This window comes from Lactuca saligna, chromosome 2 (genome assembly GCF_052625555.1).
Source record: "Lactuca saligna cultivar CGN05327 chromosome 2, ASM5262555v1, whole genome shotgun sequence".
Classification (NCBI taxonomy): Eukaryota; Viridiplantae; Streptophyta; class Magnoliopsida; order Asterales; family Asteraceae; genus Lactuca; species Lactuca saligna.
The window spans coordinates 102,028,667-102,100,755 of record NC_136418.1 but is presented as its reverse complement, the minus strand read 5'-3'; the positions used below and the strand labels follow the sequence as shown (position 1 = coordinate 102,100,755).

The 72,089-nt window shown below is 35.8% G+C and overlaps 1 protein-coding gene, 2 long non-coding RNA genes and 1 other non-coding gene across 5 annotated transcripts; all 4 read right to left on the bottom strand.

Annotated features, from left to right (window-relative positions):
- Nucleotides 1-31,676: 31,676 nt before the first annotated feature.
- Nucleotides 31,677-32,453, bottom strand: LOC145029931 (uncharacterized). The gene has a single exon (XM_078978376.1). It carries the CDS (start codon nt 32,451-32,453, stop codon nt 31,677-31,679), a length of 777 nt encoding a protein of 258 aa, XP_078834502.1.
- A 21,078-nt stretch (nt 32,454-53,531) lies between these two features.
- Nucleotides 53,532-53,617, bottom strand: TRNAM-CAU (transfer RNA methionine (anticodon CAU)). The gene is given in 2 exon segments: nt 53,532-53,567; nt 53,580-53,617. It is a non-coding gene; the product is annotated as a tRNA-Met (tRNA).
- A 1,201-nt stretch (nt 53,618-54,818) lies between these two features.
- LOC145031260 (uncharacterized) lies at nt 54,819-56,380 on the bottom strand. Of its 2 annotated transcripts, none has more exons than XR_013676913.1 (2): nt 55,755-56,380; nt 54,819-55,194 (listed from the first exon to the last, which is right to left on the bottom strand). It is a non-coding gene; the product is annotated as an uncharacterized LOC145031260 (long non-coding RNA). The 2 variants fall into 2 exon arrangements; XR_013676912.1 differs by having other exon boundaries at nt 56,096-56,380.
- Nucleotides 56,381-62,218: 5,838 nt separating this feature from the next.
- On the bottom strand, nt 62,219-64,018 carry LOC145031259 (uncharacterized). Its single transcript, XR_013676911.1, has 2 exons — nt 63,499-64,018; nt 62,219-63,242 (listed from the first exon to the last, which is right to left on the bottom strand). It is a non-coding gene; the product is annotated as an uncharacterized LOC145031259 (long non-coding RNA).
- Between the last annotated feature and the right edge of the window lie 8,071 nt (nt 64,019-72,089).

The following is a 72,089-nucleotide window of genomic DNA, read 5'->3' as shown; positions in this document are numbered from 1 at the left end:
TATATCTTACTATATCTTAAGGACCATTAGCTGATGACGACTAGGGATATTGTTGTCCACCTAAATTGAGCAGCAAGATCTATAGACAATCTTTGAGTGTTCAATTTTAATTGTACTGAAACATGTTTTTCGTTTCCAGATATGCCACGGTAATCAAGGACTTGCAGAGTACTCCTTACATCAGATGAACAGGCCATCATAAGGGGAGAAGATAGATTCAGAGTATTATCACTTATAGTGCATATGGTGTGTACCAGGTCGGATTATTACTCACGCAAAGCAGACAACATATGGCTAACAGATAAGAGGATTTCATATGTATATATATATATATATATATATATATATATATATATATATATATAATATGCAGAGAAATAGAGTTGCATATGTTACAGTCCAGGTCGGATCTCTTCCAATCACGCAGAGGAGGCAACATATGACTAACAGATACAAAGAAAGAAAATGATTTTCTACAGACCTAATTTATCGGAATTTACCAGTCACCCCATCAACACCGGAATTAAGGACAAAATCCGCACATGGAGGAAAAGTTAAACCACGGTTCCAGATACGGGTTCATTTAATGTGACTAGTAGATTCCCATATATATCTCCCTGCTCAACCTATCCGAGCGTCGTATTGTCAGACTAAACGGAACTATCTAGGTCAAGATTTGTCAAGACATTTGATTTACTAAGTTCAATTCCGCCTAGTCATGTCCATTTAGAATCTTTCGTGCCTACCGACACATCAAACCAGAGCATAGACCCTTCAACTTTGGGTATGTTACACAGACTCAGGTTGCCTCTTATCACATGATCATATCACTTCCCAGAACATCTCCCTCAAACATAATTTCTAATTTTTAATGTTTTTGGATTTTCTATATTTTTTTAATGTTTTTGGTTTTTCTATTTTTTAATGTTTTTGGATTTTCTATTTTTTAATGTTTTTGGATTTTCTATTTTTTTAATGTTTTTGGATTTTCTATTTTTCTCCGCCTAAATCTGTGCATAAAAATAAAATGAAAGAAAATGCGCAAATTTTAAAAAAATTAAAAAATAAAAAATGAATCCTCAAAACGAATCATTTTTAGAAAATTAACCAGCACATCAAATCGAGCTTTGTTAAAAGGCTTGGTGAACAGATCTGCTACATTATTATCAGATCGGACCTGTTCTAGCCGAATGAGCAAACGCTCATAACATTCTCGAATAAAATGAATCTTGATGTCGATGTGCTTGGTTTTTGAGTGCTGGACCGGGTTTTTGGCAATTTGAATAGTAGCCTCATTACCACAAAAAATAGGGGTTACTTGAAAATTCAAACCGTAGTCCAACAACTGATGTTGGATCCAAATGACTTGAGAACAACAAGCAGATGCAGCAACATATTCTGCTTCTGCTGTTGAGGTTGAGACTGTGTGCTGCTTCTTGCACTGCCATGACACCAGTCTATCTCCCAGAAATTGGCATCCTCCTGAAGTCGATTTTCTATCAAGCTCACACCCACCATAAATGTTGTTGTAACACTGATTTTTCAAACAAAATTTTCGATTTTTATGAAAGCATAATTCCATCAATATTCATAGAAACAACCCCTTTTAATTGTTCAACAAGATATTACAAAATCCCAAGATCAAAATGTCAAGCTCCAAACGTGTGTGTACGGATCAAGCCGGCGCCTTCCCACGGTCGTCACTAGCACCTGAAACAAATAACATCAACACTGTAAGCACAAAGCTTAGTGAGTTTCCCACAATACTACATATAGCACATATTAGCCACTCGAGGCTATAACTCTGTGGGTCCGTGCACCCAAACTCTGCGAACCCTCAGGTTCTAACTCTGTGAACCTTCCGGTTCTAACTCTGTAAACATGCACAGCATCAAACATATAAAGTAATGCAGTACAACACATAACATACATAGCATACAATTACTCTATCTCATAACTCTGGTTACCTACTCAAGGTAAAGTATAGTGAGAAGACTCACCTCGTGTGTCTCGGTAAACCGTAACCCTGAAATCGCTAAACACTCGATCTGCCGAGCTGAAGTCCCCCTATAGCACAATATATCTCTAATTAACACTTTCCCAACTGGGGTTGACCATACCATAACAGGACAACCTAGGTCAACGCTGGTCAACGGTCAACTTGACCGGACTCGGTGAGTGCACTATAGCGACTCGGCGAGTCTGAGCGAAATCACCAATTTCCCTGGAATCCTCTCTTGACACGTCGAGCATCCCTTCCCAACTCGACGAGCTCCACCTGGCACGAGTTGTGGGGCCACCACGACTCAACTCGCCGAGTCTCAAGAACGACTCGGCGAGTCCGGTTTGACTCGGTCCACCTGTCCATCCTGACTCCCCCTTGACCCACTGAGTTCACTCATCCCAACTCAGCGAGGCCACTCGCTGAGTGGTCGTGCAGCATTCAAGCTACTCGCCGAGTCTGTTCTTCGGACACGGCGAGTCAGAGCCATGCACTGACTCAATCTTGCTCTAAAGGCCAGATCCAGTCCACTAATCCATAGATCCAGTCCCCCCATGCTTATTTAGCATGTAAAGTCACAATCTTGATGCATAAATAACCTCTACATGATCACAAATGATGTTTTTGACTCTACTACTTCAACACAAGGCCAAGGACTCCATTTCCACCCGTAAAGCTTGATGAGTGAGGCCCTCTGGACCTCTATGGATCCAGATCCATGGTCTCAACTCAAAGAGGGAACAAAAGGGCACCAAATCACCCCATAAATGATCATATTAAGCCCTAACTTGCATCAAGTTTCACCAAACAGAAAATGGTCCGAAAATATTACCTCTAAAGTGATGATCCAAGCTCCAAATCCACGAAATAGCAACCTCCTTTGCCTCCTCTTGCCTAGAGCCTCCTTCTTCTTGCTAAACAACACTCACAAGGTCAAGATTTGCTCTCAATCCTTCACCAAACGCTCAAGAACTCTAGGGACACACTCTGGGGGGTTGGATGAGCGCAAATGACGGCCATAAGGCCCCTTAAATAGGCCACAAACCCGGGGATTTAGGGTTCCATAACACAGCGCAGACTCGCCGAGTCCATACCCTGGACTCGCCGAGTCCAAGCGCGCACCTTCGCTCAATCCCGCGTCCCTACTCGGCGAGTTTGAGCCCTGACTCGCCGAGTCCCTCTTACAAAATAACACAATTAAACTTACATTATACCTGGTAAAATCCGGATGTTACAACTCTCCCCCACTAGAACTGGACTTCGCCCTCGAAGTCCCGCTCTAAAACAGCTCCGGATGCTGCTCCAGCATCATATCCTCCGGCTCCCAGGTCATCTCTGATCCCTTCCGATGTTGCCACTGAACCAATACCAGAGGTACCTCCTTGTTCCTCAAAACTTTGATCTTCCGATCCCTAATAGCCACTGGTCTCTCCACATAATTCAGGCTCGCATCAACCTGAATATCCTCAAGTGGAACCACTGCCGACTCATCGGCTATACATTTCCTCAACTGCGATACATGAAAAGTGTTGTGAATCTGTCCCAACTCTGCTGGTAACTCCAGCCGATAGGCTACCCGGCCCACCCTGGCGATCACACGAAATGGGCCAATAAACCGGGGTCCCAATTTGCCCCTCTTCCTGAACCGGATCACTCCTTTCCAAGGAGAGACCTTCAGGAGAACAAAGTCGCCGACCTGAAATTCCAATTCGGACCGGCGCCTATCCACGTAACTCTTCTGCCGGCTCTGAGCGGTCAATAACCTCTGCCTGACCAGCTGTATCTGCTCTGTCGTCTGATTCACGATCTCTGTACTGCCCATTACCCTTTGCCCAACCTCTCCCCAACATATGGGAGTCCGACACCTCCTACCATATAACAGCTCAAAGGGCGGCATACCAATGCTCGAATGATAGCTGTTATTGTAGGAAAACTCCGCTAGAGGCAAATACGAGTCCCAACTACCCCCAAAATCCAATACACAAGCTCGAAGCATGTCCTCGAGTGTCTGTATCGTCCGCTCACTCTGACCGTCGGTCTGGGGGTGGTATGCGGTACTAAAATGCAACTTAGTACCCAACTCCTCACGAAATTTCTTCCAAAAACGGGAAGTGAAACGCACATCGCGGTCTGAAATAATCAAGATCGGCACCCCATGCCGAGACACAACCTCCCTCACGTAAACCTCCGCCAACTTCTCTGCTGAAGAACTCTCACTGATGGCAAGAAAGTGAGCGCTCTTTGTCAATCTATCCACAATCACCCAAATCGCATCAACTCCTCTGGCAGTCCTCGGCAATTTGGTGATAAAGTCCATAGCGATCTGTTCCCACTTCCACTCGGGAACCTCCAATGGCTGCAACTTGCCATGCGGTCTCTGGTGTTCGGCCTTTACCCTTCGACAGGTCAAACACCTCTCGACAAGCCATGCTACATCCCTCTTCATACAGGGCCACCAATACTCCTTCATACAGAACTGCGACTCAACGCATCGGCTACCACATTAGCCTTGCCCGGGTGGTACAAGATCTCACAATCATAATCCTTGACCACGTCTAACCATCTCCTCTGCCTCATATTTAGGTTAGGCTGATCCATCAAGTACTTCAAACTCTTATGGTCCGTGTAAATCGTACAACGAACCCCATACAAGTAGTGCCGCCAAATCTTGAGGGCGAACACCACTGCCCCCAACTCCAAATCATGCGTGGGGTACCTCGTCTCGTGAGGCTTCAACTGCCTCGATGCATAAGCTATCACATGACCCCTTTGCATCAATACCGCCCCCAATCCTAGGATCGATGCATCACAGAATACCACAAAACCTTCCATACCTTCCGGAAGGGCTAATACTGGAGCTTCACACAACCTTTGGCGAAGCGTCTCAAAGGAGGTCTGCTGCTCGGGACCCCATACAAATGCCACACCCTTCCGGGTCAATCTGGTGAGTGGAACCGCTATCTTGGAGAAATCCTTAATAAATCTCCGATAATACCCTGCCAACCCGAGGAAACTCCGTATCTCAGAAGGTGACCTTGGCACCTCCCACCTCATCACTGCGTCAACCTTGGCCGGATCGACCAATATCCCCTTCTGGTTAACGAGATGTCCCAGAAACTGGACCTCCCGTAACCAGAAATCGCACTTGGAGAACTTTGCGTAAAGTTTCTCCGCTCTCAAAACCCCAAGCACCTCCCTCAAATGCTCCTCGTGTTGCTCACTAGATCTCGAATATACCAGAATATCATCAATGAAAACAATCACCGACCGATCCAACATCGTCCGACATACCCTGTTCATGAGGTCCATGAACACAGCCGGGGCATTAGTGAGCCCAAAAGGCATCACCACAAACTCATAATGCCCATAACGCGTCCTGAATGTTGTCTTCTGGACGTCCTCGTCCCGCACTCTCACCTGATGATAACCCGACCTCAAATCAATCTTGGAGAACCAAGATGCTCCCTGTAGCTGATCGAATAAATCGTCGATCCTCGGCAGCGGGTAACGGTTCTTGACCATCAGCTTATTCAATTCCCGGTAATCAATACACATGCGATGCGAGCCATCCTTCTTCTTCACAAACAAGATGGGTGCTCCCCACGGCGAGCTACTCGGCCGAATAAACCCCTTCCCCAGCAACTCCTGAAGTTGCGAGGATAACTCCTGCATCTCTGGAGGCGCAAGGCGATACGGCACCTTAGCAATAGGTGCGGCCCCCGGAACCAAATCGATGCCAAACTCCACTTGCCTCGCGGGAGGCACGCCTGGTAACTCTTCGGGAAATACATCTGGAAACTCCCGCGCCACCGGAACTTCCTCCACAGAGCTCGGTCTCTCGGAGATCACTCGCGTATCCATCACATACGCTACATAACCCTTACAGCCCTGCTGTAAACACTGCCTCGCCCTAGCAGCCGAACAAAAGGCTGATCCAGAACGTGTACCCTCGCCGTATACTGAAAGAACTCCCCCACTAGGATCTCGTATAGTCACTAGCTGTCGCTCGCAATCGATAACCGCACCGAATCGGCTCAACCAATCCATGCCCACTATAACACAAACATCACCCATCGCAATCGGAATCAGGTCGATCGGAAACTCGACCCCGAATATCTCCAATACACATCCCCGGAAGACCTCTGTAGCACAAATCACTCTGTCGGCGGCTATGGAAACCCGCAGGGGCCGACCCAATACTCCACGACTAACACTGATACGCTGACTAAATGCCAAAGACACAAAAGATCGACTCGCACCCGAGTCAAATAACACTAAAGCAGGTACAGAATTCACAAGGAAGATACCAGCCACAACGTTGGGTGCGGCGCGGACCTCTTCCGCAGTCAGCTGGAAAGCTCTCCCCCGAGCCCTTGGTGCCTCGGCCTTCACGGGCCGACTCTCTGCAGCAGCAGCTCTGATGGCGGCGGGGGCAGACCCCTGAGATGCCCCGCGCAGCAGTGGACACTCCGCCTTCCAGTGTCCGGTCTAGTTGCAGTGGAAGCACACTGCAAATCCCTTGGGGCAGTCCTTAGCCATATGCCCCTCCTTGCCACATTTGTAGCAAGACCCTGCCCGACAGGCGCCATCGTGACCCTTGCCGCACTTCCCACAAGTGCGGCCCTTCTGGCTCCCGGGTCTGGGATCAGTGGGCTTGGCCCGCTTGGTAGCCGGCTGGGACTGTGCCGGCCGCCGATCCCTCCCCATAGACTCCGCCTCCTCCCTGGCCTGAGTCTCAAGCTCAATCTCCCTCTTCCGAGCATTTGCCTGAAGCTCGGCAAATGTCCGGTACGAGGAGTTCGCAGCGAACTCCCGAATATCCCGTCTCAAAATGCTCAGATAACGGCTCATACGTGCCTGCTTGGTGGATACGTGCTCAGGGCAAAACATCGCCCTCTCCTGAAACATCCTCGTAATCGCTGTAACTAACTCGGTACCCTGCTTGAGGGTCAGAAACTCCTGTGCCAGACGTTCCCTCTCCACCTGAGGAACATACTCATCTCGGAACATGGAAGTGAACCTCTCACAGGTCACTACCGCAAGCTCGGTCGGTGTGAAATGCGCGGTCACAAACTTCCACCAGTCCTTTGCTCCCAAGCGAAGCTGGTTCAGCGCGAACCGAACCTTCAAATGCTCAGGGGACGAGCAAGTGAAGAAGCATCCCTCCATATCAGATATCCACCTCATAGCTGCCACCGGGTCCTGTGTACCATCAAACTCTGGTGGCTTGGTGTTGCTGAACTCCCTGAACAACATCGCATCACCTCCCTGGGGTCTTGCCGCAGCAATCGTTGCGGTAGCTGCTGCAACCGCAGCCTCAGAAAGAGCGGCATAGCGCTCGTCAAACGTCTCAATCAAAGCGGTCTTAATGGACCCGAACATCTCTGGTATCTCGGCTCTGATGACCGCAGCCACCTCCTCATGAATGATCTGTCGAATGTCCTCATCACTAGATCCGGCATCCTCAGGCATGTGTCGTGTCCTCACCATGATCAACCTCTGAAATACAACATGTGATAATTAGAATTCACTCGAACACCCTTACATTCAACAATCCACCCCTCCTTGATTCTTGGCATCCCCAGATTCTTATTTGAACTGTGTGCCGCTCCGGTGCTTTTAGTAGTACGGGCCCAATACTACTGTCCGCACCGTCTCGGTACACACCCCAAATCGTCCTCTTCGGATCCCAGTCCCCAAGTACTCTATTATACTTAAATCTCTCTGAACAGATCTCACACAAAACCCTAGCTGCTACCTAATTACTCTCAGCGTCTCGTAGCAGCTCACCATTCCCTAAGCTAAGGCATCACAAAACAGGCCACTCTAGCCCTATCAGCAATACCTAGCCTACTCTAGCATGCACACATATCACAATAATAGTTATTACATAACAAAAGATATTTTGGGAATTCACCGTTCGGGCGCTGACTGATCGTACACACGTTTCTTCCTGGAAAACCCTTTACTCTTAGAAAATTTTGGTTTTTATTTTGAAAATATCTCTTCATTTCCTCAGTTTGAGTTCAAATACCCCCGAAGGTGTACCCGAATCCCTCAAACCAAGGCTCTGATACCAAATTGTAACACTGATTTTTCAAAAAAAAATTTCGATTTTTATAAAAGCATAATTCCATCAATATTCATAGAAACAACCCCTTTTAATTGTTCAACAAGATATTACAAAATCCCAAGATCAAAATGTCAAGCTCCAAACGTGTGTGTACGGATCAAGCCGGCGCCTTCCCACGGTCGTCACTAGCACCTGAAACAAATAACATCAACACTGTAAGCACAAAGCTTAGTGAGTTTCCCAAAATACTACATATAGCACATATTAGCCACTCGAGGCTATAACTCTGTGGGTCCGTGCACCCAAACTCTGCGAACCCTCAGGTTCTAACTCTGTGAACCTTCCGGTTCTAACTCTGTAAACATGCACAGCATCAAACATATAAAGTAATGCAGTACAACACATAACATACATAGCATACAATTACTCTATCTCATAACTCTGGTTACCTACTCAAGGTAAAGTATAGTGAGAAGACTCACCTCGTGTGTCTCGGTAAACCGTAACCCTGAAATCGCTAAACACTCGATCTGCCGAGTTGAAGTCCCCCTATAGCACAATATATCTCTAATTAACACTTTCCCAACTGGGGTTGACCATACCATAACAGGACAACCTAGGTCAACGCTGGTCAACGGTCAACTTGACCGGACTCGGCGAGTGCACTATAGCGACTCGGCGAGTCTGAGCGAAATCACCAATTTCCCTGGAATCCTCTCTTGACACGTCGAGCATCCCTTCCCAACTCGACGAGCTCCACCTGGCACGAGTTGTGGGGCCACCACGACTCAACTCGCCGAGTCTCAAGAACGACTCGGCGAGTCCGGTTTGACTCGGTCCACCTGTCCATCCTGACTCCCCCTTGACCCACTGAGTTCACTCATCCCAACTCGGCGAGGCCACTCGCTGAGTGGTCGTGCAGCATTCAAGCTACTCGCCGAGTCTGTTCTTCGGACTCGACGAGTCAGAGCCATGCACTGACTCAATCTTGCTCTAAAGGCCAGATCCAGTCCACTAATCCATAGATCCAGTCCTCTCATGCTTATTTAGCACGTAAAGTCACAATCTTGATGCATAAATAACCTCTACATGATCACAAATGATGTTTTTGACTCTACTACTTCAACACAAGGCCAAGGACTCCATTTCCACCCGTAAAGCTTGATGAGTGAGGCCCTCTGGACCTCTATGGATCCAGATCCATGGTCTCAACTCAAAGAGGGAACAAAAGGGCACCAAATCACCCCATAAATGATCATATTAAGCCCTAACTTCCATCAAGTTTCACCAAACAGAAAATGGTCCGAAAATATTACCTCTAAAGTGATGATCCAAGCTCCAAATCCACGAAATAGCAACCTCCTTTGCCTCCTCTTGCCTAGAGCCTCCTTCTTCTTGCTAAACAACACTCACAAGGTCAAGATTTGCTCTCAATCCTTCACCAAACGCTCAAGAACTCTAGGGACACACTCTGGGGGGTTGGATGAACGCAAATGACGGCCATAAGGCCCCTTAAATAGGCCACAAACCCGGGGATTTAGGGTTCCATAACACAGCGCAGACTCGCCGAGTCCATACCCTGGACTCACCGAGTCCAAGCGCGCACCTTCGCTCAATCCCGCGTCCCTACTCGGCGAGTCTGAGCCCTGACTCGCCGAGTCCCTCTTACAAAATAACACAATTAAACTTACATTATACCTGGTAAAATCCGGATGTTACAGTTGTCTGCAAAAGCATAAAGATCAAATTTGAGATTTTTCGGATACCAAAGACCCAATTTTGGGCACCCTTTGAGATACCGAAAAATCCTTTTAACAGCAATTAAATGAGAGAGTTTAGGATTAGCCTGGTTGCGAGCACATTGACATACCGCGAACATGACGTCTGGGCGACTAGCAGTAAGATACATGAGTGATCCAATCATTGATCGATAATGAGTTTGATCTACGGATTCACCCTCAAGATCAGGAGTCAAAAGAGGTCGTTCCGCCATGGGTGTAAGAGGAGGTTTTGCATCTCGAACCCCGAACTTCTCCAGTACACCTTCCACATATTTTGATTGATGAATAAGGATTCCGGTTGAAGATTGTTTGACCTGAAGCCCCAAAAACGTGGTCATTTCCCCAAGTGAACTCATCTCAAAACGCTTCTTCATTACCGCTTCAAACTCCTTGCAAATTTGTTGCTTGTCGACCCGAAAATGATGTCGTCCACATAAATTTGAACGAGAATTTGATCTGGACCGACATGCTTTAGAAATAAGGTTTGATCAATGGTGTCTCGGGAATAGCCGTGATTGAGCAAATGCTGAGTAAGAGTAGCATACCAAGCTCGAGGAGCTTGATGTAACCCATACAAAGCTTTGTCTAACTTGTAAACATGGTGTGGAAGAGATGAGTTAACAAAACCAGGTGGTTGGTTAATGTAAATCTCCTCCTTGACCTTGTCGAACAAGAAAGCCGTCTTAACGTCCATTTGGTATACAGTAAAGTTCATGTAAGAAGCATAAGCAAGATACAAATGGCTTCCAAATGAGCAACTAGAGCATAAACTTCTGTATAATCAAAACCCTCAATTTTGAGAAACCCTCGAACCACCAATCTTGCCTTGTTGCGCACAATGACACCTGAATCGTCTTGTTTATTTGTCACACCCCAAAACCGGAACGGCGGAAACATTCTGGGGTGGATGACGTCATGTCAAGTATCACAACACATGCATTATAGTAATCAAGTACAACAAAACATTTCATTAATAGTAATAGTTTTACAAGGTTGCATTACAACAATTTAAAGCAATACAAGTAATAGAATAAATACATCGTGGTACTAAGCTATCTTCATCAATAGCTCCGGGGATGTACCTGTCTAATGCTAACCTGAGAATACAAGTTATTTGAAAAGCGAGTATCAACATTTTTACAAATGCTGGTGAGTTCATAAGCATTTAGTGACATTTCATTTAAATAACTTAATAAAGTAATAGTTTAAGAGATTTCAGTGTATTAGAGTCCTTTCCAGAAAATCCTATATTTTCTTTAATAAAAGCAGCCTTCTACCAAGACTGGTCAGTGATGTGGGGTAAAAAGTAGTCTTCTCTAAATTGCTATCATTATCAAAACACTGAATTTGATTATTGAGGAAAGCAACGACATCAGGGAAGATCATGTACCTCAGCAGTGAGGACTGCTGACTAAGGTAAACAACCATAGACTCCACAAAAGTATCAAACCAAAGACACGCCTGGTTCAGTCTAACAAGTGGAGACACAGACCCCAGAAGGTACCAAATGAAGGGTACAACTAGTAGGGTCCAAACAGAGAATACAGACCGCAGACAATATCAAATGAAAGATACGTCTAGCAAGGTCTAGAACGGTGAACACAGTGAATACCGTGAATACAGTGGAGTCTGTGAATACAGTGGATACAGACCCCAGACAGCATCAATTGAAAGATACGTCATGTATGGTCAAAACAGAGATAATAGACCCCAAACAGTATCAAATGAAAGATATGTCATGTAAGGTCAAACAGAGATAACAGACCCCAGATAGTACCAAATGAAAGATACATCATGTAAGGTCAAAACAGTGTGACTCTGAAAATCAATTACCAGCATACGGTGTAGATTGCCGGTGAAATACCGTTACCTTAAATCCATGAATTATAAGGTAACCCGGGATACTCGTAACCATACTGACTAGAGTTCCAAACGCCCTACCAGCGTCTATAAGATGTGACATTTGTCACCCCTTGGCTTGGTGTGTCGTGGACTGTAGCTAGCAGTCAGGGTGCGGGGGTGTCAATCCCGTATAGATCTATACACACAATGTCCGCTCTCCCTACAGGAGACTCTGGTTACCAACTAGACGACGGAGAAGGCCGTGTCCTGAAGATGCATCCCAAATAGTGGGTAGAGACTTCCAAATAGTGGGTAGTGTGTAAGTGTTGAACTAGAGGTAGAGACTTCCCAATAGTGGGTTTCTAATGTAAGTGTAGACTAGAAGTAGAGACTCTTAACTGAACTGACTAGATAATTTCCTATATGTCCATTCTCATATACATAATATATAACTAATGAGTCAAACGACCTTCGGACGGCCATCCGATCCTACCAGACCACATCTCAACGAAGAAAGGGAAATAGGGCAGACGAGTCTTCCTAAGTCTTTTAAATCATTACTTATATGTACCTATACAAGCACGGACATACAACTAACTATGACTGAGTGTGTATCAAGTAAAAGTGATCCTTGTGAAGTAGAAGTGTCTGACAAGTGAAGTAGAAGCGGTTGCAAGTGAAGTAGAAGTGTCGAACAAGTATAAGCGTATCACGAAGTAGAGGCGACAATAAGTGAAGCAAAAGCGTATCCAGTATATGTGAAGTAGAGTCGTTATCAAGTATAAGTGAAGAAGAATCGTATCACTAAGTAAGAGCGTGAATAAGTATAAGCGTCATCAGGTATACGCGACTACAAGTATAAGTGAAAGCGTTACCGAGTCGGAGTATAAAATAAGTATAAGCGAAGCAGCAGTAATTAACAAGTAAAAGTATACGTCTAAAAGGAAATCTTTAATGAAAAACCTTTATGTACAGAGAAATCACAAATTGTATTCTTTTGTAAAATATGTTTAAAAACCTTAGAGGATCTTTCATAAACCAATTTAGAATGAATTTGGATAAATCAGTATAAGTAAAAGTTATGAAATAAGTAAAATCATTATAGTGTCCCACTCGGTAAAACAGTGTAAAGTGGTAAAATCTTGTACATGCGGGTTATCAATCACATGTGATTGACATGATAACTGGCATGTTTAACTTGTATTCCCCCCCCCCCCTATAAAACATTTAAAAACATTAAAAGGTTCATTTAGGGGTATGAACTCACCTGGTGTAAGTAGGTCCGACGAAGGTGCCGTTTGGGAGTTCAGTGTCACGCAAGGACTTGAACACACACAATGACCTATTTAACATATGATAACATATGTTTACATGCAATTAGCACATTTAATACTAATTAAACAAATATACGCACTCACAGGAGCGGAAAACACTTTGGCTAAGTGTTCGGGTGTCCCAGGGAGCGTTTAAGGGTGTGAATGGCTAAGGAGTGGAGTTTACTATCCAAGATTACCCCCTTAATACATAGTTTACGGCCCAGGGACTTCTCACCATGAGTTTACGGCCGTAAACTCATGGTGATGAGTTCTAGTGTGTTTAAGGCTTCTACTTGCATCATGGAATTATTCTAAGCACTTTTCCTCAAAGGCATGAGTGGGTTTGAAGCTTCTAAGGGCATTTTCTATGAGTTTACGGCCAAGGAACCACTCCTAAGGGAGTTTACAGCCGTAAACTCTCATCCTTAGAGCTTTGTGAAGTTTAAAGCCCCTAATGCCTTTCTAGTGATTTCTAATGAAGTGTGATGCTATTTTAGAGGGTTAAAACTATCATTTGGATGTGTTTTGGGGAGTTTACGGCCTAGACAATTGCTTGGGCCGTAAACTCCTTTTAGTCCCTCTATTTCTTGTGTTTAAGCCCTTAAATCCTTCCTAGCATTTTATATAAATAGTCTAAGGTCATTTGGGGGACAAAAACCAACATTTTGGCTTGGTTTGGGGAGTTTACGGCCTTGGTATAGACTTGGGCCGTAAACTCATTTTTATCCTTCATTTTGATGTGTTTAATTGATCCAAACCCCACATACTAAGTCCCTAAATTAAGTATGAAGCCTAAGGGTGGTTTGGGAGTGTTTTTGGGGCACTTTGACATGGTTTTGAGGGGTTTACGACCTAAGAATGTGCTTGGGCCGTAAACTCTCTTTTATGCCGTCAATCTTTGTGTTTTGATGTTTAAACACTCCTAGGCTAGATCCCTAATTAGTTTCCAAGCTTAAGGCCAAGTTTAAAGGCATGTTTGGCACCATTTTATGGGTTTACGGCCCTAGAGTGTTCCTGGGCCGTAAACTCCTTATTCCATGCCTTCTTGGATGGTTTTTGGGCTATAATTACAGCTAGTAATGTTTAGAACACACTAGGGTAAGCGGACTTACAATTTGGAAGCGTTTGGTTGCGGTTTCGCCCAACTGTCCGATGACGTTTTCTATCGGATGATCTCGCTGAATACGTGTAGGGATCTGATAACTAATATCATTGACAGAAACAGGAAGATTATGAATATTAACTGCTCCATCATTTGATGTATGCTCTGTAGAGGATGAACCAAGTTCGTTTGAAGAATCTGCTACAAACTCTTCGGTAATACTTTCTGGAAAGAGAAGTTCCATCAGATTTGAAGTTATAGCGGAAGTCTCGTGGTTCATGAACTCTCTTTCCATCGGAGTTAAAGGAGTAACAATAGAATCAGGAGAAGGTTGTTAAGGAGACTCAGAAGATTCAAAATGAGCAGAGGGTACCAATGGAGGATCAAAAGAAATCAATGGTGGTCGATAGAAAAATTCATCTTCTTCGTCTTCACTAGGAATCTTTGAATTGGAAGTAGATCCTTTTTGATTATCTGAAGACACATTGACAGATTTGAAAAGAGATGTGTATTCAAATAACCAATCACGACCCACTCTTGCATCTGTCTCATTTTCTTCAAGCCAACGAACCTCAAAGGATTCTACAATCTGTTTAGTCTTCTTATTGTAAACCCTGTACGCAGTTCGAGCAGCATATCTAACAATGTAACAGTCATCAGCTTTGGCATTGAATTTGGGATTGGATTCCAAGTGGAGAAGGGTGCAAGGGCAGCCAAATACGCGGAAATGACTGATAGATGGCTTGTGTCCAAATAAAATCTCATACAGCATCTTCATTCTGGCTTTGTTGATTAGCACACAATTTTGAACATAACATGCGGTGTTAATCGCCTCTGCCCAGAAGAATACAGGAAGCTTAGAATCACAGAGCATCGTTCTTGCGGCATCTTTTAGAGTTCGATTCCGATGTTCGGCAACCCCGTTTTGTTGAGGTGTTCGAACATAACTGAATTGACGCACAATCCCTTTCTCATCGCAAAAATGATCAAGAACAACGTTCTTGAACTCTGTTCCATTATCGGTACGCAGCGCTTTCACTCGATTTTTAGTCTGATTTTCGATCATCACAATGAATCTTTTGATAAGGTCAGCAATTTCAGCTTTGTTAGACAAAAAGAAAACCCAAGTGAAATGAGAGTAATCATCTATCACAACAAGGCAGAAAGAGTTGCGATTGATGCTTAGAACATTAACCGAACCAAATAAATCCATATGCAATAACTCGAGCACTTGACTTATTGAGTTTATCTGCTTTGGAAAGTGTGGTTTTCGATGATGTTTTCCCTGAGCGCATAAAACACATTTTTCAAAAGTAATGAAATCTTTGATGGGTAGCCCGCGGACCAATTCGTTCTTCGCAAGTCAATTCAAGTTCTTTGCATTCGCATGACCGAGACGACGATGCCACAACATCGCATTTTGTTCAGAAGCTTTGGAGAAGAGACAGGTGACATCGTCAGGGAAAATGCTATTCATGTCTATAATGTAGGCATTTCCATCCCGCCTGGATCTTACAAGAATCCAATCTTCAGGGATAATAATGCCAGGCTTTAAGATCAGACATTCCTTATCTGTGAAATGAGTAGAGTAGCCCTTGTCACATATCTCGGATACACTCAGCAAGCTATGCTTCAGTTCTGGAGAAAAGTTAACATTCTCAAAATTCAACACTCCATTAGAAACAGTTCCTCTTTGAGTAATTTTCCGCCCTCTCCGCCCGCAAAAGAAACATATCCTCCATTAAAAGTTTGAATGTTGTGCAATTGGGATATGTCTCCAGTCATGTGCCGGGAGCAGCCGTTGTCGACATACCAAGGTCTGGCGACATTCCTCCGCAACTGTCCCTGCACGATGAACGGAATTAGTTAGTTTTAGGGAACCAGGTCATCACAATCCTGGGTTGACCCTTTCCTTTTACAAGTTTTTCATTTGCTTCTTTCTTTGTTTTTGAGTTAGAGGGTAATGGAGATTGATCTGAAAAAGATTTTGGAATCCACTGAAGGTTAGGTTTTAAAATTTTGGAATTTTGCATTGAACCAGTGGATTTTCTACTTGATGAGTTGGAAGATCCTGTCCTGCTCTATAACAAATTTGACTTAGGCTTAGCCCGAGTTGATTTTGGCAAACTTTTGTTGTTTTTACGAAAAACATGTTTATTCTTTTGAAATCTTTCGAATTTTTTGTTTAATATTATATTCAAATCTCCATTTCTAGAATGAGTTTTGGGAAATTTTCTAGTTAAAGATCGTCCCCGAAATTCATTCTCCCCTCTTTTTGTCGTATGAGATACAAACATCTGGTTCATGCAATTTCTTGTATTGTGTCCAGCATTGCCATAGTTAAAACAAATTTGTTTGTTATCAGTAGCTTTGGCATTGCTGTTGACAGTGTTATTCTTTGCTTTTCCATTTCTAGCACATTTACACTTGCAAGAACAATCATAGAATGTAGTAACAGATGTGTTAGATGCAGAGACATGTAAATCAGGTTTAGCAGTTTGATCAGAAACAACACTATTAGAAACAACATTGTCAGACTGAAATAAAATACCACCCGACACAAAAACATCTGTGTTTGATTTTGACACAGACTCATTACTGTAATTAACACCAGACTCAATCACAACATTATTTGACACAAAAGTTTCAGCTACATGCTCCCCCTGAACTATTGATATATCTGCACGTGAAGTAAAAACATTAGTATGCAAAGTCTCATAACTAGACTGGATTTCCTGCTCAGAAGCTGACTTTCCATACACCATGCAAGGTTCTCTGTCAATTTCTTCTTGAGACAGGGGAATAGCAGTATAATTGTGATTAAAAGGAGGAGGGACACTCTCAAAACCTAATCCAACTTTTAATTGATTACCATGAGTGATATCTCTCCAGTGCGATTGACCTTCGATTAATTTTGCAATCTTTTCACTTGACCCATCGTATTTTTTGAAATTAAATTCAGCTTTTTCAAAACAATTTTTCAATGTGTCAAGTTCCATGGTTACAGCAGCAAGTTTTCTTTTGAGATGATCATAGTTCTCGCATTTCTTGTTGTAATCCTCTTGCAATTTTTTAAAGTCTTTTGTTTTATTTTCTAATTGATTTTTTAAGGGCTTTTGATTTTTCCTAAGAGTATATCCCTCATATTTCAAGTCCTCGTTCTCTCTTTTGATTAATTCATTTTTATCTCTCAAAAACTTAACAATTTTAATACAAGATTGAGAACAGTCGAATTCACTGATGTGACAATCCGACATTTTGAGACAATATAATGTAACACCAGTCAAATTTAGGCCAAAATATAACTTTCCTAAAATATTATTTTGGTTAAATAAAGTGGTAGGAATTGTATCAAGGTTTTCGTACATATAAAGAACAATAAAATCCGAGTTATAATGGAGAAGTTATGACCAACCGAAGATTCTCGGCAAAACCAGGCAACACCGATTAAGCGAAAAACGCGAAGTTTCAATACAATAACATTTAGCCTTAGGTATCTAAACGATAGTCGTAGATTTCGTTAAACCATGATCATGCATAAAAAGAACGCCCAAAACGGAAATCGTATGAAGAAGTTACAAATTTTCTAAGTTTTGTAACAGCGGTACACAGCTAAAAACTCGAAATAAAGATCGAGCGATTTTTAGCCGACACAACTTAAATGAGAGTTGAAGGTCTCGACAATAGTAGTTCCATGGTAAAAAGACGAACGAAAACGGACGTCGGATAAAGAAGTTATGGATTTTTAACGAAGTTATCGTGTTCCGGCCTATTAATTAAAATATAATTAAAAATAAATTCAAAATTTGCTGACAGAGTCTAAATGAAAGTTGTAGAGTATTTTCTCACCTTCGCGTGGATATAAAGAATGTAAAAAAAGGATCCCGTATGCGAAAGTTACGGATTTTACAAGTTCGTGGCACACACACCGAAACGATTTACGCCCAGCGTACTCGGATGCTAGGCTCCGGATTGTCCACGTCGCTTCGACGCTTCTTCCGAGGATGCGGTAAGCGCTGACGTCGCTACGCCCAGCGTACTCCGAAGTTACGCCCAGCGTACTCCGAATTTACGCCCAGCGTAATCCCTCTTCCAGCACCCTATAAATAGAATGCGAGGGTGCCGGCTGCCTTTGCTAAAAATCTTCACTTCTCTCATATTTTCACCTCGTTTTTCGTGCCGACAACATCCCGACATCCCGGTTTCATATCTAAGCCCCGACGAAGTCCCGAAGCCCCGAGATTCCCGAGAATCTCGTCACTTTCCGGTCAAGGTGCCGCCCGGGAAAATCTCGTTTTCTTCAAATCACGCACTTTCTTCGGTGAGTTCATACCCCTATAAACTACATTTTTAAATGTGTTATCAATACTTATTATATACACTTTTAAGGGGGGGAATACAAGTAAACACACGATTATTATCGTGTGTAACCCAAAGTTTCACTAAATACTCATTTTTATCAAGTAAATCATATGTGATTCATAACCACTACATGGAACCTTTCGTACGCAAAATATATCACGATATCATCTTGTTTGTTGAAATTAAATATGTTGTTATACATATACGAATCAAACACTTTATTTATACTTTGAGTATATGTGTTCATTTATGTCACCATAAAAGTTACACATTACATAACAAGTGAGCATCTCACTAAGGTTTACTATACAAACGAAACAAACTTTTGGAAAAACTATAATAGTTTACGACAAACATTTTTACATGTTAAAAACTCGTTATCAAAATGTGTTACATACTTTATGTTTCCTTTCAAACGCTGTTAGAATCGTATTTCAAATAAAGGTCTTCTTATACTTAAAATCGTTCTTATCAAACAAACTACTTTCAAATCGTTTTATAAACTGACATCAAGTCATCATTCCTTATTTATTAAACTTCTCAAACGTTATAAAAAACTTCTTTTATATTTTTCTATTATCAAATGCACGCCTATACATGTGTAGTTATATATATGTATATATATCATGTATACATATATAGACATAAAAGTTTTCCATCAGTTGGTTCAGTACCTTTGGGTAGCAAAGGCATATTTCGGTTATACACCCACACTACTAGTAACTATAATAGGTATAGTTAGGATATACTACTTACCATTCCAAGTACAAGGAATCACACAAGAGTCAGTTTATTTATGAGTCTGTACTAATACATCACATACTATATGAAGAGATACGATTACATAAAATTACAAGGCATACAAATTTCAAGACATACAATTACAAGAGATATGATTACATAAGATAGTGTACTAGATATTCATGAAATTTCACATACTACAAAGTACCATATCAAAGAGATATTTTAATATACAAGAAACAAATGGACATTTTCATACGTAAATCTGTTTTATACTAGGTTTTGTGAGACATTTCACGTACTTTCGAGTATGCATTATTAAGTCCTGTATTATATACCATAATCCCTTGTAGGGGGAGCGTGATACTTGTGTATAGATCTATACGGGATTGATAATCCCACACCTAAACTGTTAGCTATAGTTAGACCAGCAGGTCTGGGGTGACAAATGTCATAACATTCCAACGCCTGAAGAACGTTGTTACAGGCAGTCTGGGTCATTAGCATGGTTATAAAACTCACACGGAGTATTAAAAACACGTTGATTTACGGGGTTATCATATACCTTAGCGATTATATATGTACACAAATCTACTATTTTAGACATGAAGAACATCATAGTAGTTCATTTTTGGGACTTTTAAACTACTACCCACTTATAAACAAATATTGGATTTCTGAAGCAAACATTCAAAACAGTCGGGTCTTGGTAGAAGGCTACATTTTATACTAGTAGAAAATATGGGATTTTCTAGGGTTTTCAAACGTTTACAATTACTTACAAACATGTTCGTTGGTACGAACTTTCCTTCAAACATTTACAGGTCTTTCTTTACAGCTTTACAAATCAAAGTCACATAAATACTTATGAATTCACCAGCATTATTGCTGATACTCGCTTTCAAAATAACTTGTATTCCCAGGACACGGATAGACAGGTACGACTACCAGGTTCTGTGAAGATGGAGCGATCAAGACTCGTCTTTTATTTTTGAATATTCATTTTTGTAGAATTATACTATGAAAGAACTCAAATGTAATTTAAATTATACTATTAATGCAATGGATGATGTTGTTGCTTGTTTACTACTTTGCATTGTTGTGATACATTACATGATGTCCTCCGCCCCAGAACGTTTCCGCCGTTCTCGGTTTTGGGGTGTGACAGATTGGTATCAGAGCATTGTTTATAGTGAATTGAGTATATCAACCCATAAAAGATATACAAACTCTAAATACAATAGGGATTAAAATACTCTGATAAAAAGTATATACTTTTAAATAATAAAATACTTAAGAAGTATGCATGCCTGCATTCACACTAAAATCAGTGTCGCTAAGACAGAACAAAAGTATTACAATTGTTAAGCAACACAGGTAGACTTAGAGACATATGGTCAAAACTGGGATGATATAGCCTGATCAACTATATTATCCAAGGGTTAACTAGCATGTGCCTATGTGTGGTTGTGAGTTGCAACAAGTCTAAACACTTACCCATAATACCACAATGAGAACAATAGAACATAAACCTAAAATACTATAGGAGTATTTTGTGTATTCTATAAACTACTTATGTGTTAGATTCTTATACCCCAATTACCGAATAGATAACATAGCTGGACCCCTTTCCACGACGACCCGTACTAACCCGAACAAAGGCAATGCTGAATGGTTCAAAGAAGAACCAGAGGATGATTATCCAATCCCTTTTGAATGATCACCATGCTAAAGACCTTTCAGATGATGATAACTCCGAACTCGTGAATGAGAATCTACCCCTGGTAACTCCCAATTCAAACCCTAACCCTCGTCCAGCTCTTCATGGCTCGACACTTCCTTGCGTAGAATGCTTGGAAACATGGAGCGAAGAGCAAGATCAACCTATGCCGTCTAAAGGAGACCGAAGCTGCTACAACTTAAGCGAAGGAAGCTCAACAGACAAAGTTCTACCAATCCTTATCCGTAGAGTTGCTTGAAATGAAATTCAATGTAGGACGACTCTCCAATATACCGAAGAGGTTAAATGCCAATACAAAAATGCACATCATCTACACCAATCATCTTGAAAACACTCATGAGAGATCTGAGAGAGACCATGAGACCATGCTGTAAGCATTAGCTAAAACACGAGCCGAAGTCATAGAGATACAAGTACGCCAGAGAATGTACGAAAGGCACCTTCTTGATAATGGAATGTTAATTGGCTGAACTAAGAGTTCACCAGAAGGATGATCGCCGCCAGTAAGAAATGCTTTATTTCCCTTCCTTGTTTAAACGAATCGTTTTCCTGTGTATGTCCTATGTAGCATTTTTTTTATGTAACTATCATGTACTGTAAGTACTGTTAGTTAGGCCTTTATGCGGCCAAAACCTTTCTACTCATGATATGATTTAAGACCTTCTTCAAGATAAAATTTTCCTAAACTTATTAAACATCGATGATATTGACAGTCGGCTAACTTCCGTGTCGATCTTTGTTCAAAAAAACCCTCATCACACCTTCGTTGGAGTCTATCTGAAACATGCTTTAGTCAAGTCATTGGACTATAGTAATTTAACTCCGGAGACATTCCCAAGTCTCTTTTAGTGGTAAGATCATGTTAATCACCAACCAACGATACCTCAGCTTGAACGACAAACGTCTTAAGACCATTCTACAAACATACTTCTACACTATACTAGGACTGCATCATAGGGATGTAGGTCAAACTTTCGAGAACATACTCTTACTCTTTACTTAAAGCAATCGAAGTACATCTAGAGTCAACCAGAATCGCTCACAAAAATCTTTATCTTTCATGTTACAGAATCATGTCGTCATCCGGAGATGATCAGCCGAACAACGAAACCCTTATCCTCCGTATCAATGCCGCTTCATTACAAGCTGCAGTAGCAGCTACGGTGCAACTTTCCTTACGCGCATCAACTCAGGCAACACAAGCAAGACCGACAAAGGAGTTGAGAGTTCTGATGGTAGTACCAAACCGGGAAAGCAACAAATGGCAACAGTCATAGACTTGCGAAGACGTAAGACCGAAAGGAAGAGACGATATCGTCAAGCCCTAAAGGAGCGCAAGAGATCCCAAGGACTTGCCATGCCACAGCAACAAATGGCAACCCCTGCAGAACGCTTTAGTAAGAAATTTCCAAGGTGGTGTAATGAGGAAGGCACTCGTGTCCACATAACACTCGCTAAACACCTCACTCCCGCCACCAAGGCTAGTACTAGCCAGTCATGCCACCAATGCGGGGAAATAGGGCACCGCAAGAAGGATTGCCCTATAACAAAGAACTCTGGCGCAGACGGTAGGATTCTCAGGATCACAGTTGCAGGAGAATGTACTCCGAACCCACGTTAATGTAATTTAGGCGTTTCGTTGTAACAGACTTATAAACCATCCAAAACTAGTGTAACCAAAGTCTTATCTTTTGTGGGATCCCGTCGGTATAGGGATGCACGTGTTACATATACTTGCCTTTTGTAGTATACCTTATTTGCAACAATAGTCTTGTATTAGTCTAAATTACTGTAACTCTGTTGATGGTTGCACGGTTGTGTTTTGTCTGTAAACGTTTTATATTCAAATCTAATGTCTTTAAGTTTCTTTATGATTCCAACATTATCTTACGACTTGATTCAATTTGATCCTCACAAAAACAGCTTCATACGTACATCCCTTTCTTCGAAATCGCCTTTCCAGCAAAGCTGTCATTCCAGAACACCGAAGTACCCATGTATAGAATACCTCATAGTTCTTTTCCTTTCCAAAGAAATCCCCGAAGTACCACTTGTACAGTACGTCAAGTTCAAATCCAAAGGTCCATACGGTTGATCTTCGCTGATGAATGTATACATAGGAGTGATATATAATCAAGGTTCTACAAGTTTGGAATTGACAATTCCACTTTAAACTTCTTTTTCCTCAATGGGATTCGAGCTTAAAGAAGAATCATCTATTCTACTACCTTCTCAACCTTATTTATATACGACTCGTATACCCGAGATTGTGATCGTTGAACCATGTATGAATTCTAATATGAAATTCAGGACGAAGACTGCTCAAGACTACGAGTGATCGTGCTTCCGTAAGAATAAACTTAGAAATACCTATCCTTTTTCCTAATTCATGAGTAGTCATACTTTCTTTTAGATCTTACCGACAGCTAATACACCCCAAGGTTTTGACATCATAATCAGTAGGAACTGATTTAGTATACATCGAGCCAACATCAAGTGCTTTGATAAAGCAGTTCATCCTAACCTCCCTAAACAACGAAGCCCTAGTTATTTACAGCCACGAACCAAGTACGAACCCTCTCATCATTTCTTGTATGCAAGCTCAGAAATGCTTACGAAAGGAATATCATCCATTCCTTGCACACATCGCCGAAACGTGTTGAGAAGTGAAGGACATTCAGAAACATCCAAGAAGTACGCGGTTTTCCCGACACCTTTCTAGAAGGACTACCGAGAGTACCAACATAGCGTCAAGTTGAATTCAGAATCGAATTAGTTCCAGGGACTACCCTAGTAGCCAAATCACCTTATTGTCTAGCTCCAACCGAGATGCGAGAACTTCCTAGCGAGCTTAACAAACTCCTCAGAAGGGGATTCTTTAAGACAAGTTTCTCACTTGGAAGAGCACCGTAATTGTCTGTAAACAAGAAAGAGCGTTCCAAACGCTAAAGTAAGCCTGATGCATCGCACCAATATTATCCCTCCCAAATGGGGATAGAATATTTTGTGGTGTAATGCGATACATCCAACCAAGGGCTTGGTTGTAAGCAAGAGGAAAAGTCACTGCCCATACCTCAAGACAGCCTAAGACACAGGAAATTAACTATTCAACACGTGATCTTGAATCATGAGCAGCGGTAATTGCTCTAAAGATCTAGAGACATTACTTGTAGGGTACAAGGTGTAACACTCTCACAGACCACAGAAACACTCAAACACACATTTGACAAGAAAAAGATATCATACCATTGAAGTTAAACGAAAGAAGCCAAGTCGTATCCCGATAGTGAAAGGTTCGTTGGAATACCAGGCGAAGACAAATGTTTACTTAAGAACACGAGTAGCAAATAAAACTTCTGTCTGTAGCATGATTATTAATACTGCTTAAACTCGAATTTCGGGACGAAATTCCCTCTAACAGGGGGATGATGTGACAACCCGACATTTTGAGACAATATAATGTAACACCAGTCAAATTTAGGCCAAAATATAACTTTCCTAAAATATTATTTTGGTTAAATAAAGTGGTAGGAATTGTATCAAGGTTTTCATACATATAAAGAACAATAAAATCCGAGTTATAATGGAGAAGTTATGACCAACCGAAGATTCTCGGCAAAACCAGGCAACACCGATTAAGCGAAAAACGCGAAGTTTCAATACAATAACATTTAGCCTTAGGTATCTAAACGATAGTCGTAGATTTCGTTAAACCATGATCATGCATAAAAAGAACGCCCAAAACGGAAATCGTATGAAGAAGTTACAAATTTTCTAAGTTTTGTAACAGCGGTACACAGCTAAAAACTCGAAATAAAGATTGAGTGATTTTTAGCCGACACAACTTAAACGAGAGTTGAAGGTCTCGACAATAGTAGTTCGATGGTAAAAATACGAACGAAAATGGACGTCGGATAAAGAAGTTATGGATTTTTAACGAAGTTATCGTGTCCTGGCCTATTAATTAAAATATAATTAAAAATAAATTCAAAATTTGCTGACGGAGTCTAAATGAAAGTTGTAGAGTATTTTCTCACCTTCACGTGGATGTAAAGAACATAAAAAACGGAGCCCGTATGCGAAAGTTACGAATTTTACAAGTTCATGGCACACACACCGAAACGATTTACGCCCAGCGTACCCTCGTACGCCCAGCGTACTCGGATGCTAGGCTCTGGATTGTCCACGTCGCTTCGACGCTTCTTCCGAGGATGCGGTAAGCACTGACGTCGCATACGTCCAGCGTACTCCGAAGTTACGCCCAGCGTAACGAGTACGCCCAGCGTACTCCGAATTTACGCCCAGTGTAATCCCTCTTCCAGCACCCTATAAATAGAATGCGAGGGTGCCGGCTGCCTTTGCTAAAAATCTTCATTTCTCTCATATTTTCACCTCGTTTTTCGTGCCGACAACATCCCGACATCCTGGTTTCATATCTAAGCCCCGACGAAGTCCCGAAGCCCCGAGATTCCCGAGAATCTCGTCACTTTCCGGTCAAGGTGCCGCCCGGGAAAATCTCGTTTTCTTCAAATCACTCACTTTCTTCGGTGAGTTCATACCCCTATAAACTACATTTTTAAATGTGTTATCAATACTTATTATATACACTTTTAAGGGGGGGAATACAAGTAAACACACGATTATTATCGTGTGTAACCCAAAGTTTCACTAAATACTCATTTTTATCAAGTAAATCATATGTGATTCATAACCACTACATGGAACCTTTCGTACGCAAAATATATCACGATATCATCTTGTCTGTTGAAATTAAATATGTTGTTATACATATACGAATCAAACACTTTATTTATACTTTGAGTATATGTGTTCATTTATGTCACCATAAAAGTTACACATTACATAACAAGTGAGCATCTCACTAAGGTTTACTATACAAACGAAACAAACTTTTGGAAAAACTATAATAGTTTACGACAAACATTTTTACATGTTAAAAACTCGTTATCAAACTGTGTTACATACTTTATGTTTCCTTTCAAACGCTGTTAGAATCGTATTTCAAATAAAGGTCTTCTTATACTTAAAATCGTTCTTATCAAACAAACTACTTTCAAATCGTTTTATAAACTGACATCAAGTCATCATTCCTTATTTATTAAACTTCTCAAACGTTATAAAAAACTTCTTTTATATTTTTCTATTATCAAATGCACGCCTATACATGTGTAGTTATATATATGTATATATATCATGTATACATATATAGACATAAAAGTTTTCCATCAGTTGGTTCAGTACCTTTGGGTAGCAAAGGCATATTTCGGTTATACACCCACACTACTAGTAACTATAATAGGTATAGTTAGGATATACTACTTACCATTCCAAGTACAAGGAATCACACAAGAGTCAGTTTATTTATGAGTCTGTACTAATACATCACATACTATATGAAGAGATACGATTACATAAAATTACAAGGCATACAAATTTCAAGACATACAATTACAAGAGATATGATTACATAAGATAGTGTACTAGATATTCATGAAATTTCACATACTACAAAGTACCATATCAAAGAGATATTTTAATATACAAGAAACAAATGGACATTTTCATACGTAAATCTGTTTTATACTAGGTTTTGTGAGACATTTCACGTACTTTCGAGTATGCATTATTAAGTCCTGTATTATATACCATAATCCCTTGTAGGGGGAGCGTGATACTTGTGTATAGATCTATACGGGATTGACAATCCCACACCTAAACTTTTAGCTATAGTTAGACCAGCAGGTCTGGGGTGACAAATGTCATAACATTCCAACGCCTGAAGAACGTTGTTACAGGCAGTCTGGGTCATTAGCATGGTTATAAAACTCACACGGAGTATTAAAAACACGTTGATTTACGGGGTTATCATATACCTTAGCGATTATATATGTACACAAATCTACTATTTTAGACATGAAGAACATCATAGTAGTTCATTTTTGGGACTTTTAAACTACTACCCACTTATAAACAAATATTGGATTTCTGAAGCAAACATTCAAAACAGTCGGGTCTTGGTAGAAGGCTACATTTTATACTAGTAGAAAATATGGGATTTTCTAGGGTTTTCAAACGTTTACAATTACTTACAAACATGTTCGTTGGTACGAACTTTCCTTCAAACATTTACAGGTCTTTCTTTACAGCTTTACAAATCAAAGTCACATAAATACTTATGAATTCACCAGCATTATTGCTGATACTCGCTTTCAAAATAACTTGTATTCCCAGGACACGGATAGACAGGTACGACTACCAGGTTCTGTGAAGATGGAGCGATCAAGACTCGTCTTTTATTTTTGAATATTCATTTTTGTAGAATTATACTATGAAAGAACTCAAATGTAATTTAAATTATACTATTAATGCAATGGATGATGTTGTTGCTTGTTTACTACTTTGCATTGTTGTGATACATTACATGACGTCCTCCACCCCAGAACGTTTCCGCCGTTCTCGGTTTTGGGGTGTGACAACTATCCTCAGATTTGACTGGTTTAGAAGTGGTCTGTACCATGAATGCAAACTGCAAATTCATCATCTCCTCCTCTGGATCTGCTTCCATTTCTTTACTTGCATCCTTGACTTGAGCAAGATTTGCCTTTTTAGGTCCCGAAATGTTTAGGGCCTGAACTTGATCTTCCCAGTTGAACGATTGAGCTACCATTGCCATGTTTGCAGATTGATTGTTTGAAGATGATCCTCTGTTGTTGTTGTGAACATAAGTTACTGGCACCTTGGTTCTTTCAGAGTTTGCTCGCTGATCAGGTTTTGGGCATTCCCTTGCAAAGTGTCCTGGTTCGTGACAATTATAACAACGTAACTTTCCTTTGCTAAAACTCATCTTTTTATCTGAATTTACACCCCAGTTGTTCTTTCCAGTCTTTTTTGAAAATTGTTTAGCCCTGAATACTGCCATTGCCATTTGCCAAGTAATATCCATCTCTTCCACATCTTCAGGATGGATTTGATCAAGATCAGTGAATGAGAGTTGTGGAGAGAGGTCTCCAACAACAAAAGCATTGTAGCAGTTCACTAACCCAGTAGCTAGAGCCATGTTTTCCTCCTTTTCCTTTGTAAATGAACTTTGGGAACCAATTCCATGAGATTGAACTGAAACATCTGTGGAAGGAATAACATTAGAACCAACTTGAGATATGGTTTGAGAGACTTGAGTTTGTTGCATTTTAGGTATGATGTATGGTATGTTTTGATGGACTGCATGAGGCTGAACTTGGGGAACCTAGATTTGAGTATTTTGATGAGTGGTGAAGCTTGAAAAAGCGGTGTTGTTGTTTTGAATTCCAAGATTGGCTGAAGAGTACGAATTGACATGATTGATTTCTCTTTGTTTATCATCAAGATCACAAGCTTTGATGATTGCCATTGTTTCATACAAGCTTAAACGGTTCAGGTCTTTTGTCTTTTTAATCACCGAGACATTCATGTCCCATGATTTTGGAAGAGAATTTAGTAATTTCTTGTTGATTTCAGACCTAGTAACCATCACACCTGCGGAGCTCATTTCAGTGGTTAGTGTGATAAATCTTTGCAATTGATTTTCCAATGTTTCTCCCACTACATAATTGAACATGTTGAATTTCTGTCGGAGCATGTCTTGTCGGCTTTGCTTCATGTCTTCATTTCCTTCATAAACTTCTATGAGCGCTTCCCATAATGCTTTTGTTGATGTATATTCACGAAACCCTTGTGCAATTTCAGGAGACAACGCTATAGTGAGTGTGGCAAGTGCCTTTTCTTGTTTTTCAACTCTTTCAAAATCATCATCAGTGTAATTTTCAATCTGTTTGTCAATTACCGTGACATCTTCTAGAGTAGAAGTAATCCGAATTGGTCCTCTTAAAATGCTTCTCCAAATTTTGAAATCCTTCATTTTGATGTATTTTTCAATTCGGTATTTCCATTCAGGAAATCCTTCAGCTGATAGCAATCTAGGAATACGAGTAGTGATTCCCATAATTGCATCCAAATCTTGATGAGCAATCATGTTTTGAGATTCCATTTGAGCAATATTCAACCGCACACTAACACTCAACCGTACTCAGATCTTAACCACACACACTTAACCGCACACACTTAATATCAACAGCACAAACTTCAACAGCAAACACCTTAACCGCACACAGTTTAACCGCACACACTTAACCGCACACACTTTAACCGCACAGACTTAATATCAACAGCACAAACTTCAACAACAAACACCTTAACCGCACACAGTTTAACCGCACACACCTTTAACGGATACACTCCACCGTACACACTATTGGCAGCAAACCTTCAACATTACTTCGATCAAAATTCTTAAAATAGTGAAATTTTGCACTCTTACACTCAAAAATAACTTCAATTGATACCAAAATGGCTCTGATACCAATTGTAAGTCCCAAATTTAATGATCCAATTCAGTAATTAATGAAGTTAATTATAATAAAGGAGAGATGTAGAAGAAGAAGAAGTTAAAATCAAGCATGCACACATCTATATTCAGTAGATGTCAAGTACATCTTGAGAAAAGTACAACTGCAGTAGAGTTCTAACACCAACAAAATCAGTACAATCTGACACACCTCAGTTGTTATAAATAGTACTCCTCACACCAGCACAAGAGAGTGCAGCCAAACACATGTGTGCTGTCGCACACACACATGTGTGGCAGCACACATTACACTACAACACATAATCACTTAAAAAAGACACTATCATCTATACAAAATGATGCCTAGCTCAAACCACAAAATTATGTTCTTTCAATAATAATAAAAAAATGGTAAACCGAAATGTTTTTGTGGGCACTAATAACAGCTTTAGGATGATTTGCTTCTGAATGTTTAAAAAGAATCATTATCGGCAACTCCGGACCCACAAAACACAGACCTATTTGTTGACACGCATTACCCTAACGGTAACAGAGATCTTAAGTGTCAGATCCACACAGTCAAGAAAGAAGAATGGTACAACTGTCATATCCAGTACCCAAAATATAAATAAAAAAAGATGCACTTAATCAAAGAAACTTTCAGAAATTCTTCAATCAACTTTTAAATTTCTGAAAGTTTCTTCGATTAAGTGCATCTTTTTTTTATTTATATTTTGGGTACTGGATATGACAGTTGTACCCATTCTTCTTTATTGACTGTGTGGATCTAATACTTAAGCTCTCTGTTACCGTGAGGGTAACGCGTGTCAACAAATAGGTCCGTGTTCTGTGGGTCCGGAGTTACCGATAAATATTCTTTTTAAACATTCAGAAGCAAATCATCCTAAAGATGTTATTACCGCCCACAAAAACGTTTCGGTATGCCATTTTCTTGTTATTATCTAAGGTTGGGGTCTCGAATCACGATGTTTTGGTCCCCTAGTTATGATAGCTAATTCTACACTTCTGGTAACTATCCGGTTACTTCAGTATTTTTTTTCATTTGAGTTCTCAATTTCCCACTTCATGGAGCTATTCTATGTAAAGAATATCATCATATCGTACTCCCCTTTTTTATTTTTTTTATTTTTATTTATTTATTTATTTATTTATTTATTTATTTATTTTTGAATGATGATGAGGATGCATGAAAATGATAAAAAATGATAAAATGTAAAAACTTGAAATAAAAACTCTTTTTTTTAAAGAAAGGCATGCATGAGTACGAAACTCTTTTTTTTTTAATGGTGATGATGATGCATGAATGAACCTAGTGTACAACTCTACCCCTCCCCAACCTTAAAGATAAGCATCGTCCCCGATGCTTGGGGAGTGCGGAACACCCTGTTATGGAGAAGGAGACGAGTGATGCCCAGTTGGGTAAGAGTCCAAAAATCCCAAGTGCACACACATTGAATTTTTAAGCAAAATATGGACGATTGAAGATATGGAAAGAATTTACCGAATCGTTCTTAGAGTGTTGCAGTTGCTGGTGAGAACCTCCTCTTCAACCTCCCCACGCTTGCCTACATGAAGTATCATGCCTAAAAGCATAAAACAAATTGTGAGAATTTCGGGCCTAGCGGTTCTTGGAAGAGAGAAATTTTTTTGGGGGTGAATTATGGGTGTATGGGGTGATAAAACCCCATTTTTAGACTTAAAACACATTTGTTATGCAGCACGAACACGACTCGTATTCTTTTAATGTGAAATCACATGGCTCGTGTAGGGGGTTTAAAATTATGAAAATGGATGAACACGGCCCGTGTTAGGCATAAGGGAAAAATGACACGAGTCGTGTACCCCTTTGTTACGAAAATGTTTGCCTCGCTTGAACACGACCCGTGTTCAATATAAGGAAAAAATGAATACGGCCATGTACGGCTCTACTTGCCACTTGCCAATTTTTGAACCCAAAAAATCCCCTCTCATTCAAACGAGATGGTTTTGCATCTCGAGTTCCGCGTGGTGATTTAAAAACATGCTTAAATGCATTTGGAACATTAAAAACCAAAAACTTCAAAGAAATAGAAATGTTTTAAAGAAAAAGACAAAAATACTGCCTCCCGGTTAGTCGCCCTTGGTTTAAGTCGTTGGCTCGACTTGGCCCGTTAATATGCTTGGTTCAAAGTATGTGGGCCTCTCCAACACATCAACCTTCTTCCCACCTCCTTCAACGGAACCTTCAACCTTCCTTTGGCTTTCTTTTTAAGCACAAACCAAAAAGGACTTAAACCTTTAATATCGGAGATTGTCTACTCAATCCTTTTTTGGTATTTGCACAGCAGGGTTATCAACTCATTCTCTTCCTTCTTCGATAGTTTATTTGAGTTGATGACTGGTTGAGTGCTCTCCTTCTTGAAATGTATATTCTTTAAAGGGTCCGGTGGAGTTTTTGCTCCCGAATCTTGTGCTTGTTCCAACGGTGGAAGAAATTTGGCTTTGGTAGTAGGTAATTCTACTTCTCTTCCATCAATATACATGTGCTTATCATCCTTGAACTTCAAAATCTCCAGTACCTCCTCGTTTATACCACACTCCTTTGCAAGTTCTTTGGCTTTGTCCCTGTCTAATTTTTGTGACAAGACTAACTCCATAAAATCATGGTTAGTCAAGTTTAAGCTCTTTTCATCCAATGGTTGGATCATATTCACAAAATTAATAGATTGAACATCAGAAGGAACCTTTTTTGCTTCATGAATATTGAAGTTGATAACTTCACCATCAAATTCCATACTTAAAGTTTCGTTGTAAACATCAATTTTTGTTTTAGAAGTTTTAAGAAAAGGTCTACCTAAAAGTATGGAACTTGAACTTGGAGAGTCATCATCTCCCATATCTAAGACATAAAAATCAACCGGGAAAACAAATTCATCAACTTGCACTAACACGTCCTCCGATACACCTTTTGGATGTACCAAATATCGGTCGGCAAGTTGGAAGATCACACCGGTTTTGCTCAGTGTTCCTACACCAATTGATTTAAAAATAGAATATGGTACGACATTTATAGATGCACCTATATCGATCATTGCTCGAGGTACATAAAGATTCCCTAATTTTCATGGCACGGTAAAGACAATGGGATCATTGTACTTCGGCGGCATCCTCTTTTTCAAAACCGTGGATACATTCTCCCCAAAGTTTACAATTTGGTTTCCTTTCAGTCTCGTTTTAGATACACAAAGATCCTTAAGGACCTTGCATATCTAGGTACCTACTTGATGGCCTCGAGGAGTTGGATATTAATGTGAACTTTCTGGAACATTTGCATAATCTCACTCTCCTCCTGTTCTTTCTTCGTGCTCTTTAATCATTCGTGAAATGGAGAAGGTGTAGCTTTAGACTCAATCACGAAGGGCTTCCTTTCGGTTGTTTTATCTTCCTTCTTATCTTCTTTGGTTGCCTCTTCGACCACTATTTCTTCTTCTTCTTGATCAACCGGCACTTTTGGACTATGGTAGCTCTTTCCATCTCTCAAAGTAATGGCACACACGTTGTGCCTTGGATTCGTTTCAGTTTGGTCAGGCAACTTTCCTTGAGATTCTATTTTGCTTATAGAAATAGCAAGATGTGAAACTTGTTGCTTTAAGTTCTTGATACTTGCTTTTGTCTCTTGTTGGAAAGTTTGGGTGCTAGTGACCAAACTCTTCACTATGTCCTCTGAGGACATACTTGATGAACCCGCTTGTTAAGGAGGGTGTTGTGGCTACCTTGGCTGAAATTTTTGTGGAGGAAAAGGTGGTCTTTGTTGGTATTGATTTGGTTGACTTGGTTGATAACTTCCCTGTTTATTTCCTCCCCAACCTTGATTGTTATTCCATCTTTGGTCGCCCTGTGGCTGGTTGTATCCTCTTTGATTTGATCTGGAATAACCTCCCATGGATTTTGCTTCTTCATAGTCCTCATCTTGAAGTTGAGGGCACATGTCAGTTGGGTGCCCTACTTGAGTACAAATACCGCAAGGGCGGGGTGTGGGTTGCACACCTTTATCTTTGGCTAGCATCATAACCACTTTCGTAAGGTCGGACAGTTGAGATTCAATTTGAAGAGTCTGGACTTCCTTTACACCTCGGGGTGAATCCGTGTACCATTCTTCATCATGGCTTGACTGTTAAGAATCTTCAGCCATGTTCTTGATAAGGTTGAGAATTTCGGTTGGAGTCTTGTCCGGTAAAGATCCGCCGCTTGAAGCATTAAGAAGCCTTCTTTCCATTGGATCCATTCCTTCAATGAAATATTGGAGGAGTTGGTAATCGGTAATTCCATGCTTGGGACAACGTGCACACAATTTCTTGAATCTCTCCTTATATGTGTGAAAAGCTTCTCTTTTGTGTTGCTTGATTCCAATGATTTCCCTCCGTAGGGCTGAAGCTTTCATCTCCGGAAAGTATTTGTCCAAAAAGAGGCGTGCAAGATCTACCCAAGTAGTTACCGTCCCCAGTAGGAGGTCATAAAGCCAGTCTTTGGCTGCATCTTGCACTGCGAAGGGGAATTCCATAAGCTTGATTTGATCCTCCATGACATTGTGTGGTTTCATGCCCACACATACAACATGGAACTCAGTGAGGAACTTGTGAGGATCTTCATTTTCCAGACCTCTAAAGGTTGGGAGTAAGTGGATGAGTCTGGATTTCAGTTCTAGGTTGGTGGTTTTCGGATATGTAATGCAAAGAGGTTGTTGAGTAACCTCTTGCCTCTACCATTGTCGGAGAGTTTTATTCAGGTGATGGGTTTGGAGGTGTATTACCTCCATGGTTATCTCCTATGGTGTGAGTAGTGGTTGAAGTTTCTGTGGGTGTGGTGGTTGGGGTAATATAGGTAGGTGAAGAGGGTGGAGTGTTATTTCTGGGTGAGGATGGTTGAGATGAAAGTGATAGGCTTTCTGTATCGGATGTGTATACACTTGAGAGGGGTATGTCCTCCCAAATGTTGATGACCGGGGGAGTAGATGATGAAGAAGTCCCGGAAACTGATGTCTCTTACGAAGCTTGGCTTGCTTCCGTATTCTCCTTTCAGTCTTCTCTATCTCTGAATCAAGTGGCAATCGTGTACCTATACGAAAAGATCTAGGCATAAAAAATTAGTAACACCATGTCCCCGGCAACAACGCCAATTTGTTAGACATGTCAAACCCAACAAATGATAGGGGTACGATATACTCCTAAGAACACTACTATATTGCACTAACCAGTATTACAAGGCAAGTAGGGTCAATCCACAGACATACGAGACAATCGGTCTAATACCTCTTTGCGCAAGGTACTTGTTCACAAAAGATTAAAGAGGGGGAGAGGGTTGAATGCAATGATTAAAAAAACAAATTAAAAAACACAAGTAATCAGCTAAGTCAATGAATTAAATTCAGATTTTTGTAAGGACTCCAACTTCATGCATGACAACTTAGCGATGTGATTCAAAGCTGACACAATATTTGTTCAGTTCTATCTAACCTGGTACTTGAAAGTGTTAATAAGGTCTAACACTTCCCATTCACCACATTAATTAACGAAAACAAGCTCTTTCATTAACCCTGAACTTACTAACCTAATCTAAACAAGCTCTTAGAATTAGATTAAAAGATTGCATAAAGCTTTATGTGAATGTTCCCAACAACACCCCATACTCCTCACAAGCTTGGGAGTGTAAAAGTGTGTGAATAAGATTTACACTAAATTCGTTCAATAGAGATCAATTCAATGCTTGTTACTTGTTCAATTTCACAAAACAATTACGGATTTCGTAAAAGAGATAACTTGAATGACCTAACCCTAATTCAAATGGCCAATAAGAATCACAATTAGAATCAAACATTCGATTAAAGCAAAATCAAATTCACTAGATAGAAATTAAGAACAAACATCATGTCATATGATTAAAATCACTACCAAGAAGTTAAAATATGAAATTGGAGAAACTAAGGTTCTAGCCACACATGCTTAGAACAAGATCACAATAACAAAAGATGAAAATAATGTGCAATTACAACTTACAAATACTAGAAATAATGTTTCCAAATGATTATTGATCAAACCCTTGCAAAAACCTTTGAAATCCCCTCTCAAAATGTGCTCTGATATATTGTGTGTGTGTGTGTAAAAATGACCCTTAACTCGTAATATGAAAGTTAGGAAAAACTGTCAAAAGTTGGTTTTTGGGTCGAACATGGCCCGTGTTGGACATAGAGTAAAACTGACACGGCCCGTGTTCAGCATAGTCAACAGCTCCCATTTTTTTCAACACTGTCCGTGTTGGACATAGATTAAAACTGACACAGTCCGTGTTCAGCATGGTCAACAGCTACCATTTTGGTCAACACGACCCGCATTGATTTTGCAGTGTAAATCCAACACGGCCTGTGTACCCCTCTGACTCCGAATCCAAACTTGATTTTTCCAACTTTTTTATTCTTCACCCAATCATCCCGAAATCTTCACCAATGCTTCCTGGCACCTCCCAAAGCGCGTTCCAACATCCGGTTTACCTGAAAAAGATATGAAAATATGCATATAAGGTTGTTCTAGAGCCTAATATGAAATATGATGAAATGCAAGACAAATGAAGGACAATTATGCTAAATAGATGCATGAAATGGGACTAAAAGGTGTGCAAAAAGGTGCAAAAATTGCACCTAACACATATATAATATATTAAACTTTAAATTTTATATAGTATAAGATTGTATTTTAAACTTTTAAAATACTTGATGGTTAAATTTATTAATAAATTATACTCTTCATTTAATTAAACTTAAACCATATGATTATGGATTTAATAATACTATTTTAATTAAACATTTAATCAAATATTAATAAAGTCCATAAGGGTGTGATTTGAACTATTCAAAACACCAATATGCTAAATCAAAATTAAAACTATATAATTAATTTGAAGTTATGAACCCATGAGTTACACCTTTTGAAAACATTTCATATTACTAGGGTTTTTAGAATTCAATGTTTCATAATTGTGATTTTTCAACTTTCAAACTTGAGGGCAAGTTTTCTGACTCTTGAAAACTTTTTAAATTCCATAACTTAAGGAGTTAATTGCTTAATGAAGATGATGAATGAGACTTTTCATGTTTCACAACTTGAGGACATGTTATGAAACTCCTTAAAAATGAGTTCCAAATTTGATGACAAATATTGTAACTCCTAAAAAAACTTTTAGAATTCCAAAACTTAAAACCAAGTTATGTAACTCTCCAAAAAAAAACATGTAGATCAAATTTTAAACTTAATAAAATAACCATTTTATCTTTTACCAATTTGATGGTAGTACAACTCTTGTAGTGAGATAATTTCAAATCAAATTACACTAATAATTAGTTTATCATATAATCTAGTAATTATTTTATAATTTGACAATTTATCTTTTAACTGGATGAGGATAATCACTACCATATCAAAAAACAGGTCTTATTATATAAAACAGTATAAGGTAATGATCCAAATCCAATTCTGGCTAAACACCCCGAAAAACTGCAAACCAGTTGTTGAACTCGTCGAGTCAGCATATGGACTCGTCGAGTTCAACATGAACTCGTCGAGTCCCCCTGTCAGACATCAGTTTTTCAGTTTTTCTAGCTTTGAACAATTAACCAAGCAACAATATAACAGAAAACTATCCATGGCTCTGATACCACAGTTGGGTTTTTATATACTATAACACTCATATGGTGCACATACAACCCTAAATGCTTTAGAAGATTACCTCTTGTTGTAGCTTGTTGAATTTGGCCTTTCAAGAGCTTAGCACCCCAAGTCTTATGCCTCAAACACGTCACAAACATCATGAACAATTGGAAGACAAATGAGAGAGAGGTTAGGCACCAAAAATCATCCATACTCATCCAATGTCACTCTTAGGTCGATTTTTGGCTTTAGTGGGTTAAATATATAGTGTAGAATTCCAAGAGTTATATGTAACCCTAATTTTTACACTGAGGCTTATGATCCATAACTTATATGGATTAATAATTTATGGAATTTCACATAAGCTTATCCCATTACAAATTAATCATGGATCATTAGCCCAAACCATATGTCTCACTGATTTAAATAATCAGTCTCCGTTAATTTGATTAGTCTCTTTTGATCACTAAATTAATTCCGAATCAATTCTTGATCAATACTAATTAAATAATAAGATTTCTCAATTAATATATTATACTTATAATATATTAATAAATCATAAATAAGATCTTACTCAAATATCCATCGTATCAGATTGTCCTAATGAAGGCAACCCGAAATTGACCATGCTACTCTCGGGTTAAGTACATGCCAATTATAGTTATGGGCTTAGACACCCAATCCAAATGAAGAGGAAGCTGGATTTGGTGATGAGTGTTGATGACTAGGGAAAGAGGCCCAAGGTAGCTGAGGTTAGGTTGAAAGGCCAGCAGGGTCGTAGTCGAGTGCCAGATGTGGCAAGGTGCACGAGGGGACGTGCAGAGCGGGGGGTTTTGGCTGCTTCAAGTACGGTCGAGCTAGTCATATTAGTAGGGATTGTACTGCTACCACCCCTAGCACTCCGATATCAGATCTGATTTTCTTTTAGAGCAATCAGAGGGGCCACAAGAAGGCCCAATATCCGAGATTGTCAGCAGCAGCAGGACCGGTGTCAACACTCGCCCCTGTGACTTTGAGGATTACTGATAACTGTCTGGGCCGGGAAGATGCGCCAGTAGCGAAGAGCAGGGACTTCCAGTTGACAGCAAAGAAGGTGCGTGCAGCTCTAATTTTTTGACGGATATGTATCTTCTCCTTATCTCTTTATTTATATTGAATTGTCGCTTATGTTTACGTGTTTCATTATAGGAACGTTCCTTGTGAATGGTATATTTGCTATGGTATTATTTGATTTAGAGGCTACCCGATCCTTTGTATCTCTCTCCCTTAGCAATCGATTTGATGGAGCTCCGGGGGAGCTAGACTATCCTCTTGATGTCGAGATTACGAATGATAGGAATGTTCGGGTTACGAGGGTTCATCAGGGATGTATTCTTTACTTGTTCGATGATCAGTGTTCTATGGATTTAGTCCCTATTCCTCTTCGAGGGAATAAGGTTATCATGGGCATGGACTGGTTGAGCCCCAATTGGGCAGTGATTGACTACGTGCAGCACATAGTTCGGGTTCGGACCCCAAGTGGGGGAGGGTTGGTATTTCATGGCGAGAGACCGCAGTATGGGCCGACTTTGTGTTCAGCAGCGAAGGCTAGGCGCTACCTTCAGCAGGGTTGTGTGGGTTTTGTATCTTATGTTATGGATACCCGGGATAAGGGTGCGGCGACCGTGGATGATGTATCGATCATACAGGAGTATCCGGATGTGTTCCTGGAGGATTTGTCTGGAGTACCTCCAGAGAGATAGGTGGAGTTTAGGATTGACCTAGTTCCTAGTGCGGCACCGATAGCCAAGCCACTGTATCATTTGTCTCCTCACAAGATACACGAGTTGTCTACACAGCTACGGGAGCTATTAGATAAGGTATTTATTAGGCCAATCAATTTGCCTTGGGGGGGGGGGAGATTTTGTTTGTGAAGAAGAATGAAGGGTCTCATCTGATGTGTATAGATTACTAGGAGTTCAGTAAGGTAACGGTGAAGAACCGTTATCCCCTCCCGAGGATTAACGGTCTGTTTGACCAGCTACAGGGTGGATCTTGGTTCTCCAAGATTGATCTGCGATCAGGGTATCGACAGATGCGAATTCGAACTCGTTATGGTCATTACGAGTTCGTCGTGATGTCGTTTGGGCTCACCAATGCTCCTGCCGCATTCATGGATCTCTTGAACACGTGTGCAGACCAATGCTAGACCAGTCTGTGATAGTCATTATCGGTGATATTGGTTTATTCCAAGACTCAGGAGCGGCATGAGGAGCACCTGAGGGAAGTGCTAGAGACATTGAGGAGGGAGGGACTTTTCGCAAAGTTCTCCAAGTGTGAGTTCTGGTTACACGAGGTGCAATTTCTGGGGCACTTTGTCAACAAAAAGGGTATTTTGGTCAATCCGTCCAAGGTTGAGGTTGTGATGCAGTGGGAGGTTTCGAGGTATCCATCTAAGATTTGGAGTTTTCTTGGTTTGGTGGGTTATTATCGGGGATTCATCCATGATTTCTCCAAGATTGTTGTTCCATTGACCCAATTGACCAAGAAGTCGGTGACATTTCACTGGGCCTGAGCAGCAGGCAGCTTTCGAGACTCTCAGACAGCGGCTGTATGAGGCACCAATTCTGACCTTGCCTGATGACATTTATGATTTTGTGGTTTATTGCGATGCTTCTATCACAGGTTTGGGTGCAGTATTGAAGCTGCGAGGTTGCATGATCGCTTACGCTTCAAGGCAAATGAAGCCTCATGAGGTGAATTACCCGATGCACGATTTGGAGTTGGGGACCGTTGTGTTTGCCCTCAAGATTTGATGGTACTACCTCTATGGGGTTCGTTATACTATTTACATGGATCACAAGATCCTGATATATTTGATGGACCAGCTGAACCTAAACATGAGGCAGCATCATTGGTTGGATGTGGTGAAGGATTATGATTGTGAGATCTTTACCACCCGGGGAAGGCTAATGTGGTGGCTGATGCTCTTAACCGCAAGGCAGTCACAGCTCCAATCAAGGATATATGCTTGAGGATGACATTGATTTCTCCATTTCTGGAGCAAATCCTAGAGGCACAAGTAGAGGCCATGAAGGAAGAGAAATGGCAGAGTGAGCGCATTGTGTGTCAAGTGGCTTCCTTCGATTATAATATTTGTGGGTTACTGACCCTGCATCGGAGGGTCTGTATGCTATCTCTGGGTGGTGTACATCATGTTCTGATGGAGGATGCCCACAAGTCTAGGTTCTCCATCCATTCTGGGGTGACGAAGATGTATAGGGATCTTCGTCCTGATTTTCGGTGGCCATGCATGAAGCGAGATGTGGCCCGGTTTGTGGAGTGGTGCTTGACTTGTAGGAAAGTCAAGGCCAAGCATCAACGACCTCACAGCAAGATACAGTCGTTGGAGATTCCTGTGTGGAAATAGGAAGACATCACTCTGGATTTCATCATAAAGCTTCCCAGGACAGCACGTGGAGTGGATTCTATTTGGGTCATCATGGATGAGTTAAACAAGAGTACGCATTTCATCCCGATCCAGGAGAGTATATCAGTTGAGAAGCTATCCAAGATTTACATCCGTGAGGTAGTGGCACGTCATGCGGTGCCAGTTTCGGTTGTGCCAGACCAAGATGTTCTCTTCACTTCCAGATTTTGGAAGCGGTTTCACGACGAGATGGGCACTCGTCTTCACTTCAGTACAGCTTTTCACCCTTAGACTGATGGACAGAGTGAGCAGACGATCCAGACACTGGAGGATATGCTACACGCATATGTATTGGATTTTGGTAGGAGTTGGGATACGTATCTTCTGTTAGCGGGTTTTTCGTATAAAAACGGCTATCACGCTAGCAGAGATCGACCTCCCTTCGAGATGCTCTACGGGAGGAAATGTAGGACCCCGATTTGTTGGGGCATTGTCATTTAGCGAGTCATGGGGAGTACCGAAGTGCTACTCAAGACTACTGAGTTGATTCAGCAAGTCCGGAGCAGACTCCAGACAGCTCAGAGTTGGCAGAAAAGTTATGCCGACAAGCGTCGGTTGGACCTAGAGTTTCAAGTAGGGGATATGGTTCTCCTGAAGGTGCCACCTTGTAAAGGTGTCATCTGGTTTAGGAAGCAGGGGAACCTGGACCCCAGGTACATCGTTCTGTTCAGGGTTTTGCCTTGGTGGGCTGGGTTGCGTATCGAGTGGATCTGCCAGCCAAGCTTAGTCAGAACCATAGCAACTTTCATGTCTCTCAGCTGCGGAAGTGTTTAGTGGATGATTCCGCAGATGTACCCTTAGAGGATATTCAGATGGATGACTACCTGAACTATGTTGAGAGACCAGTGGCAATTTTAGATCTGAAGACGAAAACCTTAAGGAACAAGGTTGTACATTTGGTGAAGGTGTGGTGGCTACAATACGAAGGTTCGGATTAGACATGGGAGCCGGAAGATGAGATGAGGGAGCATTATCTGGGATTATTTGAGGCAGCATACTTCGAGGACAAATTATGAGACAAGTGTGGGAGGATTGTAATGCCTGGTTTCCGTTATGTATTTTAACTTATCAATTATTCAATTTTGTAGAGAAACTCGATGAGTTGGTAGCCCCAAACTTGTCATGTTGAAATGTTATGGACCGTGTGTTTTTAAGTGACCAACTCGACGAGTTGGGAGGCCTCAACTCGACGAGTTGATTGGAAGATATGAAACCCTAATTCCAGGGTTTTGCACCCTATTTAAACAACGTCAACCCCATAAGTTGGCCTCATTTCCTTCCTCCACTGTTCAAAACCGTAACCTCAAAACCATAAGGCCCTTTGAGTGTTTGTGAGCCATTTTTTAGTGTGTTGTGTGTGTTTGAAGCCTTTGGAAGAAATGGGAGCTTGGAGATACAAGAAGGAGCTATTGGATCCATAATCCTTGCTTCATTTTCGACATCTTTTTGGCAAAAAGTCTCTACATTGCTTTGTGGTTATTTATATCTTTATCTTAGTGTTCTTTTTATTGTTTTGTCCAAATGAAGTGGTCATTGGGATTTGGACGTCCCATATGGATAAACCCTTTCCGATCTAGGGTCTTAAGGAGCTTTCATTGCATAAAGGTGCCTACTTTATGGCCCTAAGAGCTCCATGCACCATCTAAGCCTTTGTTTTGGCCTTTTAAGCTTCTTTTGGCCATGCATGTGAGTAAGGTTGGAGACTTTATGTGACCTTTTATCCTTTAGGGTCCATATCTGTGTTCATGAGCTTTATATTGAAGATATGATGATTTTTGGAATAAGACATAAGTCTTTTGGATTAGGGTTTGAGCTTAATGCCTTTGGGGTGTTCTTAATGGGTAAAGTTGGAAACTTTACCCTTCTAGGCATAGTTTCAGCCTAGATCTGGAAGATAGGGATTTGGTTTGAAGATTAAGTGGCTTAATGCATTAAGTGGGTTGGCAAACTAATGAACTCGTCGAGTTCATAAGAGAACTCGGCGAGTCGGTTTGGGATTTTCCCGATTCTGTTGAAAAAGGAGGAACTTGACAAGTTAAAGAATAACTCGACGAGTTGATTTGAAATATCACCATTCTGTGATTTATGGAAACTCTGTGAGTTGCAGGATAACTCGACAAGCTGAGTCAACTCAGAGCGTTGATTTTAACTTTGACTTTGACCTTGACTTTGACTATGACCAAAGTTGGCCCTTAAGGGGTTATGAGCATGGAATGGTATCTAAGGGGTTGTTTTGATCCAGGGGTTGAGTAGAGCTGATTCTGGAGCGGAGGCGTTTGCAGCTATCATCTGACACTTGAGGTGAGTTTCCTTAACGGGTTTAGCGGGTCGAAGGCATCAAGGTCAGCCCATGTTTATGTTATGTTAGTATGCTATCTGTCTTCATGACTCTCGTATGGGTATGTTTTTATGTGCTTCTAGGCTAAGGTCCGATGTCGGGAAAGGCCCGTAGACTAGTTATATGTTATGTGATTATTGCATGTGTGTATATATTTATTTGATATATGTTATATGCATGCCAAGCTCAGCTCGATGACCCGGAAGGGGCCAATGACCTGGAGGGGCCCGATATATGTCATTATATGTATTATACGTGGTAGTTTGGTGGAAATTCACTAAAATTTGTGCTTACGGTTTTTAGTTTTGGTTTCGGGTACTTCCGGTAGCAAAGGGAAGAGCTCTGGATGACTACATTGCACATACCATGATGATTTTACATGGGATGTTCACTCTGATTTTTATTTTTATGGATACTTTTATTTATACTCATGATTGGATGTTTTGACATATGATGCTTATTTAGTAATTTAAAAACGAAATTTTTGGGACCATATTTTATGTATGTTACAAACTTTCTCGTACAATTTCCGTTTTGGGTGTTCTTTATATCAACGGAATCAGGAGAACGTAATGTATTCAACTTTCTTATCCATAACTCTCAAATAAAATTAATGCAAAATTTTATTTTTTAACGTCACCAATAAATGTAATTTTTGGCGATTTTCGATTCGATGTTCAACGATAGATGATTTGAGCAGCTTAAGATATTCTAAGAGAAATTATGAATATAATATATTTAATATACTTTACAAACATAAAATTACACACAATTAGTCTTTAATACCAAACGGTTCGTGGTGGTTTGACCGCCGAATTCTGACCAATTTTTACCATTTGTTACACTCTTGTTGATTCTTAAAGTGAGAAGGGGAATGCCTTTAGCTTTATCTCGTCTTCAGTAATGGCATGTGGCTTCATTCCAGAATAAACCACATGAAATTCCTTGAGGAATTTATGTGGTTCTTCGTTGTCTAAGCCTCTGAACGAGGGAAGAAGATGTATCAGTCCATATTTTAGCTCGAAGTTATGGGCTTCTTGAAAAGTGATGTAGACTGGTTGCTGAAAAACATCTTGTTTTGCCGATTCTCTGAGACTTTTCTTAGCTTTGTCTCCACTCATGGCTAATTTTGGGGAGTTGGGTTTTGAATGTTTTGGTGTTTCTGAAATTTCAGAGTGGGTTTCAAAAGATTCTTTTTCTCATATTTAATAAAGAATGTTGGAGAGTACTTTTTATATGGACTGTTACAAGGTGAAGATGGGGGGTACTTTTTGGAAGGACAAGGCGGTTTGTTCTATAAGGGACTGTCGTGTGATGTGGTGATTTCAGGTGGTAGGGAAGACGAAGATGAACCAAAGAAACCAGTTGATTGTTTTCGTTTTGATGCTTCTTTCTTTAGTTTTCTTGTAGTCTTCCCAATTTCTGGATAAAAAACTAGAGGTGTACCTTTACGAAAATTTATTGGCATTCAAACAATTATAAGCATTGTATCCCCAGCAATGGCGCCAATTTGTCAAAACTGTTGTCGTTCACGATTTAAGTAAATAAATTTATCACTGCTGGTCGCACTAATGGATAGCATCGGAAAGCAAGGTCGAATCCTCAGGGACATAGCCTATTGGTCAATTCCTTTTTGTGTAAGGGGGTTTTTTATTATCAACTAAACTAATAATTGCAGTGAATTTAGGTCTGCTGCGACTTTCCTAATCATGCAATCAACCTAGATCTGGTTAATCATAATGTATTCTATCAAAGTTGGTATTGAGAAAAACTAATAAACTCTTGTATAATCTCTTTTACCTATTTAAATTAACCAAAACAAGATCTTCAATTAACATTAACTTATTACTGTCTAATTAAACAAACTCTTAATTAAGATAAAAAAAAAAAATTTTAAAAAATTAAAAAAAAAAGTTGCATTAAGATCTATGTAAAATTCACAACAACACCCAATAATTCTCACAAACTCGAAAGCGTAAAGGTATAAAATTCCAGTTTATATCAGAGTTATATCCCAATACGGAACAAATCTGATACTAGTTACTTATTACCAGTTGACAAGAACAATTACGGATTCCATTAACTGATTAAGTGGAATGATTAAACCCTAGGTAAGTATTCAGACTAACAAGAATTAAAAGTCAAACATCCATTAAGCATAAACATAAAACAACTAGATTGGAGCACATAATGAAAACCAAATCTAATAAATAATCACATGAAAAGTACTAGTCTATTACTAACCTGAAAACTAGGGTTTAGGCAGACATGGCTAAAAAAAAATAAAAGTAATAAAAATATAAACTAACTAATTAATCTTGCTAAACTAAATGTAGGAGATGATCCATAGTCTTCAGATCTTCTGAAAGTGCTGAAAAGTATCAGAAATTGCCTTCAGAAGGGTTTTTTGTTGTCTGGAATCATATGCCCTTCAAATCTGATCAGGATGATCATATTTATATGCAAGCAAGTAACTTCTGGAGCAAGAATACGAAAAATGCAATTGCAGAATGGGAAAACGCGATCAGATTTTTTTACCAAATTTTCTCGAATTGCCACTTAATGAAATACGGTGCTATTTTTGGCTTATTTTGAACCTCAACAAAAAAACTATAATTTCTTCGTTCTCACTTTTTCCATATGATCGAATTTTTCAAAAACTAAGTTCCAACTAATATTTTTCTACGAAAACAATCCTCGACCACTTTATGCGATCGTAGTAGCCAAAAATATGATCACATTTTTGGATTTTCGACTCGATTCTTTCGCGATTCTTCATTTTTCACAAATATGAAAGTGGGCCTAAATTTTTTCTAGTTTCTGAAACTTTTTGAATCTTATCAATCGGAGTTACGAGTCATGAGATATGGTCAAAATACTGACAGGGGATCAAAGTTGCCAACAACATCCTTTAGGTTTTAGAATTTAGCAATCTATCTTCGTAGGATCAATTCGATCGAATTTTTCTTGAGCAAAATAGCTTCCAAGAATTCCTTAGAATCCTTCATAAGTTCTAATCTCCAATTAACTCCAATGGTCCATTAAACGCATCCAAAGCTGCTCCCAAAGTACTACTCCACTCGAATTATCTAAAAATGACATAAAAATGATTTCAGTACGGGAATTCTAATGAGTGACATGAGCTGAACATTATTTAAAATAATTACAAACAAATGTGTAAAATATTATGCTAAATGATAATAAAAACTACCATAAATTATGCATAAAATGGCATTTATCAGCCAATAAGAAGAATATTGTTATTTTTTTGATTCATTGTCTATATGTGATTATTTGTTAAACTCGTGTTCCTGCATTTTCATAATTTTCTGTTTTTCTCTTCATTCTCTTTATTACATTCTACCAATTCAAGTAGTGAATGATTTTCAAAAGTAAAATGAAAAATATTAGAGTTTTGAGATATGGATACGAGGTGTTCATGGAAATGTCACAAAGATATTTATCAGAGAAAAGTTCATGTTTGAACAACAAGATTTACATTCTTTGAATTGTTATATGTTAAGGTATTGAATATGTGAATGAATATAAGTAGTAGGAACGAGATGAGGGAGACAAAAAAAAAAAAAAAACTTAACTATTTCATCAACAGAGCAACAAAATAACAAGAAAAAGACTTGAAATTAATATAATGACGACATCAATCACAAAAATGAGTTGAGGGGAACATCATGGGAGCTAGGGGTGTAAAGGATCCAAGTCAGCCGGAGCTTGGCCAGGCTCGGCTTGGGCTTGTTTAAGTTATGAGGGTACCGAGCTTGAGCTCGGCTCGATTTGAGGTTTATTGTATGAAGCTCGGCTTGAGCTCATGAAGAATTATACAGGCTCGTCTCGGACTTGAGATCGGCTCATTTTTTGTCTAATGAGCCTAAATAAGCTAAAGTTCGGTTCAATTTCATTAAGAAGCTCGTTTACTAATACCCTAAATCAGTAATTCCTCAAATACTTATTTATTTTAATATATAAAAGCAATAATTTTGTATATTTTATATATGCTCATTTATGCTTGCAAGCTCACTGCACGGCTCGAGCTCATTTAATAAACGAACCTCATATTTAAGCTCGATCTCGGTTCGGGTTCATTTAATCTGATCTCGGTTTGAGCTTTTAACGAGTCACTCCAGAGTACCTTAGCTCACTTACATCCCTAATGGTAGCTTTACCAAAAAACAACAACAATACATATGTTCATAAGTCTTCATGTGTCATTTGTAACGAAGATCGAAAAACTTTAATATGCATGTATGCACAAATAGAAATGTGCATGTAGCACAAACATAAATATATGTGTGTGCACAGGCAGAAATATGCATATGTCTACAAACACAAATGTGCGTGTGTGCACAAACAAAAATGTGCATATGTGTAAATCACCACTATAGACATGACAAACACATAAATATGCATATATGAATATTTTACATAAAAATAATACATGTGTGCACAAACAAAAATATGCATGTATATACAAACAGAATTACGCATATATGCACATAACTAATATACACAATTGTGAAAAAAAATCAATTTAAACAAAAACGTCTTAATAAGCTAAGACGTTACTAGAAAGTGATTTGAGGAAAAAAAGTGATTATTTCGAGTGATATGTATATGTACATATTTTACATGTACAAACACAATGTACATTGTGCACATCACCAATATAAACATGTAAAAAGCATAAAATATTTATATATTAATTTGGATGTCTTCTTATAGAGGATAAAATATTATGAATTTTGGTATTTTTAGTTTTTCATTTTGATAAAAAAATAAGGTTTAGAAAAATAAAGAAAAAAAAAAAAAAAAAAAAACTTAAGTGATTGTTGTATCCGATACATGTGCGTCTAATTTCATATGCCACAATCCTATAGATAAATGGTTGATTTTTGGTCGTAATGGTCTCAAAAAAAAAATAGTGATCTCAATGGATATATATATATATATATATATATATATATATATATATATATATATATATATATATATATATATATATATATATATATATATATATATATATATATAGGGTTGGGTTCAACAACGAACAATTTTAAACCTTAGAACCAAGAAACCCACATTTTCTCAATTTATAGAGCTTATTTTTATCCAAATAAAAAACAAAACAAAAAAAACTTAAAATATAAATTCATAACGTTGTATCCTCTTTCCATTCATATCAAATTCGATATAATTATTTTGATCTATTGAGATTCACACTCTGAATCTATGTAAATTCACAACATAAATTCACAGTATGAATCTAAACAGATCAAAAAAGTAATATATATATATATATATATATATATATATATATATATATATATATATATATATATATATATATATATATATATATATATATAGGGATAATGACTTGAAAGGGTAACGGATTTTCGACTTTTTTCACATTTAGTCACTAAATTTTTTTTTCGTTATCTATTTGCCATTGAACTATTGAAACTGTTCACATTTTACCCTTATGTCAGGCTGTTACCGGTCATAAGGGTAAAATGTGAACAGTTTCAATAGTTCAATGGCAAATAGATAATGAAAAGAAGTTTAGTGACTAAATGTGAACAAAATCGAAAGTTCGTTTCCCTCTAAAAAGTTCAATGACTAAATATGAACAAACTTTCTATTGTATTATGTTTTAGCAAATTATTTATTTTTGTTTAATTGTAGCAACATTTGTTGATGAAGAAATCTATGAAATAAAAAATAACAAAACCCTGAAAATATATTAAAAAAAAAAAAAACAAAAAACCGAAACCGAAATAAAAAAACCAATGGTTTGACATTTTCCAAAATAAAAAATCAAAATTTTCAATCTAATTTTGGTTTTACAAAAAAATGAACCATTCTCACTGATGTGAATTATGACCATTGGTTTGGCATGCGAAATTTGTGACATCCCATGAATACGTAGTTACAACATAGTCTGAACTCGTAATTCATCACCTACAGGTTATGGGTCTGCTGGTGTTTCCACTAGGTTGTCTAGAATAGTCCGTGGTCACAATCTATACTCTGGTAGATGACTACATCGCCACATTGTCGGTTAAGGTTATGGTATCTCCTTTCATCCTACATCACCTATTCATCATCATCTATTTACCTAATTATCATCACCTTTCTATCATCACCTATCTCTCATCATTTTATTTCATCACACAACAACTATTTCATCTACCTATGTTTCATCCGCAACATATTTGTAGATATAAAATAAATATACCGTTTAAATCTTTTAAAGCATGTATAAAATCGTTCATCCAGCATAGACAGCAAGTATTCAAATAATATGCACACATAACACGTAATTTATATAAAATACTTCATATCTATGTGTAAGATGAAAGTAACTATATACCATAAAAATCCCATAAATGGTTCCTAACTTCAAACCCCAAGGTTTACTCTACTAAAGCTTCATATTCTCGGCTCTCTGGACCTAGAAGGGTCCAGATTAATAATAAAAACTTGCAAGAGGGGTTTAAGGCATTCAAAACCCCAAAGATGAAGTGATTCAAGCCCTAACCCCAAATGGAATCTACACAATAGAGAAGGAAAAGGGTTCATTTTTGTACCTCATAATGAAGCTCCTTGCTTGAATAACTCAGAACAATAACTTTCCTTGGCCCCTCTTGTTGGAACTCTTCTCCTTTCTTGCACAATCACACCAAAAAGCTCAAGATATCTCTTCCTCTCATTCTACACACTCAAGCTCGCTAGGGTTCTCACTTATGGGAAAGGTAGTCGCAATTGAAGGCCATAAGTGCCTTTAAATATGGCTCGGGCCCAAAGATTTAGGGTTTCTGCCAACAGTGTGGACTCGTCGAGTCGCCTCACCGACTCGTCGAGTCCATTGAATAATCTGAGTCATTAGTCGCGACCTTACTCGACAAGTTGAGGCGTCAACTCGTCGAGTCTCTCTTCTTAACTCAAAAGAAAAATACTTAAATTATGATACCTGGAAATCCGGATGTTACATTTTGTTTTTTTATTTCATAGATTTCTTCATCAACAAATGTTCCTACAATTAAACAAAAATAAATAATTTGCTAAAACATAATACAATAGAAAGTTTGTTCACATTTAGTCATTGAACTTTTTAGAGGGAAACGAACTTTCGATTTTGTTCACATTTAGTCACTAAGTTTTTTTTCGTTTTCTATTTGCCACTAAACTATTGAAATTGTTCACATTTTACCCTTATGACCGGTAACAGCCGGTCATAAGGTAAAATGTGATCAGTTTCAATAGTTCAATGGCAAATAGATAACGAAAAAAAGTTTAGTGACTAAATGTGAACAAAGTCGAAAGTTCGTTACCCTTTCAAGTCATTATCCCTATATATATATATATATATATATATATATATATATATATATATATATATATATATATATATATATATATATATATATATATTCACAACATAGATTCACTGTGTGAATCTGAACAAATCAAAAGAATTATATATATATATATATATATATATATATATATATATATATATATATATATATATATATATATAACGAATTCGTTATCAATGAAAAGGGATAAAAAATTATAAATTAAAATATTTTTAGATTTTTCTCAATAAAAAATAAGCTATAAAACTTGAAAATATATTGGTTTATTGGTTATGAGGTTTAAAATGGTTCCTTAAACCATAATACATCATTTTGTTTGATATATTTATTATAATGTTCTTCAATTTCAATCCTTAACTTGATTTACTTTCAAGATTTTCAAAATTTCATTATTATCTTCCTCTTACATTACATCTTTTTGACGAACATCAATTAGGCTATATATATTATAGTTGAAAATGAAAATTATGTAAGAGAAAAATAAATGTGAAATTTATAAAAATCCTTGAATGAAATCAAGTTAGAAGTTGAATTATAAGAACATTAGATAATTACAATGTATATATATGATACAAAACGACGTAGTATGGTGAGTTTGGGTACCTAAGCTTATATACCCTTAAGGGTATATTCACTTTTCCCATATATATATATATATATATATATATATATATATATATATATATATATATATATATATATATATATATATATATATATATATATATATATATATATATATATATAATTTATGATTAGGCGTATACATATAAACATGTATAATCATATATGATTATACCTCTCTGTCGTATAATCATTTATGATTAGGCATACCCCGTTGTTGCCGGTACAGTAGTGCGTTAGAGTGGTAAATGAGAAATTTACGGTTGAGGTTGAATCTCAAGATCTCTGTTTTTTTAATCTCAATTCAACCTATATATATATATATATATATATATATATATATATATATATATATATATATATATATATATATATATATATATATATATATATATATATATATCTTAATTACCTTATAAAGCATTTTTGGTCAAATACTGAATTTTATGTCGTACAAACATACAATGCATTTTTACAATCAATTTATGCATCACAAAAAGAGTAGAGTACATATGGTCAACAGTTGAAAATGTCAAATTTGTTATCCCTTATTCTTAGGCTATTTTGACCCGGTTCATTCCTTATCTCCGTATTTCCCAAATCTCGCAATTTCTGTTCACAAATATTGGATATATATCGCTGACGTTTCCATTTCTAGGGTTTAATTCATCTTTCAGCATTCAACCACCATTGTCACACCCGTCGCTTGGCGATGGTAACGGCTAATATATATATATATATATATATATATATATATATATATATATATATATATATATATATATATATATATATATATATATATATATATATATTCAGGTTCAATTGAGACCATTCTAATTTTGTAAGACCGTGAGACCAAATCTAAAAATGCAAAATAAATGGAATCCAAAAATTCTTTTTTTAAATATTATTTTTGGAATTTGAGTTAATTAAAACAAATAAAAAATAATAATAATAATAAATCCCTTTTTTTTTAAAAATACGTGAAATAATAAATCCCTTTTTTTTAAAAAATACGTGAAATATTCTAATAGAATATTACACTATACATATTCTAAAATATAATTTTAAAATGCAAAATCAATGGAAAAATCTAAAAATACTTTTTTTAAATATTATTTTTGGAACTTTAATCAACTAAAAAATTCCTTTTTTTTAAATAAGTGAAATATTTTAATAAGATATTACACTGTACATATTCTAAAAAATATTTTTAAAATGCAAAATAATGGAAAATTTCAAAAATTCTTTTTTTAAATATTATTTTCGGAACTTGAATTAACTAAAAAAATAAAAAATAAATAAAAAAATACGTCTCACGGTTTCACAAAATTAGACCGTCTCACATAAATGTAACTATATATATATATATATATATATATATATATATATATATATATATATATATATATATATATATATATATAATTTCACAGAAATGTCATTTTTATGGTTGCAAAACATGTAAAACAATTAAAGAAGGATTTTAAATTTCTTAAAAAAAGCCTTGATAATACCTTTTGTCGGAAAAAAATCAAATTCCGCATCAAATCTAACACTCTTTATTACTTTATATATGATCTGGGAGCCCAACTCCATAAATAGATCTGAATGCAGTGCATGTAGTAATCAGAAAAACCATATGGAAAAAAATCAAGCATTTATATGGAGTAAAAAAATTGTAAAAGATTAAAATAAAAAAGATTGTATTCGGTGATTGATATCAAGATTGTTAAAGATCAGAATTTTATATATAATCATTTTTCTTTTTTAAAATTGTGATCGTATAATTTAATCGAGTCGTAAGATCCTATCAAAATCATTTTAAAATCTAATAAATACATTTTATCAATCGGTTTAAGTTGATAATAAACTAAAAATAAATAATGATCCCATCATTTAACGATAAACGGTTCAAAAGGGATATCCTTCATAAACAAAAAAAAAGATATTATTATTGTTTATTTAAATTAATAACAATCCTACGATCGTACGTTCGAACCTACGCTCGTTCTTCTATTCTAATCCTACCGCAATCTTACAAAAAATGATTGAAGTATGATCAGGATCGACTCATCTATCTAGATGAGATTGTAGTATGATCATAATTTTAACGAGGTAAGACCTTTGATTGATGTATTGAAAAACTAAAAATGTGTTTTGTATATCATTTTGGTTCCATTTAGTTAAGAATTAAAAAAAAAAAAAAAAAAAAAAAAAAAAAAAAAAAAAAAAAAAACGATTCATCAATATAGATGAGATTGTAGTATGATCATAATTTTAACGAGGTAAGACCTTTGATTGATGTATTGAAAAACTAAAAATGTGTTTTGTATATCATTTTGGTTCCATTTAGTTAAGAATTTAAAAAAAAAAAAAAAAAAAAAAAAAAAAAAAAAAAAAAAAAACGATTCATCAATATAATATTACTTTGAAGAAGAATTAAATCCAACTTAGACTTTTAACTGAAAATGTTGTATATCAATTTGGTTCCATTTAGTTTAGAATTTAATAGAAAAGGGTTTCATCCATTATAGAATAATATTAATTTGAACAAGAATTAAATACAACAAAAACGATTAATGAAGTTAGATTTTTGGTATAAATTCCTAACTTTATTTCATAAAGAAAATTTGAAGTGGGGTGAGAGAGGCTTGAACTCTCGACCTCAGGATAACTCTTATTGCTATGAGACCTACGCGCTAGCCAACTGCGCCACCACCCCCTTTGCTTTATGGTTTGAACATCTACAATTTTGTAATATGCTTTATAACGATAAAAATTAAACTATATTAAACTCGACTTTTCAAAATATTTACTCGTGTTTTAGGTGATGATCTCATGTTCAGTTGGTTCATCGCCAAATTTGGTCCGTAATTCTAATGAAGACGGTTCTACCTTGTGAGGGTGGCACACAACCATTTACATTAGAGCCGAAACAAAATTACAAATCAAAATTATATATATATATATATATATATATATATATATATATATATATATATATATATATATATATATATATATATATATATATATATATATATATATATATATATATATATATATATATATATATATATATATATATATACACACGTTTAGGTTTTATTGAAAACAAGAAACCTTAAAAATCATATAAATTCATAGAAAAAAATACTTAGACATCATAAATCTTTCTTTTTTTTTATTTTATATTATGAATTTTCACAGTTTTTTCTTTATTTTCACTGAAATTTTTTTGAAAAAAACAAAAAACCAAAAAAAAACATCGATTTTTTTTTCAGCGATTTTATAAATAAAACTGCGATTTTTAGGTAAAAAATGACAAAAATTAAAAATATATTTGTGATCTCTAAGTATTTTTTTTATGCATTTTTATGATTTTTTGGGGTTTTTTAGGTTTTTTTTTGTTTTCCATATATATATATATATATATATATATATATATATATATATATATATATATATATATATATATATATATATATATATATATATACTATCTTATAAAACAAATTCTACTATTTCTAAAAATAGATTGAATAAAATAATAATATTTTTTTAAGACGTCCAAATCATTAAACTAATTGTACAACTAATCACTAATAAAATAATATTAAATTTTAAATAAACTCCTATAAATCTTCTTTTCCAAGGTTTTGACCAGATTTTTTTTTCATCCAAATAAATACTCAACACCCTATAATTTGATCATTTCATGAATTTTCTTTATTTTTAATATGACATGTTTCCTAAAACAAACTAATGATTGAATTGAAAATAATCATTCTCCATGAAAAAGAAATTAATTGTCGAAACAAACTATTTGCCGCTCGCCGCTTTGCGCGGGTAAACGGTTAGTATATATATATATATATATATATATATATATATATATATATATATATATATATATATATATATATAATTATGGCAACTTTACTATAAATTTCAATGATACATCATTACAATTACTTTTAGAATAAATTACATGAATGGTCCCTATGGTTTAGAATATTTAACTCTAATCTACCACCTTCATATTTTATCAACTTGACCCATACCACACATTTAAAACTTTCTTTCTCTCTACTACTTCGCCAGAAACCACCGCAATCGTCACCGTCATTGCCGGAAACTGCCGACGCAACCATTTACGCTAGAAACCACCTCCACTACACCTATTTTCTTATTTCTCTCTCTTTCCTCTTCGTATCTTTAGGCAACCACCACTAGCACACCATTTTCATCACCTTCAACTACAAACAGCAACCACCCAAAACTAAATGAAACCAGCATCTGAAAAGTCAACCAAATCACAATCAAATCAAAATATGATACCTGTAATAAGCACCAAACTGATACTAAAGCCGAATTTAACCAAAATATGATTACATAAGATCAATTAAATGAAAATCTTGGGTTCGAAAAGTAGATACCAAATTGATAACAGAAACCATTCAACTTATGCTAAGAATCAGATCATGAACAGTAATCAATAGCAATCAAAAAGTAAATCGATCAATGGAGTATGAAATCAAAAACACCAATTCATCGGTTCGAAAAGTAGTTTCCAAGAAAAGGTTTGATAGAGCCTTATCTATTTAAAACACTGTAAACACTAATCCAAAAGAAAATATCTCATATCGAACATGGAAAACATTCAAGTTCCAAAATAATTCCTAATCAAAGGTCATAATATGAAATAATCATGAACAAAATCATCAATTCGAAATAGCAAACCAAAATCAGGAACAAGCTAGAATTGGTTTTAAAAATAACAATGATCTTGAGATGAAAGAAAAAAATCTGATCCATTACATTTTCTGGAAATAAAAGAGCAGATGAAAAAAACCCACCAGTTCTCATTTTCTGGGAATCAAAGGGTTCGTCATTCGTGGTGAGGAAGGGAAGGCTAGAGCCAGAGATGTAAGAGCTAGAGTTTTAGTTTGTGAGAGCATAAGGCAGAGATGTGTGTGTTGTATCTAGAGTGGCTGAGATGTGGGCGATGTAGTCGGAGGCGGAGAAGTCAATGTGAAAATCGGAGAAGTCAGTGCGAATGCCATAAATGGTGTGGGGGTCGCTGATTGAATAGTGTTATGGGGTCGCAGATATGAAACGAAATCGATGAAAGATCTAAAGATTTGGAAAATCGAACCGTATATCTAAATAATCAAACCAAAACTTTGAAAAAACGAACCGAAGATGGAGGCTTCAAGGCGTTGGTGGTGGCTTCAATGGCAGTTGCATTTCACAATTAAGGCTTTTGCGCCTTCAATCTGAGTGACGAACATATCAATTTCTTGTTTCATTCCATCCAATACTTTAGTTAGTTTCTCGATTTCATTGAAGGTAGGCATGATTCTCGTGTTTTATTCTTGTAATCGATGTGGGAGGAAGATGGTGACGATGGATGAGACCACCGGTTTCAAAGGAAGCTATTACGTATAAATTGGAATGACGTTGATGGGCTTATTTGATTTAGGTTTAGTGTTAGATTTGATTTTGGGCTGGCTTTTGGTTTATAATTTTTATTTTTGGACTATACGTTCCAATTAACCTAAACTATAAGGATGATTTGTGTAACTCAAAAAAAATGGACATGTGACACTTCATTATTGGTTCCAGCATATTGCCCTAGTTACTTTGTTTTCCATAGAACTCATTTATTTATTTATATATATATATATATATATATATATATATATATATATATATATATATATATATATATATATATATATGAAACTTTATACGGTACTTTTTATTAATGAATTAGTCTTATAACAATTGAGAACTAGTTGTATGAAGCTTTAATTAACTAACAATTACCAATAAAGTTTGATCCAAATTATTTTTTTGGGTTTTCATAAAACCTTAATATTTTTGTTTATTTTTAATAATAATTTTATTTATATCCTAAACCCTAACTAGACAACTAAACAATAAAGAAAACCTAAAAAAGAACAATGAAAGCCATCTATATCAAATTCTAGCATTAGGCCTAAAAGTCAAAACCTATTTTGTAAAGGTGTAACTTATTAATGATTTAGGCATCTAGTCTAGTAAAAAATATTCAAAAACTAGTAGTGTTGTAGTCATATGATATAAACACGTATCAAAGAGCACGGTGTACTTTACTCAATTATACTCTTCTTTATACCATTATATATACAGAAATCTCTTCATAAGAAATCGAACAAGATAGAAGACAATAAGGGAAAGAACAACTTTGGTGTGGACTTACAAGTAAGCAAGGATGCAGAGGTAAATCAAATCATGTATGTGCTTAGACGGTCGAAGTCTTAGAGGTCGGAGAGGTTGAGAGTTTCAATGGTGGCAACATTTAATGACTTAGGAAGAAGATGATACATGATACATGAGAAGAAATCCATAGTCACGAAGAGGACGAGAAGAGAGCTGCCGATGACAATGTTCAAGGGTCACAGTTTCAGTTTTATTATCGATACCTTTTCATTTTTTTGTTCTTCCTTGTTAAATACTTCAAATTTTAAATTTAATTTTGGTAGATATCTTTTCCTTCTAAGTAGGAGATTTATTTATTCTAAAAAATTCAAGTTAATTTATTTAAGTATCCTTTTTCTGTTCAATTTTGTATGGAACCTTTCTTTATTGAATAATTTACTGGGTACTTTAGATTTGTAGATTACTAAGCAAGTATTAGCAGATAAAAAAACAGGGGGGCCATGCCCATGGCCCCCCAAAGGTATCCGCCACTGTACCTTGTTAAAAATAACTTCATTACTTGAACGTCAAATATTTCATTAATATCGTCATAAGAATCGAGTAAAATAGCTTTGTAGTATTTTTGGTTTTGCCGTAACAATTATTCAATGTGAATAAAAAGATTATTTAAATTGAATTTGAATAAGGTGTGCTTTATCAATTTAGACTTCTAATGGTCGACAGAGTCCAACCACTTTTGGAACGGGCTAAAGCGGTACCAACAACTACACCGTTCCTAGGTTGGGCGATGCCGCCAAAAGGGTGCATCAACGGGTTGGTTAAACCGTGTGAAATATTTATCACTTTCCTTGTTACGGTTCAACGACTATATTTAAATTAATATTTTTATTCAAATATATAAAAAACAATCAATTATTCTATAAACTAGCAACTCAGTCTAATTCTTTTCCAATAATCTTGAATTTCATTCCAACCTTTTCCAACGTCATTCGACTTTTTAAAAAGTAATGAATCCACCCATCAGGAAGTATGTTATGGGGAAAAAATCATTATTATTCATCTTCATCCGACGATGAACAACCTCATCTTTACACTTTTCTATTCATTTTCTCGAACTGCACAAGTGCTTGTTCAGAATAATGCAAGTTCCATCATGGTTAGGTGTTCAAGAATTATTGTCCATAGAGACCATGAAGAGGCAAAAATGGTGTTGATCCAACAATACTTGAAAATAATGCAATATTTGATGACGAGCAACTTTGTAGAAGGTTCTAGATAAGCAAAGATTTGTTTATGTGTATTGTTGGTAATACGAAGACGAATTGTCTTGTATGCCCAACATAGGCTACTTTTGTGAAACCATTATCACATCTAATACCTAGAAAAAATTTACCAAGAAAAGAAGGTTCAAGACGATACAAGAAGCAACATGAAAGGATGTTGAATGAGCTTTTGGCATCATAAAATCCCACTGGATCATAATATAACATTCGACATAACATAACAAGAGATATAATTGATGATTGCATTATACTACACAATATGATATTGCAAGATGCGGGTGTTGTTATATTTCCGATCTCGTAATGATCCACTATCAAGGAAGAAGTGAATACATATATGATCCATGAGTTATGTTTCGTAGAATCCCACCACCATCTTCGCTAAGCTTTTTGTGATTACATTGAACACCTACTTACCAAGTGATTACATTGAACACCTACTTACCAAGTCTTTGTGATTACATTGAACACCTCCTTACCAAGTGATTACATTGAACACCTACTTACCAAGTCTGGATAACTAGTTTTTTTTAATTTATTTTAAAATTTAAGTTATCATTTTACTATTTCATATAGTATGTTATTTTTTTAATGAAATGTTATGTTTGATTACATTGAACACCTACTTATCAACTCTAGATAACTAGTTTTTTTTAATTTGTTTTAAAATTTAAGTTATCATTTTACTATTTCATATAGGATGTTATTTTTTTTAATCAAATGTTATGTTTGATTTTGTTTACAATTTTTTTTAGTTTTAACTTAATAATGTTTTTAAATTTACAAGTGCCTTTTAGTTTTAACTTAATAAATAAGTAATTTAAAAATGCGTGTAGGTAGGAATTATAGTAAAACGATAGACACAAGCTTGTAAACTTTTCATGCATTTAAACTTATAAATCTTATGGAGTTTGGTCTTTCTACCAATGTGGAACTCATTCCCACATCCATCTGTTTTACTAAATTTATTCGCAAATACTCATCTTTGAGTATAAATATCCCATTTAATATACTCCATTTTGGACATATACTATATTGTTTTGAAGTTCTTACAGAGGAAAACACAAACCCACTTAGAGTTAGTTATATATACAACCAGTGGTGGATCCCTTGGGGCTAGGGGAGGCCATGACCCCCCTATTTTTTTATCTGCTAATACTTGCTTAGTAATCTACAAATCTAAATGACACATTAAATTATTCAAAAAAGAAAGGTTCCATACAAAATTGAACAGAAAAAAGATACTTAAATAAAATAACTTGAATTTTTTAGAATAACTAAATCTCCTACTTAGAAGGAAAAGATATCTACCAAAATTAAATTTAAAATTTGAAGTATTTAACAAGGAAGAACAAAAAACGAAAAGGTATCAATAATAAAACTGAAATTGTGACCCTTGAACATCGTCATCGGCAGCTCTCTTCTCGTCCTCTTCGTGACTATGGATTTCTTCTCCTGTATCATGTATCATCTTCTTCCTAAGTCACTAAATGTTGCCACCATTGAGACTCTCAACCTCTCCGACCTCTAAGACTTCGACCGTCTAAGCACATACATGATTTGATTTACCTCTGCATCCTTGCTTACTTGTAAGTCCACACCAAAGTTGTTCTTTCCCTTATTGTCTTCTATCTTGTTCGATTTCTAATGAAGAGATTTCTGTAGATATAATGGTATAAAGAAGAGTATAATTGAGTAAAGTACACCGTGCTCTTTGGTACGTGTCTATATAATATGACTACAGCACTACTAGTTTTTGAATATTTTTTACTAGACTAGATGCCTAAATCATTAATAAGTTACACCTTTACAAAATAGGTTTTGACTTTTAGGTCTAATGCTAGAATTTGATATAGATGGCTTTCATTGCTGTTTTATACGTTTGCTTTATTGTTTAGTTGTCTAGTTAAGGTTTAGGATATAAATAAAATTATTATTAAAAATAAACAAAAATATTAAGGTTTTATGAAAACCCAAAAAAATAATTTGAATCAAACTTTATTGCTAATTGTTAGTTAATTAAAGTTTAATACAACTAGGTCTCAATTGTTATAAGACTAATTCATTAACAAAAAGTATTGTGTGTGTGTATATATATATATATATATATATATATATATATATATATATATATATATATATATATATATATATATATATATATATATATATATATATATATATATATATATATATATATATATATATATGGAAGGGTTATATGGAAAACAAAAAAAACCTTAAAAAAACCCCTAAAAATCATAAAAATGCATAAAAAAATACTTAGAGATCACAATTATTTTTTGTCATTTTTTACCAAAAAATCGCAGTTTTATTTACAAAATCGCTGGAAAAAAAATTAAAAAATCGATTTGTTTTTTTTTTTTTGGATTTTTTTTTTCAAAAAAAAATCATTGAAAATAAAGAAAAAGTTGTGAAAATTCATAACATAAAATCAAAAAAAGAAAGATTTGTGATGTCTAAGTATTTTTTTTTTATGAATTTATATGATTTTTAGGGTTTCTTGTTTTCAAAAAAACCTAAACCTATATATATATATATATATATATATATATATATATATATATATATATATATATATATATATATATATATATATATATATATATAATTTTGATTTGTATTTTTGTTTCGGCCCCTAATGTAAATGGTTGTGTTCCGCCCCTGTATACAACATATGTATATATTTATATATGTCCAAAGTTAGTAAAAATATAAATATTTATACTAAAATTTTCATATATATATATATATATATATATATATATATATATATATATATATATATATATATATATATATATATATATACACACTAATCGTTACTCGCGCAAAACGGCGGCGGTAAATAGTTTATTGCATCAATTATTTTCATTCGGAAACATATTATATTTCAAGGAACACAAGTTACTTTTTGACTAATCATTTCATTTCGGTGTTTATTTGTCATTATTGATTAAAAATAAAAATACATTTATTTCTCTATATTAATATAGATTATTGATTAAATAGCCGATTATATCTTTGTTTTTTCAGTATAATTACGATTTATGTTTTTTTTTTGTCACTGATAAATTGACGCGTAGACGGAAACCTTTAATCGATCTAGGCGCTCTATTGAGGTCAAACAACTAATTGACGTCTAGGCGGAGACCCTTAGTTGTATTATAATTTATTTATAAAAAATTAGATATTACTTGTCCTAACAAAATTAATAAATGTAACAGTTTTTTATGGCTATTTTTTATTATAATATAAATAATTTATTAAAAAATTATATATAACCTAAGAAAATAAATATTTGAAGTTTTTTAAATTTTTTGGTGTAATATTTGAAATTTTGAAAATTGAACTTTTGATTTTCGTGTAATTATTACAAACATTTAAGTATTAATATTTTTAAAAGTCTAACAGATATGTAGAAATTGATTCATTTAACGTTATTTCATCAAATACCCTAGATCAAGAAAGTTTCAAAATGAGCTTTATTTCCTTCAATGGAGAATTTAAATAATTTTTAACTTTTAATTGTACTTGTTAATGTATCCTAAATTGACATAAAGTACTTAAAATGTGTTTATGTAGTCTAATTTAGCTTTAATCTATAGTCAGAATCTTAATCAGACAACCAATGCAATTTTAATTCTTTATCTATTGATTGTTGAGTTGACTTTTGTTTTCAAAAAATACAATCCTAGAATAATTCACATGCTATCCTAACTTGTTCAAGTGTCAAAGATTTAATTAACTATTATTAAAAGTTTCATCTTATAATATCAAACTAATTTATTGAAAACTGCCATACACTGCCATAGTTAACACATATATCCAATAAAACCAATAATATTATTCAAGGATGGACCATATATGGAAATAAACTCAATGGTGATCAGATAGAAGCAAACCGCCTCAACCCCCCGTCCCTCCTTGTACTCACAATAATATTTTTATAAAATACATATGCACATGTCTATTTTTTTTAAATGTCAATTCAAAATAGCAATTTCATAAGGGGTAACTATCTTCTTATCCTGTAAATAGCAATTTCACTTTCATGAGTCTCCAATACACATACATAGTCACATACGCTCTCCATGATTAAAGACCCATCATTAAAAAAAAAAAAAAAAAAACAGGTATACTTTTAACCGTTGTTCCTATTGTTGTATCATCTATTGTTCTTGTTGTTGTTTCTGCTGTAACTGGCAGTTGATGTGTTATTATTGAAACTAATGTTTCAGGAGCTAAATCTTGAGCTGCTGAAACTGATAAAAATAAAAATAAAAAAAAAAAAAAAAAAAAAAAACTCACACAGACTATGGGTCATTGAAAACAATCAAGTCAATGAGCCAAGATTTTTAATATGGTCTTAACAAAAACACAAACTCATACAATCTATTGTTCAAATTCAAGTCCTGTAAAGAAAGTTGAAAATTGGTTTTAATCACAACTAGTTTGAGGCACAAAGACCCACATCATATTTAGAACAAAAATGAATAAGAACAACTTCAAAGATAAAATAAAATAAAAAAAAATGATCATTTCAACCTTGCATTAACCAAGGTTACCGATCGGGTGCCTAGGTGGATAGGGTTAGACGGGAAGCACGATTGATGTTAGACATCGGGGATAAATAAAGGGTATGAAGGCTTGTCTTTATTTGGAAGGGGCTGAAGGGAGATTTTAGGAGAAAATAAGATCTAAACCATGATTAAGAAATAATTTAGGAAGATAGAAATAATGTTTTATATATATTCCAATCTTGCATTCTCCAGGGCAAATTTGTCCAATCAGGCGATTTTTTGACTGCTTAAGAAGGGCAACATTTACCCCAACCTGTATGCATATATTTAAAAAAAGGGACAGATAGTTAATATTATTCTTAGGATGAAAGCACAAGTAGACATGTCGCAAAACTTTGTTATTGCCATATTGAAAACCATCAAAACCACCAGTTACACCAGTTTCAAGTAAATATGTAAATAAATAATATAAATTCACAAATTTATAAGGAAATATATAAACAGTCACATACGTATAGTGAAATGGGATTTGGAGTTAACAAATGAAATAGCTAGGTCAAAAACTTTACCTGAATCAAAGAGAATCTAGGTCAAATCCATTTAGATCCGAAAATTTTAAGTAACAAAAACCATAAATTTTTATTTTGGAAAGAAGATTACAAGCGAAGAGAGATGGCCAGGCGTTGAATCAGAGACAAAATGGGAAAGATGATTTGATCGGAATAGAGAAGGAGAATGGTGGTGGGTGTACCCGTGGAGGTGATTTAGGGATTTTCTGAGAAAGGGAGGAAGAGAGGAGAGCAACGTTAGTTGGTTGTTGGTGGTGGCTCTTGGTGCCAACAACGTTTATGGTGTAATTATCAGTCCCATTAATGGTTGTTTCAACAACTAAGATTAACCCTAGAAAGAGAAAGGAGGAAATGATGTAGTTAAACACGAACACACAGATTCACGAAAAAGAATACATGGGTTGGTGTCGTTAGATGGAGAAATGATACGACCAGTGAAGGAGATGGATAATGGTGGTGTGTGGTCATGGTTTTATTAGGGGGTGGTTGCCTATTTTTAGAAAAAGATAGGGAAAAGATGTTTGGTGAAAGTATTTAAAAAATAATTTTTGAGAATTTGATATAAGAAAAATTGATTTTTTGGAAAAGTTAGGAATTTTTAGCTTTTTATGACTTTTCCTAAAAAGTCTTTTGCCTTTGAAAAGATTAGCCAAACACCCCTTAGTTGAAGGGGGTAGGTGGTTGATGGCGGCATTCAAGGTTTATCCCGGTATGAGATAAAGAGATAGAGGAAGCCAGTGATATAGTTTGGAGTTGGAGGAAGGTAAGGGAGAAGTTCAAGAGGAAGTTGTGAGATATATGGGAGGCTCGCTAGAATCCACATATATTTGCCATGATCTCGGATACAACATAGATTGATTTCGGGTCAATGGTGTATTGGGAAAGATAAGGAACAGTTCAATAGATGGTAGATACTTGTACTTACTGCATTATTATTTGGACAATTTAAATTATAATATTATTATATTAATAGTTTTTTGTATTTTAAGCTTAAACATTTGAACGTTTTAAATTTTTTTTTAGAATAAGGTTTGTATAATAATATAAGAAGATACAGAGAGAGAGGAATCCTACCAAACATCCAAGATATACCAATGTATCCTCTAGAGCTTTGCCCTTTTGACAACACAACTCTTATATTCAAAGCTAATCATGGATCACTTGAGCTTGTCAAAATAGGATTGGGAAAAGTTCTGCAATTTCATTTACATAAGTTATAAATGCAACAAAGATTAATGCAAAATCATTGTAGAGTCTTCTTTTCTAGTAAAAGACCATAAAACAAATAAACCATAAGAAAACAATGTGATTAAAAAATAATACAAATTGATTTCCAAGATCACTCAACATTTTCCATCTAGACTTTTGCATATTTTTATATTATGTGTAAACAAATTGCAAGTACATTGCTTTTAGAGGTAACATATTGCGATTATAGGTAAAAAAAATGATACTAAACCCAAACTTGCTTATCTTCATGTGGTGACTCTTACCCAAAATTACTTTTATAGTATGGATTACTAATAAAAGCAAAAAAGAAAAACAAGTTCGAGTTATTGACATATTCGCCACTTGTGATGAGATGGTAATATTTTTACAAACTTTTTTCCCCTGTAACAAATCAAAAGACAAGTTAACATGAACAGCATTGTGATGGCTAAATTAAATGAAAAGACATCGGCAAAGAAAATAAATACAAGTTAATATAACCGCGATAACAATATACTAAACCTAGTTTGATTTTATATGTTTATTGGTCCATGTTTACGTTTATCCAAAAGCCCAAGTTTCTGTTAAGATACCATAGCCCATACGACCATATTAATATATTAAAACTTAAACCGTAAATAAATAATATGCATTTTTAATTCTTTAATAAAAGAAATTATGATTATAATTTTCTATATATTATGCTCGTAGGCAACATGTTATTAAATGTTATTATACCTACAAGTTATCACATGACCATCCTAATCATATATGATATAAAACCAAGTATGGAATTGAGCAACACCAAATAACATGTTATAATATCTTTTTTTTTCTATTTTTTTTTTCAATTGTTTTTTTTATTATTATTTATGTCATAATATTTATAAAAAAACATATAAACTAATACCACATGTAAGTTAAAAACACTATTAACTAAAAATGACATTACATGATACATTCAATCGTAGGTGTCGACATCGTTCGATAATGATTCAATCATTCATGTTGTTATTCTTCATAAGTTCGTTCTGTCATTCATCACATAATGGGTGACCGAGAAAGGGCTTATTCGATTTTGTTTTTAAGATACTAAGATTATTTAGAGAAAATGTCAAACGTGTTGGAATGCAAATCAACAAATTGTTACCCACTAGTCAAATGGTCAATAGTATTGGATATCATATCTTAGCATAAAATATAAACTCTATAGTGTATAATACTTAATATATTTAAAAAAATATATAATTATTTTTATTAAAATTCTAAACGGGTTGGCGGGTCAACCCGTATATTTTTTGAGAAACTCACATATGACCTGTTTAATAAACGGGTTGACAGGTTGGCGAGTTGAAAAACTCAACTCAAACCCGTTTATTTTGTATCGTGTCGCGGGTCGTGTCGAGAATTGTCGGACCTAAAACAAAGGTGTTAAAAAGGTTTTATTGAAGGTTTTGATTTGTTTTTGGAACGATAAAGTTGTTGGAAAATGGTAGTTGTGGGCTTTGCGAGTTGAGGAGGTTCACGTAGCCCTCGTATTGCGCGAAAACAAGCGACATTGATGCGTTTGTGTTTGGAGGAAGAGTGTTTTTTGATCCATTGTTTGTTGAATGTGAATTTGGTTGAGCTCTATGTAAAAAATGAAGTGAATAATATGAGAGAAATAAAAGTATTGTGTAGGTAAAAAATAGAGTGAATATGTGTATTATAGATGAGTAAAAATGATTTTTTTTTTTTTTTTAAGTTTTGACCGTTAAGTAACGGTCTGAATTATAACCATTTGCAAGTTTTTGAGGTGTTGCCTCCCATTATCATGATAACACTTCAACACGTAAAGGCTAATAACGCACATCGGGCGGTGTTTAAGCATTATATTGTCCACACCAGTCTTAAAGGTAGTTCTATAAGGCCGTACATAAAGAGGCCATTAGCCCATTACTAGGTACAATTGGGCTCGAGAGCATTGGTAATCCCTTATTCTTGATATCGGTGCACTACAAAAGATTAAATTTGGAAATATTCATATAGTTCAAGGAATCAAGAAGTTTACATTTGGTCATGTAAAGCTCGTTAATAGAAAGAAAAAAAAAATCTTCATAGCATATTCAGTTATTTTGGTAACTAGGTATTGGAGCAATTTTCCTTCTTAGCTAGAGGTAACTTAAGAAACGCAATTATCATTAATTATTAATTTTTTAAGAAAAAAAAATTATACTGGTTTTCGGAAGGGTGTATCAATTTTTTGTAAATGATTAGATATTTTTTTTGGTACACTAGTATAGCTGGGCTCAGGTTTTTACGGGGTGTTTGTTTTATTTTTAAAACATCTTTTAAGAGATCTTGTAAAAAGTTATTTTTGGATATAAAGAAATAAACTTTTTGAAAATATCAGGTAACTAACTTTTTGCAACTTTTTCTTAAAGGACTTTTGCTCTCTCAAAAGCTAAACCAAACATTTTAAATGTCATGTAACCCCCTTAATGGTTAGGAAAATTTGTTTTTCTTTACAGAAAATAAAATATCATTCATGTCCTTGCGACTATTTTTAAATATCATGTGCATTGATATAATGAGAAAATAATTGCTAGCAATAACGGATTCCTGATTTAGATATAAAATTATATTTTTCTATTGTCGGGTTGGGTCAAAATGATTTTAAATACGAATAACAAAAAAAAATTAACATTACAACAGAAAATATTAAGGTACATATTACAATTGTCTTTTACAATTTATCATATCTTGAAAATGATTAATAACAATTTCATTTGGTGCGTGGAATTACTAAAAGGGTTAATGTCATAAAAATCTAACCAACTATCTAAAATATTTAAAAATACTATCCAACTAAAATACACCATTATAAGATAACAAATTCATCGCCTTGTTAGAATAGAATGATATTTTGAAATAACAAAAAACAATAGTTTGAATGGTATTTTATAAACCAAAAAAATCATTCGTTACCTTCTCATGATACTTTTTTAGTTGATGGTGTTTTAAAACATTCTCTGAAAGACAAAAGAAAATTGAAGATTTTACCAATTCATTTTGTATTTTGGTGATTGTAATTAATGTTGTGGGTTAAATGGAAGCACAAGAATCAAGTTGTTTTTAGTTGTTATATGACACTTAGAGAGTTAGAGTATTGGGATGAAGGAGACATAAGGTAATGGTGAATTGCTTCATTAAAGCGTTTGCTGTTGTTTTTAGTTTTTATAAGATATCAAAACACATAAATTGGGCTCTCTTTATTTAAACTAATTTTGCTAACCCCAAATGCCTAGTACATGATGTAAATAAGAAAATAAGCTACGTGCCTTTATTAGGCCCTGTATCCCCCAATTTAGATCATTTGGCCTACTGTTATTAATTTAAATTTTCTTTTGTCGGAATTACACCTATCTTTTTTAGAAATTAAGTATTTTAATCACTTTTTAATGTGTTTTTTTTTTTTTAGAAAATAACCAAAATATTTTTATTTTTAATATATTTTTAGCAAAAATGTTTGAAATAGGCATTTTGGAAAAAAAAAAAAAAAGTCTCAAATTTAAAGAACAAGTCCGAAATCCGAATAACAATTCCAGAATTTCGAGAAAAAAAATTCTTTTTTTACTTAAATTTAACAAAAAGTTAAACAAACATAAGAATGTGAATTATATATGATATTAGTGTATAAAATTAAATATTTTATAGGAAAACGATAACATTAAACATTTTAGAATATAACATTCAGACTCTAAAGAAATAAAAAAGATTTCTTTGAAAAAAATAAAATAAAAAACCTTAAAACATGAAGAGTACGACATTTTAGAAAAAAAATGGTTTTTCTAAAACTAAAAAAATGGTTATTATCTTTGAAAACCCAATTTATAATGGTTTAATTACTTAATTTCCCTATATTTTATATATAAAATTTGAGATCGGAGCGAACACTTCTACCCCTTTTCAACGTCTTGCATCCCCCTATTGTAAGTACGTTACATTGTGTAACAACTATATATTTAGTAAAATTCATCCGATTATTACATTGTATTTTCGTTTTTTTATTAGGAACGTATTTTTAAAATCTATTTAAATATAACAATGTATAACTAACTTTTAACTAAAATGTAAGACTAATCGTAGTTCATGCTTAGCACGGATTTTGAATATATATATATATATATATATATATATATATATATATATATATATATATATATATATATATATATATATATATATATATATATATATATATATATATACTTATAAAGCATGTATTTTCCCTTAATTGTCATTCATTTGAAACCCCCCACAAAAATTTGCTAAAATCTTATGCATTTGAAACCCCAAACCTTTTCACCTTCTTAATAATTAATCACACATAATCAATGGTAATTCATATGAGATAATAATTTGCTAAAACATCATGCATTTGTATGGTATTAGAACATGTTTGAGTTTTTGGGTTTTAGACTTTAGTAAATAGGTAATCCGTTTGATACGTTGGATTTGAAGCTATCTTACTCGAATTACCCAAAACAAGAGATAAATTAATAATATATGCTCATGCATGTTTTGTAGAAGCCTCAATCAAAATACAATATATCATGATCATACAATTAAGTGTCTTTTATTCTATTTTTGGCTTTATAACAAAAGTTTGTTTACGTGGCGAAGAAAGAAAACTTGAAGATGAATATTTGGGTTGGATGTTTATATAAGATTTGTTTTAAATATATAATATAGATATAAATACACAAATGTGTGTCAAATATAGCCCATCACAAATTTAATGTTATAAACTACAATAAAATTCAAAGTGGTTTTCCAAATATAATGTTTATACTATAATATAATATATTAGAAGAATAGCATATAGTAGACGAATCCCACATGTTGTGCAGAAATTTAGTTGCATATATAATATATTATAATTATATTTCATTTAAAATATGTTAGGGTCATTTGATTATTACATTGTTATATTAGGCACTATAGTCTCATATATTTTGAATGACTCTTACAAAAATGATATCTGTAATTTGAATATAACGTAATATCTTATGATGTTTATTGAATGATATTATCTTCGATTGAATATTTTTTAATTGAAATCAACTTTATTATAGTTAAAAATTTTGTCTCCGTTTTTTCTTTTCATTAGTTCTAGAATATGGTTTTTTATATTAACTTAAAATATGTCATTATCTTAAAATAGATTGAGAATGAGATTTTTTATATTTACTTAAAATACGGCACCATTTTCTATTCAATGGTAAAACTAACAAAAGTCGTTAAATATGTATTTTTATGAGGTTCAACATAAATAGACGACCACAAATGAGAATCCATATCTAATCAATCATCAACTAATTAAAATTAGATACTAATGTGTACATAAAAATTACATTTAAAATTTTAAACTAATAGTAAAAAAAATTCATTATTTATTATGATAAAAAATTTGTAAATAAAAAAATATACGTCTTATCTAATCGCATACAAGTTTTATGTATGGCTTATTCACAATACATTAAACCATATATAACCATATTAAACTAGATAATTATCCCACTGCGCAACGTATGGGCGTTCGCCTAGTGTGTGTGTGTGTGTATATATATATATATATATAAGAATCATCTTTGCTACGTGTCTCATTCTACATCCATTTTTCTTTCAATGTGATTTACCCATATTGCCCTTCTTTGTTTCAACTTCCACCCATCCTTGTAATCCGATGCTTCCATCTATTCCTATTGATCTATTCTTGACTATCGAATTGATGATACCTAAAATCAAGGAGTAAATTAAGGAGTGAGGTTTGAAATTCAAAGAGTGAGGTTTTGAATTCACAATCTATATCTTCATGTGAAATTATAGACATGGGATTATATCATTTGTTTCCTCCTCTGTAAGTCAACCGTCATCCCACTTTCTCCTCCATCAATCACTAATTTAGCCCCATGTCTTCTCTCTACAACAATAGGTATACCACTTTGCTACCATCGGTGATAAGGTTGTTCCTACGGTAATACGGTAATTAGCCTTTGCCCCACCAAGAAAACGCACGATCCAAGATTTGTATTTTTGGGTTTCGGTTGCGCCTACCTGCATACTTGGATATCCGAGGTAAGATTCCCAAAGTTAAGCCCTATTGTTTCACGAAACTGCCAAGAATCTTGCTTATATGTACTCTGCTTGTGAACCCTAATCCTCTTTGGTAAGCATCGGGTTTGAATTTTTCAAAATTTTACTTAGATACACAACATCAATGAGGGGAAAAAGCTTATGACATACATGTTTGGTGGATGTGTTTGTTTTTTAATGAATGAGTTTCAATTTCACTTTGTGTTTTGATTATTTTTTGCTTCTACTAATGGCGAGCTTTATAATTTCCAATTACTATTCATTCAGGTTTAGAGACTTCATCTCTTGTAGGAAATGTTAATTTCTACTTTCCGTCATCTAGGCATCATGCACCTATTTACTCATTGTTCAACAATCTTGAGCATGATTTTTTTTGGTAATGTGATATCTTATAAGCAATGTAACCTGTAGATACTTCCAAAGTTGTTATGCCCAATGATATGTTATAATTGATGGAAATAGTCTCTCAAATCTGTGTATACATGTAATCAAACTTGGATTGAGTACAAAAGTTCATTTATAGACTTGATAAAGAAATTTCTTGATTCATACTTCGTCTCCATCATTTAGCTTAAATGTTGACTTTTGGGTGCCAATATTTATCTTCATTATGGTTAAATATCAAGTGCTTACTATCGAATACTCTCTTATTTGGAATATCTTTGTGTGTAGGATCCATACATAAGCTTAATGGATGGCATAGCAATGAGGTTTCAGATTGCCTTATCAGGTTATGGCTACTAGATAGTTATAGCAGAGGTAAACTCTATCTTTTAGCATTAAATTAAAACAACAACTCATACATTTGTTCTTGCAATGGCAGAAAATGGAATTGGATTGTTCCTATTACTTTTATTTTAGTTCAATACGTAAACAAATGCTCTTTGATGGAGCATGGATAAGGTAGTTTTGTTGAGACTTTTCTTGCTTGTATTATCGGATTTGGAAACTTTTTCTGATTTTATATCGCATGAAGTCTGAAACTAAAACTTTTAAAGGTACACTACAACATTCTAACATTAAAAACTTTGGTGTCACTGTTAAGTGTCGAATTTAGATAATGTTTATGTATGCAAGATTTATGGGTTTTTTTCTGGATGAAGTCTCCTAAGGATAAAACGATTCAACGAGTAATGATTTATTCTCGGATGTGGTCCTGCATATATAAACATGTTTCTTTCAATTTTATGTAATCAAAAATAAAAAATAACCATCTTTTTGAATAAAAATGTGATTTTCTTTTT

Bases quoted from the DNA above. Each gene is read 5' to 3' on its own strand.
- LOC145029931 (XM_078978376.1), bottom strand. From the start codon at position 32,453: ATGATCGATATAGGTGCATCTATAAATGTCGTACCATATTCTATTTTT.